At 32.9% G+C, this 72,089-nt stretch overlaps 3 protein-coding genes and 1 pseudogene across 4 annotated transcripts; 1 reads left to right on the plus strand and 3 right to left on the minus strand.

Annotated features, from left to right (window-relative positions):
* Nucleotides 1-26,704: 26,704 nt before the first annotated feature.
* On the minus strand, nucleotides 26,705-28,993 carry LOC114191140 (uncharacterized; annotated as a pseudogene).
* A 122-nt stretch (nucleotides 28,994-29,115) lies between these two features.
* On the minus strand, nucleotides 29,116-31,104 carry LOC114191142 (uncharacterized). The gene has a single exon (XM_028080325.2). It carries the CDS (start codon nucleotides 31,102-31,104, stop codon nucleotides 29,116-29,118), a length of 1,989 nt encoding a protein of 662 aa, XP_027936126.2.
* A 6,010-nt stretch (nucleotides 31,105-37,114) lies between these two features.
* Nucleotides 37,115-37,528, plus strand: LOC146884605 (uncharacterized). The gene has a single exon (XM_085675938.1). It carries the CDS (start codon nucleotides 37,115-37,117, stop codon nucleotides 37,526-37,528), a length of 414 nt encoding a protein of 137 aa, XP_085532064.1.
* A 10,860-nt stretch (nucleotides 37,529-48,388) lies between these two features.
* On the minus strand, nucleotides 48,389-54,170 carry LOC114192279 (RNA polymerase sigma factor sigF, chloroplastic-like). Of its 2 annotated transcripts, none has more exons than XM_028081954.2 (9): nucleotides 53,846-54,170; nucleotides 52,050-52,201; nucleotides 51,670-51,794; nucleotides 51,358-51,555; nucleotides 50,965-51,238; nucleotides 50,660-50,890; nucleotides 50,071-50,211; nucleotides 49,699-49,899; nucleotides 48,389-49,037 (listed from the first exon to the last, which is right to left on the minus strand). In XM_028081954.2, the coding sequence occupies exons 1-9, from the start codon at nucleotides 53,964-53,966 to the stop codon at nucleotides 48,750-48,752; spliced, it is 1,731 nt and encodes a 576-aa protein (XP_027937755.1). In that variant the 5' UTR covers nucleotides 53,967-54,170; the 3' UTR covers nucleotides 48,389-48,749. The 2 variants fall into 2 exon arrangements, with proteins under 2 accessions (XP_027937755.1, XP_027937754.1); XM_028081953.2 differs by having other exon boundaries at nucleotides 50,965-51,253; nucleotides 53,846-54,169.
* Between the last annotated feature and the right edge of the window lie 17,919 nt (nucleotides 54,171-72,089).

Raw genomic sequence — 72,089 nt, forward strand, 5'->3', positions numbered from 1 at the left:
GTGGGGATACGAGCGGGGAGGTACGGGGCTGGTGGATCACATGTGTTGGACTACGGGCGGGTAGGTCCGTAGAGCAGGACTACGAGCGGGGAGGTTCGTAAAGCAGGACTACGAGCGGGGAGGTTCGTAGAGGCAGGACCACGAGGGGGCAGGTTCGTGTGAGCATCATATTCCCGAGTCCAAGGCTAACCTTTTGTGTGAATTGAAGGCTATACAGCCTTGGGGTTAAGGTCTTGGCCAAGAACTAAGTAGATTGAATAAGATGGGTGTATGTCTTATTTTTCACATTATATATATATATATGCTGTTTTTATTTTTCTCAGCTCACTCTTTCTGTTTGTGTATGGCGATGATTGTGTGATTCGTTACATGGGAGCAGATGTGAATACAGGTGATGTTGAGGATGCTCAGGCGACGGAGTGAGGGCTAGCTGGGATTAGAGCTAGGCATATTTTTTTATGTTTTTATTTATGATTATGGATTTTGGAAACTGTAACGTCTTTATGACTACTTTCTTATCATTTTTGGCGCGTGTTTAAATATTTTAAAATTTTCCCGCGTTTGGGAATAATAATATCATGAGGATTTAAATTTCTTTTCCTTATTTATTTATTTATTTAGGTAATAATCCTTAGGGATGTTACAAGATGCACGTTGATATACAAATTCCAATCGGATATCGGTGAGGATAAGGTCTACTCCATACAATCATTCAATGTTTCTAGTAGTGGTGGTTCTTTTAGAACAACCAATGGTAACTATGAAATAAACTTTCAATTTGGTACGAAAGTTGTTTTAGTTGGTTATAACTTAGTGCCCAAAACGAACAATGAGTACATTCCTTTGTCTACCATCAATGCTCCTCGCTTTGATACCGGCTATTTAGTTGGTAAAATTATGATTATGTTTACTATTTTCTTTAAATGATATATAATATCAAATATGAAATGGGTAAGTTTTTACTGTTTTATGTAGATACAAGAGAGATATATAAAAAGGTGGTAGGAAGACGAACATCAATGTCATTTCTATCGAAGTTCATGGGTAATATAATTATTTGTTATTTGCCATTGCTATATGTTATTTGTTGTAAACCTGTCATTGTAAATTTCTAATCAACCCCATTTTTGTATAATAAATTTAAAATGAAATGTACTTTATTTTGTCACTATGTTGATGAGTTAAATGTCTTTCTTGGATCTAGAGAGGATCAACATGTTGTTATTGTTCTACACTATTGGAAAGTAAAAGTCTTCCAAGGTATGTAACTCTCACCGATAAGTATAGACATATATTGATATAAGTTAATATTATTTTGTTACTATTTTATATATAAATTTTATCTCCAAAATTGTATGAATTGTGCAAAGATAATCTTTAATTGTGATGGTGAAGAGGTCACCAAGTTAAAAGAAAAGAGTCCAAAATTCTATTTTTATTCTTCCTTTTATTTGTAAATTAATTTAATTTAATTTAATTAATATTTAATATTTGAATAAGCAATTTTTGATATCCTTTTTTGGGTAATTCTTTTTTAGGTCAAAAATTTTAGGTCGGTTTGATTGTCATGCTACTAAAATGGTAGAGAAATAGTGCTCTAAGACTCTAAAAGTATACACTTGAAGAAGCTGAAGCATTGAAGTATAAATAAGTGTTGTGACGTTGGTGGATTGTGTAATTCTTTTGAAATAGTGCAAAGTCAAGCTAAGGTTGCCTTAACTAACTGAATGTAGCTCAGTTTTGAGTGAACCAGTATAAAACTCTCTCTCTCTCTCTTAGTCTTTGAAACCAAGTTCGAGAGTCAATTACGTGTGGCGAAGGTATTTGCACCCCACAACGTCCATCCAAAGACGGTTCCTTTTACTTAAGTGTGCAAAATTAATGCAATTTTTTAAAATATTTAGTTTCCCGCAAAAAATCAAACAAACAAACAAATACAAAATATTAAAGAAATTATTATTGAAATTTTCATTTGGGTTTGACAAGGATTGACCTTGTTCCTACGTATTTCCATTCAGAATGGAGAATCAGGGTTACGTAATTCTATAAAAACTATTTGGAAAAAAAATCTTGAAAACATTTTAAATTTTTAGGAGGTGAACCCGACAAAGACTTCGTCTCGCTCCTACGTATTTCCATTCATAATGGAAAATCAAGGATCACATAGTTCTAAATAAAAGACTATAGAAAATAATTTTGAAAATATTTTAATTTTTTTCGAAGGTGAACCCGACAAGGACTTGGCCTTCCTCCTACATATTTCCGTTCATAATGGAAAATTAGGGATCATGTAGTTTTAAATAAAACATTGTTTAGAAAAGATGAAATATTTAGAGAGATATTATATGTTGTAAAAAGTAATTATTAAACAAGTTTCAGACTCAACATGATAACTAATGTTAGGAAAATCTGATTATCAAACAAGCACAAGATTAGACATGATAATTAATATTATGAAAAAAGGATCAAGCGAGTTCGAGACTCGACATGATAAATAAAAAATATTTTGAAAGATCTTAAACATCAAACACGTATGAGACTCATAATAAAATTAAAAAAAACTAAAATTATTTTGAGAGATGATAATTAATATTATGAAAAAAGGATGATTATCAAGCGAGTCCGGGACCCGACATAATTAAAGTTATGAAAAAGAATTATTATCAAGCGAGTTCGGAACTCGACATGATAATTAAAGTGAATGAAAAAAATGATTATCAAGCGAGTCCGGGACTCGACATAGTGACTAAAGTCATGAAAAAAAATTATTATCAAGCGAGTCTAGGACTTGACATGATAATTAAAGTGAATGAAAAAAAATGATTATCAAGCGAGTCTGAGACTCGTCAAGATAAAAAGTTATAAAAAAGAATTATTATCAAGGGAGTCTGAGACTCGACACGACAATTAACATTATAAAATCTCAACCATCAAATAAGATATGATAATTAAAATCATAAAAACTTAACCACCAAACAAGTTCAAGATTGAACGTAATAAGCATTTGGAATGAATTGGAATGATTATGAATGAAAGAGGAAAGAAAGAAAAAAAGAAAAAGAAAGAAAACAAAGAAAAAGAAAGAAAACAAAGCACACGTACCTACCTATGTTTTTAACTCTTAATTGATGTTATACCTATAATTACTTCTAGGAAACCTTAAGTGAAGATAAAGATTATCTAGCGGTTCCCACGCCTTTCTCATGCATTCATTAAGTTTTATATAAAAGGATGAGATGTCTTGCATTAATTCTAGTCATGTGCACTTATGCCATTGTGTTCAAATGAAACATGCAATTAAGTTGTGAATCGGATATATATTAGGAGTGCATCATGCATTCATTGCAATGTGAAAGAAAAGTCAAGCTATGGCATAGAAAGACTAAGTCGCTATTTCCTTCAAATAAAAAAAAAAAAACTATATATGCAGAGAATGTAACAACACACCAAAATAAAGCAACCTATTAGTGGACCTTTCTACTGGTAAGCAAAGGTTTAATCCCACATATATAGAGAGAGCTAAAAGCATCCTAGAGATTATTAACACTAAACACAAAACACCAATACATGTATATACATATCAAGAAACAGGAACAATGAGCGACGATTGAAGCCCCTATTTCTTATTTATTGTCGTATGAATGAGATAAAGAAACGAGGTGGAAACCAGTACCTAAACAAAATTAGAACAAAAGCGCATATACATATACCAGTGTTGGAATCTTACATTCAACGACTGAACACATAAAAACACTCTTCTTCCTCTTCGTTCTTTCTCAAATGTGGGTTCTCTCTCTCCGATCTTCCTAGAGCTCTATGCTTGGTGGCTTTCACCTTTTAAAAAAGTGCTTTTTTCGGTCCCTTTTTTCTCTGGTGTGTGTTCTTTTATATCATAGGTGAGAGAAACTGTTGGTGGAGATATACATGGAGGGAGAGAGAGAGAGAAAAAAGAAAGGATAGGTTGCATGTTGTTGGTGAGATAACAGTGAAAAAGAAACCCATATTTTCAAGAGAGGGTATTACTATTGGAGGAGAAAACGATTATTATTTTGTTAACCAAAACCCAATTTTCAAATGAGCGTAGACTCATTTTCACAAAGATTAAAAACATTCTCTTTATAGTTTTTATTTTATCATTTTCTTGAATTAAAAACGATAAAAAAACCCATATTTTATCATTTTAAATATTTGATTAAAAAATATATATTATTTTATAGTTTTTATTACCGTTAACTTTGGTTATCTTTTGGCCATTCTTTATACAAATTCAAATTTATTTTATTAAACTATTTGATTATTTAAAAATTGTTTTTATATTTTATTTTTTTATTTTTTATTTGTTGTTATAAAAATCTCTTTTTTTTTATTCCTATTCTTGATCATAAAAATTATTTTTATGTTTTTGTGGTGTTTATCTTATAAAAACTTACTTTCATTATAAAAGTATTTTTTTTTTATCTTTTTCTATTCATTTACTTTTCTATTTTACACACTTTTAGTTAGTTTATTATATATTTAAATTAGTTTTCTAGGAAATAAGAAAATTATAATTATAATTAGGGTTAAATATGTTTTTAGTCTCTTAACTTTTAGTGAATTTTGGAATTAGTTCATTTCAAAACTTTGGACCAATTTAGTTATTATCTATCGAAATACATGAATTTAGTCAGTTTAATCAAATTTTGTTAGGTTTATTTGATGTTTTGTACGCATTTCATGATTGTATTTGAGTTGTTATATTGTTTGACACATTTTTGCTTTAATGTTAAGTCAAACACTATTATAAAACGTGCTTGAAATGTCAAATAAATTTAACAATATTTGATTAAAAGGACTAAATATACGTATTCGAAAGATGAAGAATTAAATTGGTCCAAAGTTTCGAAATACACTAAATCCAAAATTCACTGAAAGTTAAGGGACCAAAAACATATTTTACCCTTATAATTATTAAAAGATCATTTTATTTACAATTTATTCTATTCATGCTATCCGGACGAAATTGAGTGTTAACATCAAGAAATCTATTTTTAGCAATCTGTGTATGGTATTTGTGTGATTCTATATAATATGAAGTTGTAACTTTGTGTGTATTACAGATTGTAATCAATCTTGACGAGTTGCTAAAATTGTTTACGAGTTTATCATCAATTTCGTTTTTCTGCATAATTTTCTAGTAAGTCAATCTATTGTTTCTATGTTTTAATATGTTAAAAAATAGGTTTAATCATGCCTTTGGTCTATATTTTCGTAATGAAATCTCAATTTGGTCCCTCTATTATTTTCATCTCAATTTGGTCCCTATTTTGGAAATTTGATCTCAATATAGTCATTTCTGTTAGTGGTACAATAATAGCGTTAATGTGGTGCCACGTGTCAGTTCCTCCATTTTTTGAATTTTTTAAAAAAGTAAAAAATTGCCATGTGTCAAGCTTTCATCGTGCCATGTGGCAGTGACAATGACATGTGTCACTTATGTCATTACTTTCTCAATTTGGTCCCTTTATTTTAATTTTTGTATCAATTCAGTCCCAAGTTTTGTAAAAATTTAACAATGTTAGTCCTTCTCCAAATTAAAATCAAATTTAATTTTTATATAAATGTACACAAATTTTTCTATCAAAATTGATATTTCAAGTAAATATTTTTAACAAAATTAAGTTCATTTAATTAATATTTTACATTGAACTTTATTTAAAATTGTTTTAAAGTTGTTAAAAAGAAAATAATGTTAATAGAAAAAAAATCATAAATTAACTAGTTTATGTAACAATAAAAAACATATAAATTTAAAATTTGAAAACAATTTTAAGTAAAGTTCAATGTGAAACACAAATTTAAATAAACTTAGCTATGTTAAAATATATAATAAAAATATCAATTTGAATAAAAATATCAAATTTAAGAAATATTTGTATAAAATTTATATAAAAATTAATTTTTGTTTCAATTTGGAAAGAGACGAAATTGCACTATTTTTACAAAAATAGGGACTAAATTGAGACAAAAATTAGAATACAGGGACCAAATTGAGATTGAGGAAATGACACTTGGTATAATACTGACACTTGTCATTGTCACTGCCATGTGGCACAATGATAGCTTGACACGTGGCAAATTTTTTAATTTTTTTAAAAAATTAAAAAAAATAAATGAAAATTCAAAAAAAATTCAAAAAAAAAATAAAAGAAATTCAAAAAATTGAGGAACTGATACGTGGCACCCCATTTAACGTTGTTATTGTACCACTAACGGAAAGGACTACATTGAGATCAAATTTCCAAAATAAGGACCAAATTGAGATGAAAAAAAATAGAGAAACTAAATTGAGATTTCGCTACGAAAATAGGGACCAAAGATATGATGAAACCTAAAAAATATTGATATATCTGGTTGACTCTATGATTAATGAAATCAACCTATTAACTTTCTTTCTAATCGATTAAAAATTCATGTTCCAATAGTAATTGCACACTGAGTTCATGGTCATTCTAGTTCAACTAAAAGGGTTTTTTACAAGTTTAAAAGGAATTAAAGTTTTCGAAAAGGCCAATTCAACACCCATTCTTGGTTAATTACTTCCTTCATTACTTACAATTGATATTCATGTTTGATCCTAAAACTCTTTTGCAGAAGGTGCTTCTATACATAGGCCACCTATGTTTAGTGGTGTGAACTATCAGTTTTGGAAAATTCGCATGGAAATTTTCACTGAATCAAGATGAGAAGACTAAGGCTCAATATGATTGTGCAACTAAGAACCTCCTAACATCCGCATTGAACATGGATGCGTTTTTTAGAGTTTCTCAATATGGTTGTGCAAAGGATATGTGGGATGTGCTTTAAGTTAGATGATAATTGACATTATCATGTTTTTATTTTGTTTATTTTTATTCTTTTTTTATTATTTTACCATTATCTTTTGGATATTTCAGGTTTTATTTAATAAATTTTGGAAAAGATAAAAATTTTGCTTATATTTTTCAAATAAGTGGAAATGTTAGAGGTTTAAGAAGATTATCAACATAATCAATGGAGTACTGAATATTAAAAGAATATCAACAAAATCAGTTATCCACCAAGTTGGTTACTTCAATTACCAGACATAATATTTGAAGAATATCTGAAAGATATTTCGCTTTAGAAGATTAAAAGAAATATATTCAAGATATTCTAATACACAAACAAGTACAAAGTTGCAAGCCAGTCTATTCGAAAAATCTATAAATAAGGGGCCTGTCAGAAATGAAAGAGGACATCGCATTGTGTGGACTAACACCCCTTTTGGGGTACCTCCCCTCTCGAGGGAGAGACACTCTTGGGGAGAAAGAAACTTAATATCTCTACATTTGAAGGTAGAAAGGCATTTCAAAGGATGAAGGCATTCAATTTCAACAATAGTCTTGTGTTTAGTATGTCTAAAAGTAGCTAACTACCTCATTCACGAGGGTTGAGTGTAAAGTATTCTTAATTCTCTGTGAATTTTTCATTCAATATAATCATTTTCCATAATCTCTTATGTTTTATTCTTGTTTTAACTACATAGTCTATGATTTTCCACATGCGGGAGTCCATACTGATCTGAAAGACAATTTGAAACCCATATTATGATCTTTAAATGCATGTTTTAGATATGGTGCATATGTGGGTGTATCGGTGATCCGAAAGATAGTTTGGGAAACCTAAATAGGATAAAGCAACTATTGATTTCACATGCTAGACATAGATGTGGTCATTGGTCATTCTTAAGAATCAACATATTGGTCATTAATGCAAACATAATTCTAAAAATTGCTAGACATAGAGTTTTTATTATTCTAGTTTAGGCTTGTCTACGAAAAAATCGAGGCATGTTACAAATGATGTGAGTGTGAGATACGAAATTAGCAATATATTGTTTGTTGCTTTTACTTTGAACGGAATCATGATACCCAATCCCAGTGAGATTTTTATCTTATATTTTCCTCAATCAAGCTATTTGTTTCCATTATACATTTAATTACAAATTTATCTTTTATTTAAACATCAAAACATGTTTTGTTATTCTCATCCTTTATTAGTAACTAATCAGTTAATTGAAATCACATTAGTCCTTGTGGGAGACGATATCTAGACTTGTCCACTATATTACCTATGCGATTTGGAACACTTGCCAACTCTTAACAAGTTTTTGGTGGCGTTGTCAGGGACTATAATTGGCGTTGTCAAAAAGAAAAAAAGAAAAAATTGTTTTGTCTTTATTATTTTCACTCATTAATATGTTCCTTCTAGTTTTCTTGATTGTGCATGAGAAGCAAGATTTCGGCTGATCAATTACTCTACGATCCGTTGATTGAAAGAAAAACCCGAAGAAACAACAGTATAAAGAGGAGAATTCTCAAAGAAGCACACTAGAAGGACAAATCACGAACTATAAATATCATGCGTCGAGTTGAAATGACGTTAAAAAAATGCTTCTTGGGAGGTAACCTAGTATTTTTAGCATTTTTTTCATTTAAAGTTTTTTTCTTTGTCAGCATCACTCGTTGGCGAATTTGCTCGCCTAGTGAATGGTAGAAAGGCATAGAGTAGGGCTAAGAATGGAAAAAAGGTGGTAGAAAAGTGAATGGTGGTATGAGAGGATAAAAAATGGGCTAAAAAAATAAAAAATAAGGTGTAAAAGGAAAACACAAATGGAAGATTGGAAATGTCAGAAAAAAGATTGGGCCTAATCAAACAAAAAGTTTTCTTTTTTTCTTTTTCTTTTAATATTATTTACTTATTTATTATTTATTATTATTTCATTTTATTATTTTTTTTTCCTAAAAGAGATTCTTATTAAGCTGGACAAAATTAGGTGTTAACAGGGTTGATGCAGTCAACACAACCATTTATGTTTTAAATTATGTCTTGATTAGGCTTATTTTGAAGAAAACCCCTTATGAGCTTTTCAAGGGTAGAAGGTTTGTTTTGACTCACTTAAAGGTGTTTGGTTATAAATGCTTTATTTTGAATAATGGTAAAGAAAATCTTGGATAATTTGATGCAAAAGTTGATGAAGGAATCTTCCTTGGTTATTTTACAAGTTCATGCATATAGAGTTTATAATAAAAGGGTTATGATTTTTGAAGAATCTATACTTGTTGTATTTGTGATGAAGGATTATCTTGTTTTCTTTTAAGATTATTGAATTTGGTGTGAGTTGATCAAGAAAACTAAGTAAAATCCCCACTGGACATTAAGATAGTATGCTATCTAGATGTGAAGGTTCCTTTCATAAAGCTCAAGAGAAGAAGATGAGGGATTGATTCAAAACAAAAAGGAAATGGAATGCACATAAACGATAGAAAACCAAGAACAATTAAAGGAAGAAGAAAACATAAAATGGAAAGGAAAAGAATGGTAAAAAATGTGAGAAGCACACCACTACAAGGCTAGGCTAGAACCCATGGCAACCTTGAAGATGAGTGAATATGTGTCGCCACTTGCTATGCAAGATAAGGCTTAAAAGTATTCACTCCCTATGGAGGAAACTCTCATAAATGGTTGAGACACAAAAGTGTTTTTACTTCAAAATGATCAACCCTTTTACATGTCTAGGAGACCCCCTTATATAGAAGAGTTTATGGGCCTCTATGCAAATAAAAGATACCTAAGGATGTCTCTACAAAAACCTAACCCTAGCTTCTAGAAACTAGGTCAAATAAGATTACAAAAATGAGAGACAAAAGAGCTAACTATAGTGTATGCAAGGCTAATTTCGTTCTAGCACAAAAGGAGACCAAGAATGTGTCTCATATGTCTCCAAAAAGTGGCCAAAGTGTGTTAAAAACAAAGGAGACCAAAGGTACATAGGTACACTTGCTTTATGCCTTTTACTTTATGCTTTATGCCTTTGCTTTACTCTCTCCTCCACATCATTTATGCTCCTCAATCACCATGCACCACCTAACATTGCTTTCTTACTCCTAATTAACCTACAAAGCAAATAAACAAAGATTAGCATGTTGACTTAACTCAAGTCAACTCTAGTCAACAAGTCAAACCTAGTCAAAGGTCAAGAAGTCAACTAAGGTTGATTCAACTAAGTCAATTTAGGGAATAAAAAATAACAAAGAACAATGAAAAGGGATGAAGGATTAGTGAACTTCCTTTTCTAAACATGCTTAGTCTTCTTAAGCATGTGCCTCCATCCTTGGTTGGGGTTAATTTTTCATCAATTTGATGAATCTAACTCAAAGTTGCAAGGTCAAGTGATAATTGATGCTGATGAAGATGATGTTATTCTAGGAAAACAAGCTGGAACAAAAAATAGATCAGTTGAAAAGGAAATTCAATAAACTGAAATTCCCATTCATAGCAACTTACTAAAGGATTGGACTACTTCCAAAGAGCTATCAAAGGACAACATTGTTGGTGACATTGATAAAGGAGTATCTACTAAATGCAAGCTTAATAACTTTTGTGAACATGTTGCTTTTGTATCACAAGTTGAACCCAAAAATGTGAATGATGTATTGAATGATAGTAACTGTGACACCTCAAAGGGATGTTATAATAATTAGACCATTGCCATGCAAGATGAACTTAATCAATTCATTAGAAATAATGTATAATCTATATGTTCCTAGAAGTGATGATATGAATATAATTGGCACAAAATGGATGTTTAGAAATAAAATGGATGAAGATAGTAGCATAGTTAGAAACAAAGCTAAGCTAGTAGTTGTTGGTATCGTGTAGGGGAATGTTTGGCGTTTGGACAAAAACTAAGGAGGTGAATTGGGTTCTTAATAAAAATTGTGCTTTTAAAATTTTCCCTTTTAATATCAAAGATCAATTAAAAATATTTCCTTTATTTTAATAAACACAATAAAATAAAGAGAGTAGAGAAGAGAAAATTGCACAAAGTATTTATACTGGTTCGAATCAAAAGACCCTACGTCCAGTTGTTAATCTCTACAAAACGAGATTAACTCAATCACTAAAATAAACCAAACTTACAATCAATGATAAGAAAGATTAGGATTTAGAAAACACCTCTCTTAAATCACACAAGAGATGAAGACACTTCCCTTGAAATCCACAAGGGATGAAAACACCTTCCTTTGAATCACACAAAGGTTGACTGGCTTCTCCTAGCAACAACAGCAACACTCAATCACTCAAGATCCCACTTGATGAAAGTTATCGCTCTACCGATACTAGGTTTTTCAAAGCCTTCCCATAGAGAGTTCTCAAGTACTCAGACTTCTCTATCTTCTGTATTTGATAATGAAAGTCTACCACTCTATTTATAGAAGCCTATTTAGAAATTAGGTTAAGAATATGAAAAGTTAAGTCACAACTGCCATAGATAATCGATTATCATAAGTGATAATCGATTATTCCGGAGTAGTTTCTGAAAAACATTGTTTCGCGCTGATTATCGATTATCCTCTGAAATAATTGATTATTCCAGAGCAGTTTTTGAAAAATTTAAAAGAAAACTTATGATAATCGATTAGCATAAGTGATAATCGATTATCATAGTGCGTTTTGTAAAAATAAGACTTTCTTTTAGTGCTCTACTGTTTAAGTTCTGCCTTTTGACTCTTGACCTACTAATTTAACTATCTTAAATAATGTACACATATTACAAGACTTTAAACAACTAAACTCTTAAGTCTTTAATTAATCTGTTGAATCCAAGCATTCTTTAAAGTCTTCAACATTTTTCCATGCATCATCATCAAGTCTTCCATACTTCTTCATAAGTCATCATCATCAAAACTCCTTATTGGAGAAAGATGTCCATCTTCTTCTTTTTGTCAACAGTAGCTAAAGGTTATAATCAAGAGAAAGGTATTGATTTTGATGAAACATATGCACTTGTTGCTAGACTAGAAGCTTTGAGATTGTTATTATGCTTGCATGTGTACTTTCAAATTGTTTCAAATGGATGTTAAAAGTGCATTCTTGAATGAAGAAGTGTATATATCACAACCACATGGTTTTGAAGATCATTTTTACCCTAATCATGTTTTTGAATTGAAAAAGGCCTTATATGGTTTAAAGCAAGACCACCTCAATGGTATAAAAGGTTAAGCACATTTTTACTATCAAAAGGGTATGTTAGAGGTGTTGTTGATAAAACACTTTTTATTAGAAAACATGAAAGTGATGTGATACTTGTTCAAGTGTATGTTGATGACATAATCTTTTGCTCAAATGATAACTCTATGTGTGAAGAATTTGTTGTAGAGGGTGAATTCGAAATGTCCATGATGGTTGAGTTAACCTACATTTTAGGGCTACAAGCTAAACAACTTGAGCAGGGAACATTTTTAAGCCAGACAAAATATTGTTTGACCTATTGAAAAATTTTGAAATGGAGAATTACAAGGAAGTTGGCACTTCAATTGCTATAAACTACTATATGGATTCAGATGAGGCTGGACAATAAATTGATTATACCAAATACAGAGGAATAATAGGATCTTTGCTCTATCTATCTACAAGTAGGTCAGATATCCAATTTAGTGTTTGTATGTATGCAAGATATCAATCCAATTCGAAGGAATCATACTACAAAGCTGCAAAGAGTATATGAAAGGGACAACTAGTGTTGGATTATGGTATCTAGGTAACTCTAAGATTAGTCTAAGTGGATTTTCAGATTCTGACTTTGAAGGTTGCAAATTGGATAGGAAAAAACACAAGTGGAATTTGCCATCTACTTAGCTCGAGTTTGATATCATGGAATAACAAGAAGCAAGCTTGTGTAACACTTTCCACAGTTGAGGCAGAATATATTGTAACTGGATATTCTTGTGCAAAAATCATATGGCTTAAGCATCAACTCTTGGATTATGGAGTGAAGTTGGTAAAGGTACCATTGTATTGTCTAAAACTAAACATATTGAAATAAGACATCACTTCATTAGAGATCATGTTTTAAAAGGTGATTATGAAATTTAGGTTGTTAAAACAGAAAATTAATTAGATGATTTATTCACAAAGCCATTAGCTTGTGATAGGTTTAACAAGTTAAGAATTAAACTAGGAGTATTGGATATGAAAAATGTGGTCTGATATATTTCTAGCCTGTTAATCTTATAACTTCATGTGTTGATTTCATTTAAATAAGATAATGTTGTATAAAATATGATCTGACATAGTTAGCATGTTAGTTTTATAATTCTATGTTTTGATTTCACTTAAACAAATTTTGTGTGCAGGAACTATAATCTTACATATTTTTAAATTTGTTGATTTTACAAATTTATGTGTTGATTTCACTTATTCAATGTTGTGTGCAGAAAGCATGATCTTACATCTTTTTAAACTTGTTGCTTTTACAAATTTATGAGTTGATTTCACTTAATCAATGTTGCGTGTAGAAAGCATGATCTTACATATTTTTAAATTTGTTGATTTTACAAATTTATGTGTTGATTTCACTTCATTAGATACTATGTTCATGAAGTTATTATTTGATGAATTTTTAACATGTTGATTTTACAAATCTATGTGTTCATTTCACTTAACAATAAATATTTGTATAAAACAAATTCAATAGTTGAATGGGTCAAAGTTATTGTCAAATGATAAGGTATAGTCTATGTGTAACATCTATTGCATAAGTTATTTGTTTCTTTTCAGATTGCATTGACCATAAAGCATATATGTTGTGTGTAACATCCTGGTTAGATATTACTAATTTTAAAATAAAATAAACAAAATAGAAAGTCAAACTACATTTATTATAACGAATTTCCCAAAACGCGGGAAAATGAAAACCATACATCAATTGTCAATTACAATCATTGTAATTTAAACTCCAAGTCTTACAATTTCAAAATTGTTGTTGAAACCAAATTACAAAATAACAAAAATAAGCGGAAATCATTAAATCCCATGCTGCCCTACTCCAATCTATGCCTCACCAACACTACTTGCAACATCATCTGATCCCATGTAACACATTACACGATCATCGCCAAACACAAGCTGATAGGGTGAGCTAACAATATAAAGTTATATATACAATTCAATCATATATGCATACACTCATCAACGAAACTTTATCCTTTGATTCCATATCACATGTCCACCACCATGTTATCCATGTTCTACGTCTTTAGATGATAACCTCAAGATACCATGTGCTGCCACCACTTACAAGCCACAACTTGTAGAACACGTGCGGGAAACATGCTACGGACCACATTCCATAACGCCAGGTGGAGTCCCTAATACGAACCATAGTTCGTACTCTCGACACAAGATTAGCACATCATTGGCCAAAATCGGTGATTGCTCAATTGAGTGGAGACCCTCCGTACGAGCCACAACTCGCACACCCATACCAGTAACACTCGTCAATCCGAGACACAACTCAAGGAATGCTTGTGTCCACTACCATCCCGAGCCATAACTCAAGGGATGTCATTCCAAGCCACAACTCAAAGAATGCCACGTGTTTACCCTCTATCCCAAGCCAAAACTCAAGGGATGTCATTCTAAGCCACAACTCAAGGAATACTCTAGCAAGTCCATCTTTAAGGTACTATCCAAAGCATTGTAGACCACGCACATCCAAATCACACAAGTCTCTACCCCTACATTATCGCCTGGCGCTCCGCCTGGTGGAACTTCTCTACCGCCAGGCACCCAATGCCCTTGAACACACTACCTCTACAGGTATCACCTGACGGGACGGACCTCACCACTAGAGGCCACACGTCCATGTTGCCCTTTGGAATTGCAGCTATCGGCTAGCGGTTCCAACACCACCACCAAGCGCTACACCAATACTCGCACAATAAAGGTTTCAGACCCTGCAGAACCTTTTCGTACACTTCCCACTCCTTGGAATCTCACATTAAATCTCTAAGTTAAGTAATCTTATGCCCATATTTCCTCTCCACCTGATACTGCCTAATTTTTGCCAAGATACTCATACCAATTCAATTTGGAACCTTGTCCACATGTGAACCCCATCATAGGATAACACTCCTAGATGCTCCAACTTCCATTACTAGTAGCATTGTTCTCAATTAAAGTTCATGTCTTAGTAGCTTAATCAACTAGAATCAATCCCCCCAAATAGCTCTACTATCATTCCAATGATAACACCAATATTTAGGAGCATAGTTTTCCTACACTTATAATTTGCCAATTACTAAAGAGTCTCCAGACTTCTCATCTTCTTCTATCACAGACACATGTCTGACCTTAGTGTAATTAACCTACCCTACATTGTTGATACCATAACAACTCTTCCAATTCACACTAATACCTCAATATAATTTATGCTAATAGGATATACATATAGCATCACCTTAGGCCCCTATCCGAGTCTTGCTCACTTCCATTTTCTTCATAATCTAACTCACAAAATGGCCAAACCCACAATATCTTCAAAGCCATGCAGTTCTCTTTGTTTTTGCGTTGGCGCCTGGTGGCAAGCAAGGTGCCGCCTGGCGGTGCATAGAATTATGGATACCACCCAAAAATTCATGCACCTGCGAAGGTTCCAAAAATCCCCAATTTCATTGCTATACTTATTTTCACAACCCTACAAGTGATCATGCTTACTATTGTAACATTTCCCAACCCAAACCATATCCATTAACATTTCTAGTTCAATTCATACAATCATTAATTCTAGAACATAAAACCCCAAGTTTCCAAATCCTAAAATTTTGTTCATCTAATCCAATTAACTCCAATTGCAATGTTATTCAATAATTTTTGTATCCAATGATCAGCCAACAAATGCAACTCCTTTTTTTCCTAATTGGAATTACCCATAAACCCCAAAACAGCAAAAATGAGTCACATTTAGCTCGCGCCACCTGACGGGTGTTCATCACCACCAGACGGATCATACAGAAACCTAGAAAACTGGGTTGAAAAGCATGTATTGCCTGGTGTCCAATTCATGCCAGCAGGCGGTTCATCCCTAGAACCTAGAATTACACAGAAAATGTTATGAGTGGCCTAACGACTTTGAAGGCCCGCTTGGCGATTTCTGGAAGTTTTCCAGAAACCTAGAAATATGAGCTTATTAAGAGGAAAACATATAATATTCTATCATACACCATGCAATATATCAACTAACATGCAAATTTCGGGTTCAGCTCCCCAAACCTGGTTCTTCTTGCTCAACTTGCTAATTTGAAGTCTCATCTTGATCAACTATGACCTCCCTTGTTACCTTCCATCTTGGCCCTTCCAAATTGCTTTTCTAACCCTTCCTATCCATGCGAAAAATAATTTTACCAAAAAGGAAGCTTAATCCATGTCTACTAAGGTTCGAACACACAACCATGCCAATGTTAAGACAATGCACAACCATTCAACCAATTCATGTTTCATGATAATTTCTATAAATTTAGGATTATATTATCTCTCCTCATGATCAAGCATATTACCAAAATAATTAACAATTAAAGTAATACACAATTGGCATACATAGGACTCAAACCCAAGTCCTTTCAACACAACCAAGTACTCTCAACCATTTGAGCTAGTACTCTTTCATGTCATAAAGGCTAGCATTAAATTCCATAAAGGTTCCCACTACCTGCACTTATTAAAAAATTATTTATTTAATTATTTAAATTTCTCGGGTCTTACATTGCGTGATTCCAATGTGCTTACATTCACTGGAAAAACAATGCTTTAATCTGATACATATAATCTAATGCATTTCATCTGGTTTGATTACATAAACAAAATCAATATAATAAATTTGCACAATTTAACTGGCTGATTCTGCATTAAATGTGTTCATCTATAAATACTAGTTGGATGATCACATCCATGGCATTCATGATCTAATGACTTCATTCCATAACAGAAACAATAATCAGGATGACTAATTGGGTTAGCTTTTAGGGTCATGCATTACATCTTTGGTGTTGCATTCCTCTTTTATGAGTTTTGTCATGTTTTTCAGTTTGTTGTTTTTCTATATCAGCGTGTTGATTATATCAGTTCTATGTTTTTTCTCTTTTTTGTCGTTGGTTCTTATTCCTTGTAATGTGTGCTTCAATTCATGAAACTGTTTGTTATTATTCTTGTTCTTAATTGCTTTAATTTCATTTGATGAATCCAAAGGGGGAGAATAATTAAGGAATTGAATTTAGGAATTGAAAAGTAAATGTATATTGGGGGAAAAATTAATGAACCAAATTTTGTATGACAAACCATACTAGTGATAGGGGAGTATATGCATATGTGTGTTTGTTATGATAAAGAATACAATGTGTTTTTTTTTATTATTATGAAATTTAGATGTAAAATTAGAACTATCATGACTTTGTACTTTTCTTGATATTTGCATTGTAATTGTGAACAAATGTACCCTGCAATTTGGTACTTATCAATGAAATTAAAAGTCCTAGTTAATTTTTTTTTTTTGTGTTGTGTTATAATTTTTTTAAATTTTATATATTTATCATTATAAAAAATAATATTTTATTAAATTAAGAAATTATAAATGTAGGGGGATTATAAATAGTTGTCGCAACTGAAATCGTGACAGGATGAAGAACCAAAAAAGAAAACAGGTTTTAAAAGAGATTTGGAGTCGCCACCATAGTTATTTCTGGAAAACTATGGAAAACCATAAAAATAAAGCAAGTCTGCGAAAAACCAAATTTTTGGATCCGAGAGTCAGTTACGCGTAGGAAAGGTGTTAGTACAAAGGTGGTACCCTTAATTAAACATGCAAAGTTGATGTGCTTTTCAAAACATTATTTTCCCCAAAAATAATGAGACAAATAATACTAAAAAGAAACAAAAATATTTTTTTTGATTTTTGGGCCCGACAAGGATTGACCTTGATCCTACGTATTCTCATTTAAAGTGAGAAATCAGGGTTACATAGTTCTTTAAGAGATATTTGCAAAGCTTTTTGGAAAATGATTTGATTTTTTTTGAAAGTGAACTTGATAAAGGTTGACCTTGCTCCTATATATCTCGTAGTGGAGATCACGTAGTTTCTTAAAAAGATATTGTTGTTTAAAAAAGTTGATATTTTTATATTTTGAAATTTTAGACTAATTTTTGGTATATTTTGGATTACATGAAAATATGTATCACACGACACGAGCGATTAGACAAACACTAAAAGAGAAAGAAAACTATTTTTGATATTTTTGAAAATGAGTGTCACACGATGCGGGCGACTGAATAGACACAATAAAGTGAAAGAGAACATTTTTATTTTTTATATATTTTTTCTATTTTTTTTATAATTTTCAAATATTTTTATGTTTTTTAGCAAAAAACATGTGTACAAAAGATTATACAAAAATAAAATGAAGGGAAAAAAATAAATAAAAAAAATAAAAATTAAAAAAAATGCATGGAGGTTGTATGCGTAAAACACAGTGAGGTGCAATAAGTATAAATCTGAAAATAGAGCAAAAATACAAGGAGAGTGTAAACTGTGAAAATTTGGTGCAGTCAACAAACACAATCAGGCCCAAAGCAAGACCAACATACACATAGGGCGCGAGGTTATCAATTATGGAGGTACACGAAGTAAACCAATAATGTGCATGAAGTGTGACATATAATGATGTGGGGTGCGTGCAGTAATCAAAGAGGTGTGTTGAGCAAACACAGATCCAAACCACACAAAAGGGAGGGGTGCAAATACTAAGGTAGGAGGTGCACAAAGAAAATAAAGGGGAAGATCCCAATTCTTCTAAAAACCTAATCAAGATTAAAGTTGGCAGCCTCTCTTCTTCACCACCGCAAACCTCCACCACGACTCCAATAGCAAATGTCGTCACTACACGCTCCACCGTTGGCGAGATATGACGCCACCGGCGATGGTCACCACTGAAGGGATTGCCGACGAAAACAAACCTCTTAAATCGCCTATTTTCTTGCTTCTTCTTCCCGCGTGTGACCACATGACAACACCACTTCCCTTCACAGCCGCAAAGCCCTGCTTGCCGGAGACTACATTAATGGTTCCAGCCATTGTCGGCATCCACGTCGGCGCCCATTCATCTCCAAACCTCGACTCTCCTCTTCCACGAGAGAGAAAGGTGCCATAGACACTGCACCTCGTTACCACTGTGCCAGCCACTGTAATTGGGTCTGCAAGCACCACGACAACCAACCCTCTGGCCTTTGCGACCTGGACTGCCGCCACGACGCCACTTGCAAAGCCACGAAGTTCCCCCTTCTCTTCTTGCGTCAAAGTGGCTCACTTAAACACAAAACCTTGTGGCCATCGCGACCAAGACCACCACCGTTTGATTGGTGCCGTTTGGGTATCTGTTGTTTTTTTATGCAGGTGTGAGGTGAAGGTGAAAGCATCATACGACTTACTAGTGATGGAGATGTTTTTGTTGTGTGATTTGTGTATGATGATTCACTACAAGAAAATGCTTCATTAGTAACCAATTTTAGTGACCAAAAGTTGATAGTTACTATAATTACTAATTTAGATACAAGTTTACAAAGTAAAAAAATCATTGGTTACTAAAATAGTTACTATTATAAATAAAAAATTATAATTGGTCACTAAATTGGTTTTTAAAATTAGCTACCACAGTTTTGGCTACCAAAGAAAACTGGTCACTAAAAATTAGCTACCTAAGTTTTGGCTACCAAAATAAATTAGTTACTAAAATGCTCTCTAATTAATTAGTGACAAATTTAGTGACCAATTACAATTTTTTTATTTATATTAGTGACTATTTTAGTAACCAATAAATTTTAATTTTGTAAATTGGTATCTAAATTGGTCACTATAGTGACTAACAACTTTTAGCCACTAAAATTGGTTACTAATAAGATATTTTCTTGTAGTGATTGATGGTTGAGAGAATGATGTATTTGGGTTTTTGTTTTTTTGGGATGAAGAAATGAAGGAGGAAAGATTGGTGTGGGAAGGTGAGGCTGTGAGGATTCAATTGAAGGTGGGGGTGGTCTTTGGTACCATGATGGGAGAAGATCGTTAAGCACTTGACCAATAACAGGGCATTTGATATATTCGAATCATGAGCCAAACATTTAAACAAATAAATGCAACGAATACAACGTATCATGCTCGTTCATGGCAAACATTCAAGTTGAAGATGAAGCATAAAGCTTAACACCCATACATCATGCTTACTCAAACAAACATTGAAGGTCCAATGCTTACCTCTCGGAGCTCTCTTTGTGCTACTGGTCTTGAGTTTCCTTGTTCAAGTCTTTGGTTCCTTGCTCAAGTTGTTTCCTCCCTTTTTCTCCTTTTTTTTAGATGTGTATTTCGACTCCCTTTTGTAGTAACGTTTCCCCCGTATTTATTTGATCCCCTCTATCTGTGTGGTTCATCATGAATTCCTCGGGCAGAGGCAAATAAAAAATCCAACTTAAAGTCCTTGATCCCTTATATTTCTTGAGTCGTGCGAGAAGTGGAAAGGGTGGTTGCTTCCTGCAACTTAGCCACCCTATCTCCTATCAACCATATACACTAGCTTTTCATTTTTGTACACTAATTAATAACATATCAAGCTAACGCATGGAGATAGGCACCAAATGGGGAGAGGTATAAGCGTATTGAAGTTCAGACAATGGATCTTTGCAATCTTCTTTCTCTTATTATTTTTTAATCTATTTTTTTTTCTTAAATAATAAAAAGTAAAAATAAATATGAATATGAATAAAATTGTAAATAAAATAAAAATAAATAAAATAAGAATAAAACGAAATAAAAATAAAATAAAAGTAAAATAAGATGAAATTGAAAAACAAAATAAAAGAAAAATAAGATAAGGAGGAAAAAATAAAAAAAAATAAAAAGTAAATAATAAAAATACATTATAACCTGGACAAAATTGGGTATTGACAATAGTAAATGTTGATTATAAATTATATAAAAGTTGAATTACGAGAGTTAAAAATACCGCATATAATATGAATAATGGCACTTCAAATCATCACTATTTACATTGAATTTGTTTCCCACTAAATAAATAATGACAGTTTTAACCATCGTATTTTACATCCAAAAACTGTCACTTTATACATTGCAAAATGTATTATACCTAGGCCGCCAATACCAATATGGTTAATTACCTAGTTCAAGCTGGCAACATATAACCTTCAACGTGACCTATCACACCAAAGGTTGGGGGACTGATGTATTATACCTAGGCGGCCATAACTACCCGGTCCGAACCTCCTACGACTAGTCCTATCATAAAAAGAATAGACGAATAGTTAACTGAACAAGATAACAACACACATAACAGTTAAGGCCGCCTACTCCAAAGAATAGCGCATAAGTAAAAGCCGCCAACCCCAAACTTAGAAAATTACAGCGAGGCTTCTAATGTCAAATCACTAGCGTAGGACTTGGGCCTGGCCTAGGCCCATTTAGAGCCTGAACATTAGCCCAAAAAACAATAAAGAGGAGCCCAACCCATCAAAAGGAAAAAAACATAATTAATGTCTCTATAAATGCATGTGGACCCCAACAATTAAAGGTACGCTTTCATTAATTTACTAATCTGTGATTTGACTTTTGAGAGCCTTTGCTGACTTGATCGTCGAAGTCCTTTCCGTAGGTAACCCCTTAAGGGTCCAAACTGCCAACATTAGGAGAAGACACATCCAAATCGAGGAGCAACCAGTCCGGGAAGTCAGTGATTGGGGCAAGATGCGATTTGTGTTCCCTGATATTCTGTTATTGTTTCCACAGGAACACAAAATATGGTGGTTTACGCGGGGGGTTCACTTGAAACGACCACCTTATGCTTTATACAGATGCAAATTATGACAGTTTTTGAAACAGTCATAGACATAAATAATGGTAGTTAAAACCACCACAATATGCAAAAATAACTGCTACAATTTAGACGACTTTTTTAGAGTTTCTGGAGTAAACACCGAAAAAGGTTTGAAATACTAATTTTGGATGAAAAGGGAAATGTAATCGCTGCAACTACAAATGTAGTTTACAAAGAAATATTTGAAAATCTTTAATAAAAGGTATACAAATTAATTACACTATTTTGATTATTTGTCAAGTATTATATTCTTTTGTTTCTTAAACCCCATTTTAAATACAAAATGTTTATTTGTTCTATATATGCATATGACAATGGAAATGAGGAAAGAACTTTGTATGCATGTTCAAAACATTTAACCTTGAATACTTAGCATTTTTGTTGTCATCTACAAATCATTATTACATTGAATATAATTGAAATATATAATATTTATTTAATTGATGATTTATTACATCAAATTGAAATATGTAATATTTAATTAATTAAATATAATAAGTTAAAAAATATTATTTTATTTTAGAATAAAAAAATGCATGTGTAGTGAAAAGTGAAGGATAAATTAATTGTTATCATAGGTTGATCGAATAATAATAGTAATGTTTATTACAAAAAGTTAAAGCTTATATATGGATAAATTTTTATGTAATTTGAAAATTTAATTATGGATAACATGTAACATCTCATTTAATGTCTCATTTAATAGTATAATTACTAAATAAAATATTAGATATTTTGATAGCACAAATATATATATATATATATATATATATATATATATATATATATATATATATATATATATATATAAACATTTCACTATGTAATTTCAATCATACCACTGGTTCAAATCATACATAGAAATTAACTCTAAACTCAATTACCTAGATGATGCACAAGACATAGGATTCTAAGGAAGCATGCACCTGTAATGATTTCTAAACTCTACAAAGTTTAGACTAAAGGGGTTATCACCAAATCATACACAAGGTTAGTCCTCTAATGTCTTAGGCCTAATAAGTCCCAAGACTAGGATCTCTTGTCACTCTCACCACATAATTCATTCTACTCTATATGAGTGTGAATGATTATTAGAGTTCAATCTAGCCGCCAGGCGTTGTGATAGTACCATACCAGTCATTGATTTCACCTCTCTTTCATAGTATCTCACACTTCCCTAATCTCTCCAAGGTAGCAAAGCAATCTTGGTTAACCCCACTCTCGTTCTAAATTCCTAGCCAGCCTCTTGACTAATCGCAGTACCTATACTCCCATTCCAAATTCCCTATCTCACCTACGATTCACCAATTCCCTCCAACATTATACCATAAATTCTCTCAATTCCTAATGAAACCACACAGTACATTTCCTCATACCACATTCCCTGCTCAAATTGCATTATCACAGTACCACACTTCCTACTCGGTTAATTTTATAATTCATTTTACACAAATCATGGTAATACCTCGAATCTTAATCCAACTATCTCTTATTCCAACGATGCGACCCCAATATGTGTGTTTATTCAAACCTGAGACTTGTCATTAAAACTCTTATTCTTACTATTTCAAATTAACCTTCTTACAATCTTACCATATCATGCTCATACCTTCACACTTAATCCAATTTCCCTAATTATATACTACAAATTATTTATCTCTTACAGTTTTATCAATAATTATCTAAAAACCATGACTCATCCTAGTTCTACTCCCTTCCATTCTTTTTTCGCTCTTTCAAGCACACAGAACCGGACTTGCACCCATCGTCGCCTAGCGGCAAGCAGCACGCCGCCGGGCGGTACACCAATATTCTGTAGAATCGCAGGCTCTCCATTCCTATGACATACTCAGTCCATTTTCCAGTTTCCATTCCTACCAACTTCAGTCACTAAGATGCAACCATACCTGCATTACGTGCTAATTATCTATTCTCAATTTGATTCATAAAAGTGTCTCTATATTCACCCTCACGTGTAACCCTAATCGATTCATACACTATCATCTCTCAACCTTTCCATACCCCAAATTGGTAATCAATTTCGGTCCAACAAAGCATCCAATAGAACCAACTCACATCAATCACAGAAACCACATGCACACTTGTACGAATACCATCAAAACATCAAAAGGAACGCGAACGATGTCGCGCCGCCTGGCAAGAATTCATCGTCGCCAGTCGGTTCAAGCCAAAACAAGAACAATGGTCATTTCTGATGTGCCGCCTGGCGGTATAGATTGAACCGCCAGGCGGTTTCTGGGAAAAACCCAGAAACTTCGATGAAACAATACGAAAACTGACAGAAAAACATGCAATATTGATCACGCAGGCACAATATAAGTGATACAACTAAAAACCACATAGAACAACTCCTCTTACCTGGATTTCCCGCTCTCAAACCCGAATTGGTGAGTTTGCCTCGAAGCAAAACCTCATCCTCTCTTGTTTGCACCTGTCACACTATTTTTCCCTTCCAATTGCTCTCTGCAGTACGCCCACACCAACCCTTCTCTGCCCAACGTTCACACTCCAGTCCTAATACCTCTACTTTTGCTAATTCTCTCTCTTTTCCTGAATCACTACCTCTCTAATTACCCTTTTTACCACCAAAACGAAAATTAAATAAAATGAAGGTTTAATGGTTAATTAAGTCCCCTAATATGATGTTCCCAGCCCTCTAAATTACCTATCCATTGGCTGCTAGGGTTCCTAAACCCTTTCATATTCATGCTAACGAAATTTTGGTAAAAAGAAAATTGGTTAGTTCTCAACAAGCTTTGAACTCCCAACCTTTCAATTACTAAGCAAGTACACAACCAATTCAACCAATTTACACTTTTGTTAATTCCATCAAATCTAAGGTTAAGTGATCACATCATGCATTCAAATATATGGCATAAAATTTCATAATTTAAATAACATAAAATGGCACACATAAGACTTGAACCCATGTCCTCTCACACAATCAAAGTACTCTCAACCATTTGAGCTAGTACTTTTCCACGTCATAGATCCACACATTAATTGCTTTAAATGTTTCTATTACCCGCAATTATTAAATAATTATTTAATTTTTCTCGGGTCTTACATTACCCCCATCTTTAAAGATTTTGGTCCTCAAAAATAAGACTTATCAGGAAATAAGTGTGGATGGGACTGCCTCATGCGATCCTCCATCTCCCATGTCATCTCTTGAGTAGTCTCATCCCACAGTACTTTCATGGTTCTGATTTCCTTCCCTCGCAATTTTTTCACTTGCGAGTCTAGAATTCGCATCGGTCTAGTGTTCACCGTCAAATCCTCCCTGATCTAAATATCGTCTGACTCCAGGAAGTGAGATGGATCTGCAATGTATTTCCTCAACTGAGAAACATGAAACACATTGTGCAGATTCGCCAAGTGTGGTGGCAGAGCAATCTCATAAGCTGTAGTGCCAATTCTCCTCAGAATTTGATAAGGCCCAACAAACCTCAGAGTTAACTTCCTTGATTTGATGGCCCTCCTAATACCTGCCGTCAGGGTCACTCTGAGGAATACATGATCCCCAACCTCAAACTCTAGAGGTCGCCTCCTCTTATCCGCGTATGACTTCTGTCTACTCTAAGTGGCCCTTATTCTCTCCTGAATCGCTTTAACCTTCTTAGAAGTCTGCTGTAAAAATTCGGGACCCAACACCAACTGTACCACACCTAGCCAAACTCGACCATATAAGCAAACAATGTGTATATCAAGGCTACCAAGTATCCAGCCTAGGCCGAATTAGCCTAACTTGTACCGGTTTTAACCTATACATCTGAAGGAATGACCTACACCTCGTATAACCAATCATTAACACAAAAAAGCCTTTTAACGTCCGACATTTTCGACCTTTGACGTCTGCCCAAACACCGACGTCGTATCGGGTGACGTCAAAATAACGTCGAAAAAATAGCAGACGTCACTTGACGTCGGTCTTTTAGGAGTCCGACGTTATCCAACGTCGGGGCTAGTAACACAGACGTCAATTTTCGCGCTAAAATGAGGGAAAAATCTGAGCAGTTTAACGTTTGTCAAAGCCCGTCAGACGTTAAATAACGTCGGCCCTGGTACGGACAAACGTTAAATAACGTCTGTCAGGGCACACCAGACGTCAAACTGCTCCATTTTTTTAAAAAAAATTTGACTGTTTTTGCAACATCCATACACCTGAAAATCAGAAAATTCCCAGAACAATTTCATAATACTTTCAGCACAATTCTGGAGTTACAGTTATATATAATAGAACTTAAGTTTCAACATATATTCTAAACTAATATAAATAACAACAAACTAAAAATTTCAACATGAAATTCTTGTACAATAAAGTTTTTGAAAGGAGTTCTAATTCATGTGGTATCAACTCCATCTCTCTAATAGATATGCCGCCCATTCCTGTTTTAGTGTGTGGATAATGTCATCTGGCAGAGGTGATGGATTCTTGAATCGCTGAAAAAGTAATACAATTTCATTATGTATGAATATCATTCTTTAAAGTTTGATATGATTTATAATATGTGAAAGATATATATAATTACCTCTATCCATTCATCTTTAACTCCAGCTCGAATGATTGTTCTTATCCAAGACATGACATAATATTCACATTCCCATGAATCTTCTTGCTTGTTACACTGAACATTACAAATAAAATAAACACATCAAAGTCATAAGTTGACATACAGAAATTAATAACTTTAAAATGAATGAGTTCTAACCTTTGGATATATGACTTTAAGTTGTTGGCCTCTAGGCTTACCCACAATTCTAATGAAATTTTGAAAACATAAAACATATGTAAGTTTTTATAACTAAGTAGATACATAAGTTAGGATTGAAAAAAAATACTTACTCTTGTAACATGTTTTTAAAAGCTAGTGGAATCTTCCTATGGCATGAACAAAACCATACAACTAGGCATTGTCTTGGAATGATGAGACAAAGTTGCCAATGATACCTACCATCAATCACAAGTACTTAGCCAAAATAATTAATAATACTTCACAAAATATTATTAGCAAAAACACTTACGAATCAATGTATGGTGCAAAGTAGATCTCTCTATTTGACTCAACCATCCATGTTTGCAAATAAAGTTTGATTTGGTCAGGTGAGTTTCCCGAAGGTTGAATTGTTTGAGGTTCAATGAATCCATAGACGGAAGATCGACCTTGGTCCACAATGACTTTGTCCATGTACCTACAAGAAGAAAGTTAGGTATAATATTAAAAGGTACCAATTCCTTGCTTTAAATATGAAATACAATAAAAAAAATCTTACATGCACCATAGTTGTATGATTGAAATATTTAACATCTTGTCTCCTATAATGATCTCTAGTGCATCATTCAGGTTTATGTACAATGGGACATGACAATGGAGGCCAAATACTCTTAACTCCCACTCTAGCTCTACCGGTCCTCTTTTCAACTTGTGTAATTTCAGAAGCAGCTTTCCTAGAGGATCATCTTCTGCTTCTGCCATTTCATCATCTTCACGTATAACACGTGGACGTCGGACCGGCTGTTTTTCAGGACGAGTGGACTGAAATAAAGATTTAGAAAGGTTTGACGTTAAAAGTTTTATAAATTGTAAGATTGAACTACTAAAAACATGATGTCATAATACCTTTGGTGGGCTAAAGTATGGCATGATCAATGCTTTAGGCCAAGCAATAAATGTGCCTAAAGCTTCCCCAACAAATTGGATTTCTGAAGTTGGCACAGGCACTTGGGCATGGGGATCTCGAACTTCATCAATCATCACACACGCATGATGGGGCAATAGAGGAACACCATGGATAGTCTCCCCACCCTGAAGTTGTCGTCCTATGGCCACTACGCGCGGGGGGTCTTAATCAACCAATAGCTCATACTGACTTGTGTAGTCAGTATGATCTACACCAGAGCATGAGCCTTTTGTACTCACATGTTGTCCTGTTGGAGCTTGAGTGAGTAATTCCATGTTCTGTTGCTGCATGGACTGAAGCTTTTCTTCAAGTGTTCTTTGTATTTGTTGTTGCTGTTGAAGTTGTTCCATAAAACGTTGCTCCATAATTCCCATGCGTTGGTTGAATCTTTCCTCCATTTGTTGCTCCATCTTCCTTAAGGCCTCTTGACTCAACGATTCATTACTTCTTTGTGGAGGACCAAAGTAATCTCGAAGACCAATGGCACCTCCAACACCACGCACACGTCCTGGGTGCTCTGGCCTTCCAATTGCCGTTGTGAGTATATCGTCCCGACCATGGTCAACAAACGAACCCTGAGTCTCTTGCTCAATTAATTCATCCTACACCATAAAAGAAAGTTTAATCAAAAGGAGAAACTTATGAACTATGATAGTCAAATAAGGTTTGTACTTACTATTTTTTGAGATATGATTTGAGCTGATTGTGATGTCATTTGCCCATCGGACTTAGTCCGAGCAGCCTTCCACATCTCGTACCAAGGAATTGCATCCACTAGGTCAGGGGACTCAAGTCCCAGAGACTATGCACGCGACTTTTTCAATTTTTTCTCCAATAATGCATAACCACCTCGAGAGAGTACATGTGGTGTATCATTAAGCATTTGTCTTTGTTGGGCTGCTGTCCTTTTTTCCTGTCACACATAACATTATTTAATAGTTTGAATACAGAAATGTATGACTAGTGTCACTATAAACAAATTTAACAAACAAACCTGCCAGTCTCCAGACTCTCTACATGCACGAAATTGCATCCACTCCTCCTCCGAGATTTTGTACTTCTCACAAGGAGTGTCATGTTGTCTATCTCCAAACACATATAAACGTGTGAGCCTTGCCTTGAAGTCCCTCCATCTGGTGGCTATGTGAGATAAGACTTTCTTTCTAATTCGCTCAGTGTTCGGAGTAATCTCAAATTTGTGCTGTTTAAAACATAAAATATGTTATGTTAACAGTAACATAAAAAAATACTATAGTTGGTTTAAGTAAACATACCACAAGATCCTGCCATAGGAGGTTCTTCTCGACCTCCGCGACGTCATCCCAACATGCAATTGCAATAGAAACTTTTGTTTTGGCCAACATTCCTATGTAGCTACGGTACTTTTTTTCCTAAGGGCCACTGGGTTCACCCGATCGAGGATCAATGTGGACCGGCATCCTCTCTCGTCGGTTTGTGACATCCGGCAACCGAATCACAGATCTACCAGGTCCCTCCTGGTCTGATCCGGAGCTTGTCATACCTGAAACATATCATTAGGAAATGTTAACAATGAAAATATACTCAATTAACCTCTATTATATTAAAACAGGAAGAAAAATAAAAAATTGTAAATGTGACAATATTATTAAATAAACACCTATCAAGAAATTGTGTTCTCCCATATGCCTTCATTGTGATCACTTCGAATAGCATGGATGTCATCAGTTACATCATCAATTTTGTCTTGAATAGTTCTTGATGAGAAAGACGTTGTCTCAAGTATGTCTAGACAATCTTCATCATCATTTACGTGCATGTTTCTTCCTTCTAATACAACTGACAATTTCTGATTGGCTGGATCAATGACATAAAAAATTTGTCTTGCTTGACTAGCCATAATAAATGGTTCATTTGTATCACTCATCTTGTTAAGATCCACCAAAGTAAAGCCAAAGTCATCTGTGCTAACACCCGAATTACTATCAACCCATTTACACTTGAAAACTGGCACTCTAAAAGTCACATAATCAACTTTCCATATTTCGTGTATTATTCCAAAGTAACTCATGGATGCTGTAATTGGATTCTTGTCCTTAGAACTGGCAAAATGTACAGATTCAGCTTGAAGTGTAACCCCACTATTTTGAACTCTACTTTTGTCATCTTCCATCTTTGAATAAAAACAATGATTGTTTATGTAGTACACACCATATGTAATGACATCATTGTTCGGTCCACGAGCTAGCCTCAATAGAGTTTCAGAAACATTTGGAGTCGCGTAAACCTTTTTCTTAAACCATGATAAGAATGTTTTGTTATGTTCATTAAGTGCCCATTTTTCACTCATTCGTGGATGTGTTGATTTCGTTTCATCAATGTGTTGCGTTATGTAAGGAATGACCTCTACAGTGTTGTTTAAGATGTACAAATGGGCTTGATCAACTAATTTTCTACTAACACTTTGAATCTTCACTCCACGCACACCCTTACCTTCACATTTACCTTCATGTCTAGTCTTAGGAACTCCAATTGGTTCACAACTTGGCATATAACTTGAGCAGAATTCAATGGCTTCTTCTGCAATGTACCGCTCTATAATAGAAGCTTCTGGTCGATACTGATTCTTGACATATCCCTTTAAGATCTTCATGTATCTTTCCACTGGGTACATCCATCTCAAGAAAACTGGCCCACATAATCGAATTTCCCTCACAAGATGAACTATCAAATGAACCATGATATCGAAAAATGAAGGTGGAAAATACATTTCCAATTGACACAATAGTCTAATGGCCTCATTTTCCAAATCGTCTAACACTCGAGGGTCAATAACTTTCTTGCATATGGCATTGAAGAACATACACAAACGTGTTAGAATACCTCTGACAGAAGTAGGTAAGATGGCTCGAAAAGCTACTGGTAAAAGTTGTTGCATCAACACATGACAATCGTGAGACTTTAAACCGACTAACTTTAAATCTTGCATAGAAACAAGGCTACTAATATTTGAAGAGTAACCTTGGGGAACCTTCACACTTCTTAAACGCTCATAAAAAATTTGCTTCTCTTTTCTAGAAAGAGTGTGACAAGCTGGAGGCAGGTAGGTTCGTCTTCCAATTGATTGTGCATGTAACCTAGAACGGATGCCCATTTCAGCCAAATCTTGTCGTGCTTTAACTCCATCTTTAGTCTTTCCTTTTACATTTAGTAAAGTCCCGATGACGCTATCACATACATTTTTTTCAGCGTGCATCACGTCTATACAATGTCGTACATCAAGTTTACACCAATATGGAAGATTAAAGAAGATTGATCGTTTCTTCCAAATGCTTTTTTCCGTGGTCTTTTTCTTTGGATGTTTTCCAAATACAATGTCAATGTTTTCCACTTGGTTGTATATTTCTTCACCATTGCGGGGTCTCGCTACAACTTCATCCTCAGGACTTCCATTAAATGCTTTTTTCATTCTACGATAAGGATGATTTCGAGGAAGAAATTTTCGATGTCTTGTATACAAAGTTTTCTGACCGTGCTTCAATTGAATATAACTCGTGTTTTTTTCACAAATGGGACATGCAAAATGACCTTTAACACTGTAACCGCTCAAGTTTCCATATGCTGGAAAATCATTTATGGTGCAAAACAACATTGCACGCAAACAAAACAATTCTTCAGAATATGAATCATACACATCGACACCTTCTTCCCATAATAGTTTCAAATCATCGATCAACGGCTTTAGGTACACATCAATTATTTTTCATAATTTGCTAACACATGTACAAAGAAGTCAAACATCATAAATTTCACAAAATTTCGACAGCATTTCGCATTGGTCTCTGAAGTACACGAAATGAAAGTGATTAATCATGATCACAATCAAGTATGCATCCTGATCCAAGCATAGTTTCTTCATGTTAAAACATCACAAACAGAAACCATAGTTCGCGAGCTTACCGCCTGGCGTAGCTCCAAACGCTGCCTGGCGAAACAGGTTCACACCGCCTGGCGGTTCCCGTCCCACCGCCAGGCGTTAGGTCCTCGAACAGAAAGCTCGCTGCCTCGCGTCCGCCTGGCGGATCTCACCTCACCGCCAGGCGCCAATCTCTGCAGACCCCCTTTCTGGGTCTTCTACCGCCTGGCTCACCCAATCTAGCCGCCAGGCGTTGTGATAGTACCGTACCAGTCATTGATTTCACCTCTCTTTCATATTATCCCACACTTCCCTAATCTCTCCAAGGTAGCAAAGCAATCTTGGTTAACCCCACTCTCGTTCTGAATTCCTAGCCAGCCTCTTGACTGATCGCAGTACCTATAATCCCATTCCAAATTCCCTATCTCACCTACGATTCACCAATTCCCTCCAACATTATACCATAAATTCTCCTAATTCCTATTGAAACCACACAGTACATTTCCTCATACCACATTCCCTGCTCAAATTGCATTACCACAGTACCATACTTCCTACTCGGTTAATTTTATAATTCATTTTACACAAATCATGGTAATACCTCGAATCTTAATCCCACTATCTCTTATTCCAGCGATGCGACCCCAACAAGTGTGTTCATTCAAACATGAGACTTGTCATTAAAACTCTTATTCTTACTATTTCAAATTAACCTTCTTACAATCTTACCATATCATGCTCATACCTTCACACTTAATCTAATTTCCCTAATTATATACTACAGATTATTTATCTCTTACAGTTTTATCAATAATTATATAAAAACCATGACTCATCCAAGTTCTACTCCCTTGCATTTTTTCTCCCTCTTTTAAGCACACAGAACCGGACCTGCACCCATCGTCGCCTGGCGGCAAGCAGCACGCCGCCGGGCGATACACCAGTATTCTGCAGAATCGCAGGCTCTCCATTCCTATGCCATACTCAGTCCATTTTCCAGTTTCCATTCCTACCAACTTCAGCCACCAAGATGCAACCATACCTGCATTACGTGCTAATTATCTATTCTCAATTTGATTCATAAAAGTGTCTTTATATTCACACTCACGTGTAACCCTAATCGATTCATACACTATCATCTCTTAACCTTGACATACCCCAAATTGGTAATCAATTTCGGTCCAGCAAAGCATCCAATAGAACCCAGTCACATCAATCACAGAAACCACATGCACACTTGTACGAATACCATCAAAACATCAAAAGGAACGCGAATGATGTCGCGCCGCCTGGCAGGAATTCATCGTCGCCAAGCGGTTCAAGCCAAAATAAGAACAGTGGGCATTTCTGATGTGCCGCCTGGCGGTATGGATTGAACCGCTAGGCGGTTTCTGGGAAAAACCTAGAAACTTCGATGAAACAGTATGAAAACTGACAGAAAAACATGCAATATTGATCACGCAGGCACAGTATAAGTGATACAACTAAAAACCACACATAACAACTCCCCTTACCTGGATTTTCCGCTCTCAAACCCGAATTGGTGAGTGTGCCTCGAAGCAAAACCTCCTCCTCTCTTGTTTGCTCCCGTCACACTGTTTTTCCCTTCCAACTCTCTATAGTACGCCCACACCAACCCTTTTCTGCCCAACGTTCACACTCCAGTCCTAATACCTCTCCTTTTGCTAAGTCTCTCTCTTTTCCTGAATCACTACCTCTCTAATTACCCTTTTTACCACCAAAACGAAAATTAAATAAAATGAAGGTTTAATGGTTAATTAAGTCCCCTAATATGATGTTCCCAACCCTCTAAATTACCTATCCATTGGCTGCTAGGGTTCCTAAACCCTTTCATATTCATGCTAACGAAATTTTGGCAAAAAAGAAAATTGGTTAGTTCTCAACAAGGTTTGAACTCCCAACCTTTCAATCACTAAGCAGGTACATAACCAATTCAACCAATTTACACTTTTATTAATTCCATCAAATCTAAGGTTAAGTGATCACATCACGCATTCAAATATATGGCATAAAAATTCATAATTTAAATAACATAAAATGGCACACATAAGACTCAAAACCAAGTCCTCTCACACAATCAAAGTACTCTCAACCATTTGAGCTAGTACTTTTCCACGTCATAAATCCACACATTAATTGCTTTAAATGCTTCTATTACCCGCAATTATTAAATAATTATTTAATTTATTTAATTTTTCTCAGGTCTTACATAACATATAATTGGTTCAATTATCAAAACATCCATCTCAAAATAAAACAACAAGATGTTCCTTAAGCTTTGGCTAACTCGCTCAGCGAGCTCATCTTCTCGTCAGGCAAAGATTTCACTTTCAACCAGAGACAAGATTGCTCACCCAACGAGTTTACCACTGGGCATCCAAGAAAAATATTCCCTCATAAATCGCCGAGCGAGTTATGCTCACCCAGCGACCCCTAAATCAAAGAGCCCCTAACGCATAACTCGCCACACGAGACCTCGCTCACCCAACGGGTTTGCATAATTCTACATAATAGAATTCTACATAACTGTACAGATTCCAATTATGCTTAATTATGTGCTTTTGAGTCTTGATGCACCCGAGCTTAAAGAATTTACAACTTCTCAAGATATGCCAGAGTTCTAGTTACAGAAAAACATCATCATGCAGGCCTCTAAGCACATTCTCAATTTCACAAATTAAATCCAACTGATAGCATCAGAATTAACGCTAAACTACCATAAAAGTTCATGCTATAATCCAAACTTCATCATCGATTCTAAGAAATTCAAAACAATTTAACAATAACACAAGACAAACAAGGTTTAATTAGCTTCCCTTACCTGAGTAAAATTGAACTGGCTCTAAAAACACCACAACCTTCCTTGAGCCCCGAGGTACTCTATCTACACACAAATATACCACAAAATAATCATATCATACCTTCATGATCCTTAATCAACAAAGAATTAGACAGAAGACAATAAAGTCACATGCGATCTCTAAAAGATTCACATGCAGGATGATCAAAAATTACCAAAAGATGAGCTGAAATTCAACTTACTCAATTAAGGAAACTGATAGGATGAACTTGAAGATCTCACCGCGAAGATCACACAGGCAGTCTCCGATCTTCAAACAAATGATTACAGAGTCAACAACCTTTAAGAGATGGAAGAACTCTAAAAATAATTTAGAGAGATGGAATGTTTTTAAGTAATAAGATCTTTTTTGAAATTTCTATTTATAATTATGCATTATATTATTAAAATAATAGGGTCTCATTATTTTAAAACCTCCTCACTCATAACATACAATTTTTTCTAGTATTTATAAATATAATTTAATAATTATATGTTTAATAATTAGTTAGAATATTTATGGGTAAAAGTAAAAGTTATTTCATTCAGAATATATATATTAAACATAATTATACAATAAATTAAACAAAAAATGAATATTAATAAAAAAAAAAATGTTTAACAATTAGAGATTTGATAATAATTAATAACATAATATATTATATTTGAGATTATATATATATATATATATATATATATATATATATATATATATATATATATATATATATATATATTATCCATGACTTGGGTACCAAAATGTAGTTAAAAGTAACCAAACTAATTACTAAATTACCAAATAGCTAGTAAATATATATGTAAAATATTTGTCATATGCATATTAAAATTTTTAGAATTTTAGAATTAGATTTAGAAGTTTTGTATAAAATTAATAAATTATAAAAAATTAAATAATTAAATTATTAAATTATTTATCTAGTTAATAAAACAATTAAATAATAAAATCTCAATTAACAATTAAATTATTTATCTAGTTAATAAAAAAATTAAATAATAAAATCTAAATTGAATAATATAAGTTTATAAAAAATTTAAAACATAATTAAATTATAGTTACACCCATATAAAATATGCAATGATGAGAAACTTTTTATAAATTTTATTACATTTATAAATTATTATTAGTTAAATGAGAAGTACAATTATTTTATTATCATTAATAGAATTATGCAATAACATAATTTTAAATATTTTAATTTTTATTAATTATTGTGATTATATAATATAGATATTTAAAAATAAAAACAGGCGGCAGATAAATAAATATAAATATATGAAAAGAGTAAGTAAAGGTTGTAAAAACAGTTACAAATATTATTTCTTCGTAAAAAGATTTTTTTGACCAAGTTTTAACAATATTTACATTACATTAATATTATTTTTTAAAATAATTTATCATGACTTAAAAAAAGAAAAGAAGAGTTAGTGAAAAATTTATCAAAATTAGTTAACAAAAACTTTATCAAACCTATGAAAATCCTATTTTTCATATCTTTCAGACAATTAAACAATTGAATCCATATGGTCCATAATCTCTGTAAAATCTTCTAGTAGCATAATTTTTCACTCCTACACTATACAAGCCTTTATCATACTCTCAGCCACAATTACCGTTAATTAAACTAAATATTCTGTTACAAAGAGAGAATTTTATAATCCAAAATTATACAAATTTGCTATAAACTAACTGAAAATTAAGAAAGTACAACCATGAGTTAAAAACCTAATCTGAAAAAGGTTATAACAATATTCTTTCTCAATTAAATCATTACAGCGGGGTGTGCACTGGATTTTCTCTACTTGCACAATGTTTTCCCTCCCAATGGTTGTGTTATTCTCGCACAGCTTCTTGTAAAGAAATTTTGTCACGCATTCCGGGAAAGATCTCATGCGATGCAAGTATCTTATTATTTCTTAGTTGTAATGCTGGAGTGGGTCAAAATATTAGTATTTTACAAAATTCATTTGCCTACCACCGTTGCACTTGCACAGTCTTGAATTATTTGTAATTGTCATTCTAAAATTGTATTTACGTTATTTTTCACCAGTTGTTTTTTTTTCAACTTGCCAAATATAGATGATTGGGTTGCCACAACAAGATAGACAAAAAGTTATAATTCGTCTGTCATGTGTTAGACAGACTCATTAATTTTTTTTCTTTTAATTCTTTTTCTAAATAAGTGACTATGTCAAAACGAACTCATCTTGAAAATTCTAGAATAGTCCATCTGGAAGCTAGTCCGCAAATCATAACCTATTTTATCACCCTTTGTCCATGAAAAATAATGTGATTTTTCTTATATAATTATTAAATGTAATTTGAGAGTAATTCAATATATTGTGAAAAGTTACAACAAACTTATATATAGTTACAAAATTAAGATGATGGAAAAAGAAACCAAGAAGGAAGGTTGGTAATGGAAAGATAAGGGATTAAAATCGTGAAAAAAGAAAAACTATATATAATTTTCTATTTTAAGCAAAAAAAACATTATGTATATTTAAAATACTACTTTACATTGACATTCTCGATATGATAAAGATATATATGTTACTAGTCTTCCCATTGGCAACTTTGTGGTTGGATCGTCCTACGGTGTATATATATCCTTATATACATAAAGTCACAGAAAATAAATGAGATGGTATGAACCACCTTATCACAAAGTTCACATCACATCCAAACAAAAGGTTTGTGACCCTGTTAGTTTGGCGCATCAATTGTAAATTAGCATGCAATAACCAAATAAATATAACGCAACCAAATTATACATGCATCTATTTTCTACTCATAATACTCAAAATACATACAAAACTATGGTGTATTTCAAAATAACTGGTGGAGAGATAGTGCCCGAGATAGAAATGACGTTATCAGACACGGTTTTTGATCTGAAACGGAAGATTCATAAAGAGTTGGACGTAGAAATTTACAGGCAAAGTTTGTGGCACCATAATAGGATAATGAGAGATCATGAATACATCGATGATTATGACTTTCGAACGAGTGAAACATTATATCTCACCGTTACTCCATTGCCACCTCATCACAAGCTCCACGTCTTGATTAAATCTCTGGGGAGTGATGGGTATGTGAGGGTGAAAGAGACTGATAAAGTGTGTGATCTTCGCAGCAAAGTTGAGAGATATTGGGCTGTTCCTTCCCATCTTATCACCCTTAGACGTCGCAACGTTGTTATGGAGAATAACCTTCCTCTTTATGCTTATTATGTCAATGAGGCTTCTGAAATTCAACTATCAGTTACGATTGAACCTTGATGATGTGTAGGTTTTGGTTAGGTTTAGGACATGATAATTATTATTTTTGATGGTAAGATTATAGTATGTTTGAAAACTATAAAATTAGGACAAATTACCTAAAGAGTTAGTTTTCCTTCCATGCGGGACTTCAAGTACATACCACATGTCTTTAGCACTTTTGTATTGAGAGACCCTAAAGAACTCATCCAGGTTCAATGAAGATGTGAGAATGTTCTTTGCGGCACAATTATATTGAGCACGTCTTCTTTTCTATCTGTCCATCCATTCCAAAGCTTATCAACCTTCTTCTATTAACGACATGGTTAAGAATGTAAGGTCCATTCAAAATTGCATCTCAAATACATTGGTCAATTGATTCAATGAAAATTTTCATTCTAATTTTTCAAAACTGGTAATTGACACCACTAAACATAGGTGGCCTATGTATAGAAGCACCTCCTAAGGAAGTTTTTTTTCCAATCATTTCAAAACAATTAAAAACAGTTTTAGGATCAAACTTGAGTAATTTTCAACAACCTTGCTTTAATACCAATTGTAAATATTGAAATGGGTAATATGCCAAGAAAGGGTGTTGAATTGGCTTATTAAAAACTTTGATTTTGAAAGCTTAAAACACATTTAACTTGAATCAAATTAGCCACGAAATGATGATGCAACAGCGACTGGACTACACACTTTTAATCGATCAAAAACAGGGACAATCGACTAATTTCATTAAACAGTTAACAGTACAATGTAAATCAACAAATGAAAATATTAAATCAGTACAATGCAAATCTACAGATGAAAATACTGGGAATTCTGCAGAATTTCGAATTTACATTTTAAACCAAAAACAACATGAAAGACTTATCAAGATTGATTCAAATGAGTAGTAATACAGACATGAGCCAAGCCTCGGGTTGTGCTAGAACACACAAGAATGGTTAAAAGAATGTACAAACCACAATTCTTGAAACCTTAAAATACAAATCAAAAGAGAAGAGATAGAGACAAGCACAAGAACATAAGGTTTTTATACTGGTTCACTTAAATCTAAGCTACATCCAGTTTGTCAAGGCAACCTCAGCCTGACTTGCACTATTTCAAAAGATTTACTTAATCCACAAAATTACACTTTCAAAATAAGCAAAAATACACACCAAGACTCTTGAATCCCACAAGAATCTCAACAAGCACAGCAAGATCACATTTGTAGACCTGGAAAACCACTAAAAATCACTCAAAAACTTGAGAAAGTTCAAACTTGAATAAAGGCTCTCCCTGCACAACCAAACATTTTTCTCCAAGTTCCTAAAACAAGAAAAATTGCTCCAAGTAAAATCCAAGATCAATCTCCAAAGGTTGCACTTTTGTATGATCCAGAGAGAGAGTTTTCCACAAAATTCACAATGATTTCGTACTGCAAATGGTAAGTCTCACACCTCTCTCTAGACAAAAAAAAAAGAATATATAGTCAATTTGTTAACACAATCAACAGGTTGATTTTTCATTCAATCAGTTGATTTCACTTAACTTAAGTGAAACCAGTCGATTAAAAAATAAATCAATTGATTGAATGTGTAACAAGTAAAACTACTACAGCAAACCATTTAACATGTTAAAATTCAATTCAACAGGTTAAAAGACACCAACTAGACCCTAGACATCTATACAACGTGAAATGGTATACACTATGAGCACCAATCTTCAAGCTTTGTATTCTTCATGCGAAACTCAGATTCAATACACACTTCAAGCTTGATCAACACGTGAATCATCAAGTCTTCACACCTTCATCAATTTTATCATGGACTCAACACATTCCAATACAATGGCTTCATGCGAAACTCAGATCATGCGAAACTCAGATTCAATACACACTTCAAGCTTGATCAACACGTGAATCATCAAGTCTTCACACCTTCATCAATTTTATCATGGACTCAACACATTCCAATACAATGGCTTCATATATCTTCATCAAATCTTCAAGTACCAAATCATCAAACCATTTGTGCTAACATAGAGGAATATAAGAAAAAGATAGGGATAAAGATGTCCATGATGACAATTTGGATAAGAAAGGTTGAAAACACCACCATAGTTGCTTGAAATAAGGGGTGTGGACATTACATGATTTTATTTTAATCTTTCTTGGATCACGTCTCATATTAGGAATTCTAGGAGTAATATTCTTTCCGAATCCAATTTTTTTTCATTGGGACTAGTTCTTGTTTGTCTATCTTTATTCTATATATATCCAATTAAGGTAACAACATAATTTGAGAAAAGGTTCCTACAAAAGAGATATAAAGTTTCAAATAACACATAACAGTGTTTCATGTTGCAACAGTTGCAACACTTGGTTGCTTGAAAAAAGAATCTTACTATCTTACCCATCCAAAACCTTATAAACTTCATTGGCTTAATGAAGCATGTGAATGTCAAGTTTTTCATGGGGAACTATAAGGGGTCAAGTTATTTGTGATATACCTATGGAAGCTTATCACATCTTATTAGGAAGACCATGAAAAAGTAATATAAAAAAAATGATTGATAATTGTTGTTTCCACAATCAAATTAAGAAGTAGACGTCTAATGTAGTGATGGGTCATCCAATGAAGAAGTAGATGTCTAATCATAGTATATCCTCCAATGTGAAGTCCAAAAGTGTATACTTTATAAGAAGTCAATTTAGATTAAGTATAAATAGGGTTAGTCAACCCAAAGTTGTCTCCGAATAAATACAATTGTGATCTTAGTAAGCTGGATTCTTAAGTTGTCTGAAGAAACAAAAATTAGAGAAAACAGTAAATGAGTAATGTTTGAAGGAGTATGAATAAAACAATTAAAAGGTAATTTGATTTTGTAGTTCGTTCATAGTTAAATTCTTCATCAATTTTCATGTAATTATCATTCATTCAAATTCTTAACATAATTGAATTAATCAAACAGTATCAATAGAAGTGTATCTCTCACATCTCCAAACCTCTATGTTTGATATTTATACCATTTACCTCTTGAATTAAGCAAACAAGAAATTGTTAGAATTAAGCAAACTAACAAAAACTTCAATTAAAGAACAAGATTGAATAATCAATAAGCATTCTAAAACCACTCCAAGAACAAAAATTGAGATTAAAAAAAGATAAATGATATAATCACACCTTCTATTAATTCATTAAATATCTCTCATGTATCCAAACGTCTACATTCAATATTTATATTATTTTACCTCTTGAATTAAGCAAACTAAGGATTGTTAGTATTATAACAAGAATTTCAATAAAATATTAGAATTGAATCATCAACAAGCGTTTAAAAACAATGCCAACCATAAAAATTGGAATTCAAAAAGAACAAATAGAAACACACTTTGATTTTAGAACTAAACGATTGAACATGTTTAGCATAAAACCTCAAAATTCACTATAAACTCAGTAGAGAGATAATGCAGAAAGGTTTAGTCTTTCATGCGGAACACGTGGAGGAATTACAAAAGAGAAAATAGAAAAAATCTAGTGTGTGAAGCTTCGAGCAAAGAGGCATGAGCTACGACTAGTGAATTTCTTCATCCCTCAACACTTGATGTAACCCATGGAAAATAATCTTTGTTGTTATCTTATCTTTCTTTCTCTCTCATTAGAGACTTAATATTACTTGTTTTAATTTCTCTGTATGAAAATGAAAACAAAAAAATCTGAAAATTCATATATTTAATAACATTCTCATTCTAAATTTATTCACATTCTAAATTTGCAAGAATCGATGATAGTTTAATTCACTTCCTCCGTTAATGATACAACATGCAATCAGGAAGAGAATGGGCCAAGTGAAAAAAATAACCCAAGTGTTAGTACTAAGCCCAAAATAAATGTTGTGAGGCCATCAGACTAAGACAATTATGTGCGTTGAGTGTTATAGTTTATTTGATTTGTTATTTTGTCTCTTGTGGGATATGAATCTTTCTGTTAGAGTTTTTATGTGGTTACCGTGATATGTAGGAACAATTAGTTCATGCAAGAATGAAAGCATTGTAATAACCCATTTTGGGGATAAGAATATTATACACTGAAGTTTCCTTTTCCATCTGGGGCCTGGTACCTCGAATACAAATTCTTAATTCTATTTCCTATCAATAAGTGCTTTCAATGACGATATCTCAGCCTTCTGTCGTTAACCTTGTGATTGACTAGGTATCACGTCTAACTGCCTGTGTCAACAACCTTTCTTCTGAGGTTGCTTCTCTCTAGCAAAATCCATTTTTCCAAGCATCATTTATGAAGCAAACCCCTAAAATTCTATTAGTTTGTCCCTGTTTTGATGGTTCCAATGCCTTAATTTGGATTTTTGCAGCCACTCATTTTTTCGACTATCATCACACACCAAAGACCAAACATCTCCAGATCATTTCCTTTTACATGGATGGTCCAATTCTTAGTTGGTTTCAATGGTTGGAGCAAAATAACCTCCTTCATTCTTGGAAGCATTTTTTACAGTCTCTCGAGACATGTTTTGCCTTATCTTGATTTTAGAATGTGAAGGGACGTCTTTGTAAGCTCACTCAAACAAAGTCTGTTTTGTAGTATTTAAATGACTTTGAAGCACTTGTGAATAGGTTCGTGAACGTTCCTCATTCATTTTTTACTTTAGTGTTTCATTTATGGCTAATTTTATCGAGGTCGTACCCAACCAAATAAAATATATAAATGCAAAACTCAAGAGTTAACCCAAGGTTGTCTTCTAGTGACCATTTTTTTCAACCGAAGTTTTCTAGATACAATTCAACACAAAGGCGGGGTGGCAGATTCAAGTACTGACAAAATGTGAACAACGGGTTAAATGAAATAAAATAGTTATTAAAACGTGTTGATTCCCTAATTAAAATGCACTTCCACTTATCATCAATCACGAGAATTAGAACTCTATTAGATAACTCTTAATCCACTCATTCCCGATCAACTAAGCTAAGATTAAGAAAAGCTTCATTACATTAAAGCAATACACACATAAATTAATCTACCACTAAACAAGCAACCCACATTCATTAAGCATGAATACATATTAACTTAAACACCAAATTATCCACTGCATATTAAGCACACACAGAATCTGAATTACCCTAGGAGATTAAAAGATAAAAAGTGAACCAAAACAGAACTCAATCAACATTATGGAACAAAGAACCTCAAAGCTCATGCATTCTCTTTAGGGAATCAATCACAAAATTAGCCCTCCCTAGAAATGAAGCTGCAACAAAATATAACCTTAATCAAATTCATCATTTCAATGCACCAAACAATAACAAAACGTAAATTCTAGAAATGAAAACGTAAAATGGTAGAAACGAAAACCAAAATACTTCAATGAAAGGGCTATAAACGAAAACAGAGAAGAAAATTAACAATACTTCAAAAAAAATGATACCCAATTGTTCCAAGGTGCAAAAATGTCAAAATCCCCAAGTGGGTGCTGATTCAAAGTGTAAAAACATCTAAAAGATGAGTGGATGCCTCCATGGTCACCACATAAAACAAAGAAACATAAAAATGGAGTATATGGAAGATGATGATGGCTGGTCATGGAAAATGAAACCTAAATTCGTGCTCCTCTCACCATAGATTCACATATTTACAAAAATCTCATTTTAGTCAGTAGAATTACAAAAATGTCATTCTAATCAGTAGAATTACAAAAATGTCATTCTAATCAGTAGAATTACAAAAATGTCACTATAGGCCCAAAATGTTGGCCTAATCACTTAAATGGCGTGGAAATGACATGGAAAAACGTGGTAATGATGTAGCAACTCTCTCTTCATATTAAGAGTAGTGTCCAAGCTTCAAAATTACTTCACAAAATACCTAAAAATAATTAGAAACAAAAATTAGATAAATTAATGTCAAATTAATCAAAATTCAAAATAATGGTCCAATAAAGCCCAATGGATGAAAATGCACTAAAAACATACAATTAAGCATCAAACATCTATCAAGATGAATACAAAAAGGCAATGGAATAAAGGGAAAACAATGACTCATTAATGGCCTTTGCCCAAACATCCAATGTGAGGTTCTCGCCTTCCAACCGGTGTCTTTTTTAGAATAGGCAGAGTTGGCCAAGCTTCAAGAGGACAAATTCAACTCCATGGTGTAGCCTCCGTAGCGTTCTCCTATTTCGGCCTCTCATTCCTTACCTTCGTCCCAATAGCAAGGTTTTCTTCCCCCACCGATTACGCCAGTTATTCCATTTAAACGTCTTTCAACTTCAAAAATCCATAACCGTTGTGATCTTGGTTTATGCTACAACTGTGATGAGAAATACAGTCCTAACCACCATAATCTCGATTCTTTCTTCTAGTGCATGACGAGGAGGAGACCATGTCTCCTGATCTTCCTCTGGATGATTCTAATGATCCACCTCTAACTGACTTAGTTAAGTTTAAATGCATTGTCAAGACAATTTAGTTCAAAAAGGTTTCATGTTACCAAAAAAATATTAGAGCATTTTGTTCATGTTCTCATTGATGGCAGGAGTTTTCATAATTTTTTGCACTCAAAGAGCGCCCATGAATTGGATTTGCCTTGTAGTACCACTAAACCGCTATCAGTAATGGTTGGCAACGATCATGCTTTAACTTGCTCTTCGGTTTGTGCTCAAGTTCCTTTAGTCATCCAAAATCATGCGTTTTTTGTGGATTTTCATTTAATTGATCTGTGTGGGCTTAAAGTTGTTTTGGGGTGCAATGGCTTCAAAGTTTGGGTCCTATTTTAACACACTATGAGAAACTTATGGTGTAGTTTATGTGGTCCGGTCAAATGGTCAAATTGATCGGCGATATTAATACTCCATCTTTGTCAATTTTTTTTCATCATTTGCGTCGCTTGTCCTAGTGGGGGCATATTACTAAATATTTTAATCTTACTATGATACTGATAGTACCCTCCTCTACCGAGTTATTTTTGTGTGATCCCCATTAATCATCCAGACTTGTCTACATTATTGAATCGTTTTGAATCTCTATTTAAGGAGCCTTCGACCTCATCCCTCGATATCCCTATTTATCACGTTATCACTTTATTACCAATTCTACTCCCTCGTTAAAGTTTGTCCATATCGCTACCCTTATTCTCAAAAGTAGGAAATTGAAACCCAAGTGGCTCGCATGCTTGCCTCAGGAAAGATTTGGCATAACACTAGTGCTTTCTCATCTTCGGCCCTCCTAGTTAAGAAGAAAGATAATAATTGGCGCTTTTGTGTTGACTATCGCGCCTTGAACGCCATCATTATTTTGAACAGTTTTCCAATACTTACAATTGATGAATGATTGGATGAGTTAGATGCTGCCATTTGGTTCTCCAAACTAGACTTGCCACAAGGTTATCACTAGATTCGCATACAAATGGAAGACATTCATAGACCCGATTTTCGTACTTACAATGGACACTTTGAGTTTCAATTTCTACTTTTCAGTCTTTCCAATGCGCCTACCACTTTTCAGGACATCATGAACGCCCTATTTCGAGCTCATTTACACAAATTTATCATCGTATTTTTCGATGACATACTTATCTACAACACTACATGGGAAGATCACTTATTACATTTGCAAATCACTTTTGAATTATTGAGTCCTAACCTATTTTACTTAAAATTGTCCAAATGTTCGTTTGTTTTACAACAGGTGAAATATCTGAAACATGTGGTAAGTGTTATCTCGGTGGGACCGGATGTTGCTAAAATTGAGGCAAGGTTCTCTCTCCTTGAGAGCATTGAAAGGATTCTTAGGTCTAATGAGGTTTTATCACAAATTCATCAGTGGTTATGCTTCTTTGGTCTAGCCTCTCAGAAATTTGCTCTGAAAGGATGTCTTTCATTGATCTCCTAAGGCACAAGACACTTATGAAAAGTTGAAGCATATGATGTCCACAACCCAGCCTTGGCTTTACCGGATTTTTCGAAGCCTTTTATTATTCAATATAATGCTTCGAGCATAGCCATGTGTGTGGTTCTCTCTCAAGATCAACGACCAATTGCACTCTTTAGCAAAAACATTTATCCTCGGATGATGTAGGCATCCACATACTTACATGAATTGCATGCCATAACAACTACCATCAAGAAGTGGCACCAATATTTGTTGGGACACTTCTTCACCATTCAAATTGACCACAAACCTCTCAAAGATTTATTGACCCAAACTATGCAGACTCTAGAGCAATAGTTTATATGAGCAAACTCCTTGGATAGAATTACACGATTCAGTATCGTGTTAGAATGTTGTTGTCGATGCTCTTTTTTTGCATCTTTGTGAAAGATACCTCTGGCCATTATTATGTGATTATTATTCCTCACTTTCAATTTTTGGAGGAATTGCGAGCTACATTACAACATGATGACAGTTTTGCTTAGCTTTTGAACAATATCAACTAAAGAATCCTGTTGTTTTTTTTTATTATTATAAATTGCAAGAGGGGTTGATTTTTTATCAAAATAGAATTTATTTGTCTACTACCCAACCTTTTCATGAGATTCTCATGAACGAATTTCATGCAACCCATTTGGGTGGACACCTTCATAGGTTGCAAAAAAAAAAAAAATTGGCCCTCTATGACTAAGGATGTGAAGAACTTTATTCGTCAATGTGTGGTGTGTCAATAGATTAAATATTTGCCTTAGAAACCCGCTGGGTTACTTCAGCCTCTTCCTTTGTCGCATCGCATTTGGGAAGATTTGGTTCATTATTGATCTACCGCCTTCACGTGGGTACATGTTCATTTTTGTGGTTGTTGACTGTTTCTCCAATGCGATCCATTTTTCCATGCTTCCTGCTCAGTTTTCAGCATATCATGTGGCTCTTCTTTTCTTTGACATATTTGGAAAACTACATGGTATGCCTAAAAGTATTGTTTCTAACCGTGATCCTTTATTCCTGAGCAAGTTTTGGTAAGAGTTATTCAAACTCAATGGCACATAGTTGCGGATGTCTTCGGCTTACCACCCTAAGACCAACGGACAAATAGAGGTTCTTAATCGAATCTTAAACAATATTTGCATGCTTTTTGTATAAAGCAACCATTGAAATAAAGTCAATACATTCCTTAGACAGAATGGTATTATAACACTATTATTCATTCAGCCATCAGTTACACTATGTTTGAAATTGTCTATGGTCGTTCTCCTCCATCGTTATCTGGTTATATATTGGGCAATCTCTAATGGAAGTTGTTGATCAGTTACTTATTTCACAATATCACATGTTATCTGGCTTACGTCGAAATTTGTAGAAAGCTTGGGATCGTATGGAATCCATGGTAGACGCTCACCGTTGTGATGTTGAGTATGAGGTGGGAGCGTGGGTTTATGTCAAACTTAGACTGTATCGTCAAACTTCAATTATGGGTAAGATCCCATAAAAACTTGAGAAACGCTACTTTGGTCCCTTTCAAGTTCTACATCAGATTGGTCAAGTGGCCTATCGTTTAGCTCTTCCTAAAACTTCAAAAATCCACCCAGTATTTCACTACTCTGTTTTGAAACTAGAAGCAAGTACACTTCCATCGGGCAATTATAATAATGGACCCTTACTTTTTTCATTAGTTATCTTACGCACCCATGAGACCACTTTCAATGATTCATCCCACCTAGAACTTCTAGTACAATGACAAGGACTCTCTCGTGAGGAAGCTACTTGGAAACCTTGGGTTGATATACAACGTACTTTCAACCTTGAGGACAAGGTTATTTTGCTTGGCGCGAGAAATGATACAACATGCAATCAGGAAGAAAATGGGCCATGTGAAACTAATAACCCAAGTGTTAGTACTAGGCCCGAAAGAAATGTTATGAGGCCATCAAATTGTGACGATTATGTGCACTGAGTGTTATGGTTATTTGATTTGTTATTTTGTCTCTTATGGGATAGGAATCTTTCTGTTAGAGTTTTACATGGTTACTATGATATGCGGAAATAGTTAGTGCATGTTAGAATAAAAGCAATGTAATGACCCATTTTGAGGATAAAAGTATTATACACTGAAGTTTCCTTTTCCCCTAGAAGCCTGGTACCTCGAATACTAAATTCTTAATTCTATTCCCTATCGATCAACCCCTTAAAACTAATAGAAGAGGAAAGCTCATAAATAAAGTCTCATTTTGGACATAATTTGGGCAGCACTTTGTAGCTTGTGTGTGATGCCTGCCTTGCATGTACAACTAACTCTTTCTTGTTCTTCAAAGGTCATAATGAGACTAATCTTCTACTAAATTCTTCTTCAAAGAATCTCCAGGACCAAAACTGAGTTTTTATTCTACACTTGTTATTAAAGTTTATATATTTTTTTATTTCCTTTGAAGTTTCCGTTGTAGGGTTGGAAGGAGCGTTCATCATAATAATTAAAAATCAAAAATAAAAGTGCAACCAAACTTGCAAAGAAGTCGTAAAAACTAAGGTGCTTTTCCAAAATAGTGGAGAGATATTGCGGAGGATAGAAATGTCGATATTAGATACCATTCTTGATCTGAAACATAAGATTAACAAGGATTTGGGCGCCAGGCCTCTCGCATAACAAAAGAGTATTGATACACAATGAATTGAATAACAACTATGGCTTCAGCGAAAGTGAAACACTACATCTTATGATCACTCCACTGTCCCCTAACAACACACACTCTATGCCAAGAGAAAGGTAATGGGAAGCTATGGGTATATGGAGGTGAAAGAACAATAAGGTTAGTGACCTTCCCATAAACATAGTTATCAGCTTATTTTGCAAATCAGTTTTTTTTATTAGTTTTAGTACAAGACATCTCCCACAGACGTAATACAGAAAGGTAATGTTTTTTTTCTCAGACAAATGAAATGGTACATAAAACTAGGGCAATGGATGCATTTAATATTATGATCAATCAAAAGAATAATAGTAGAATACAAATTCGTAGACATATACATGATAAAATCTAATTTATTTAACAAAAAAGAAAAACTTTCTTTACTGGAATAATACTATTTCAATGTTTTCTCCAGGAATGTTCACATTTGTATAAGCCTCACCTCTTAATACACATTACAATTTTCATCTGCCAATTGACTGCTACCAAAGTCCTCTGATTTGCCCTCAATTACAATATTCATCAAATTTACCTTCAAAAGTTGGATCCTGATAAATCTGTTTAACTCGTTGCAAGAAAAAAGTCTGCGCCGTGTGAAATGAAACCACATAACCTTGGTGTCTATTTATAAAAGCAAGTCTACATAAGCATCAAGTCCTTGTTTGACAAGGCACTTCTTAAGCTTATATAATGCTCGGATCTCCAATTGACGAACCCTTTCCTTAGACAAACCAAATATGTCTCCAATTTCTGATAAAGATTTCTGTTCACCATCTTCAAAACCATATCTTAGTCGGATTATTTTCCTTTCTTTGGGGCGCAAGATAGTTAGGACATTGAGCACATGTCGCCTCATAAGCTGTTTTTCAACACTCAAGTCTGTGGCCTCAACTGTGGGATCTGCAGTAATCTCCTGCAATTACAAAATTAATATGGTTAAATTTGTTGTGTTAAGTATTTGTGTTACAAAATTCTATACCAAAACTATATGGAAATAATATAAAAATTCATAGATGGAATCATATTGCTCAGCAGCTAATACATATGATATAACTATATAAGAAAATTGTGATGATTGTCACAAGTTAACAAAATCACATATAAGTGACCTTGGTAATGAATTGAACAGAACAAAGCAGATAGTAACTTGACTCTGACCACTACTACTGAAATAATTAAACTTTTCATTAAGGTACTGTGTTACGGTTCCCTGTCTAATCTCATACCGAAATGTTGTGATCAGATTCTGATGTACAAGTTCCTCCGAGAGCTAAAATACTTTATACTGCTGGTTCCCTTTCATCACGCACACAAGAATCCAATTACTAGGCAAAATTCAATATTCTTGTAGTTGTCATTAGACTATCACCAATTTGGTTTACATTATACTATCAGCACAAGCAAAACTCTCCAAACAAAATTGGGAGGTTGATTATAAGCTGTTTTAAATTCTTTTTGCGCTAAGCATTCTAAACATTGATTCAGGACTTGTTTCTCACCGTTACACTATAGATCTAAAAAATTGCATCATATCAAGGGGAAAATCACATTAATTGGCTGATAGCATGCAATACCTGGAAAGTTGTATCTTGGTCAGCCCACACAGTTTTCTGCATAGAAATTGGAGTTCTTGCAGAATATAGTAATTTGTCAACCTTTTCTACTGTAATTCCTACCCTTCTTGCTAATTCTTCTTTAGTTGGGTGAAGATTTCCTTCCTGAATGTACAATTTCTTTGCTTCCATTACCTTGCCCAATTGGATATATACCTTCTCCTGGATAATACATGATTTCTGTGTTACAGAAATAGAATTGATGCTTGACTATAAAAAATATTAGTGCAATGGTAGGTAACATCAATTTTGTCCATTGTCAACAAAAAAACAATGTCATGGAAAATGACTCTTCTAAAGGGTGATGCTTAAAATTTAGGCAACTAAATTTACCGGCAGACGGATTGTCCTGGAATGTCTAAACACCGCTTTCCTTATTGCTTGCCTTATCCACCAGAATGCATAATTACCAAATCGGGAACCGGCTAGGGGATTGAATTTTTCAACACTCTTCATAAGGCCCATACTACCCTCCTGCAACAGCACCAGAAGAGAAATGTAAACGATACAGCTGTTAAATGTGATTGACAATTCTCAAGAGTGATAATGGTTGTTGCAACCCTTTAATCAGATAACTTTTTTCCAAGATTCTTGCTCAAACCCCAGTCAACCATATTTTTTTGGTTCTTCTATGTAGAGAACAGTTGATGAATGGGTTAAATTGAGTTCATTATGTGAAAAAATGGCAATTCAAAAAATTTGTTCCCCTTATATATCCTACAAACCGTTTTATCGTGGTGTATCTTTTTCACATTTAAGAGAAGCCAGAAATCACGGTTCACTACTTGGTCGAATACTAGGCAACCCCACCATTTTCTTCAATGATATTCACAATGTAGAATATAACTAACCACAAAACAACGTAAACACTAAACAGCCTTTGCTACAGGGGGAGGAAGGTCTATAATTTTGGAAAGGCTACCTGTAATAAGTCCTGAAGGCTGAGACCACGTCCCTGATAACTTTTGGCAACATGGACTACCATGCGTAAATTTGCTTGAATCAACTTTTCTCTGCTTTTGTTTCCATGATGAAGCTGTGCGTGGAGCTTTCGAGAGTTAAGTCCCGCACCCTCAGCCCATTCAGCCATAGTTGGTTCCCTACCAAATTGAGATTGGAGTCTGCTCTTCAATTCTTCCAATTTCAATAAGTCCTGTTTCATACTCCACGTTAATAGATCATCACATGTGTTTAGGGGTAAGGAATTCAAGGGAACTAGGAAAACACCTGTATCTGAGAAATCAGTTCAGATTCTTGTTCAAGTGTCAAAAGTTGTTTTGTTTCAGGACCCCTCAAGAACATGCGTAAGGTATCATTTTGATCAAATTCTTCATTTATGTTCTTTTCTTTGCGTACCCTTTCTTGAGAAACATCCTTTCTTGTAAGGTGGGTTTCATCATCTTTAACTACGGACTTAGGTACTTTTCTTTGTTTTGCTCGTCTCTCTAAAAGCCGTGTTGACCTCACAGTTTTATTTCTTCCAATTGAAGGCTCCGCCAAACTAGTAGAAGCCAGACTGAATTGAAGCTTTTAGTTTAGGCATTAGACTTTAAACAGATAGCCTATAAACAGGAAAAATAAATTAGGAATGTTAGAGCTAGCCAAAAAGATAGAACTAACCCAAAAGGAATGGAATTATCATCAGCTTTAGTTGATTTCAGGCCTTCAACTGAGGATGCTTGTTTTGCAGTAGACAAAGCTTTCTTAGCAGAAGAAACTCCATTACATTGCACACTATCTGTGCGCCTCTCCGAGTCAACAGAAACATGCTGTAAAGTTGAAGAAGCAGCAATTTCTCCTGTTTGGGAGGAAGTTAATCTGCAATAGACAATTTAAGCACCTATAAGGAGACAACTAAAGATGGCCAAAATTTACTATAAAAAATTACTAAATGATTAAATTAACATATGAAAGAATAATATTGTGTCTTACAAGTTCCGTAAACGAGGCCAGAGATGCAGGTGCTTCCTAAAGTCCAGCACTACCTGATCAGCATTTCCAATGTCATTCTCTTCATGAACCGTGTCCATATCCATCTGCCTTGTATTTAAAATTGCCTGCAGTAAAACATTGGGAAGATTAATTACTACTGTGTGAATTATGTCATAATACAGGAAAAATTTATAAATCACAACCTAAGAGTTTGTGCATCCATGCAAAAAAATAAAATAAAATTTGCGGAGCTCAGAAAAAATAATGGACCAATCAACTCCTATTGATTAGTCAACATGTAAAACAATACGAAGGATTTCATTATATGGATTAAAAGAAGCTAAATTTAATGGAGTCAAATGCAACAATAAAATTTTAACCTGAGATGTTTTGTCTTCCTTAGACATGTGAAGAAGAGGCCTATATTCATCTCGCTGCTCTTGTAAAAGAACTGAGGCAGGGAAATTCTGTGCTGAAAAATTAGAAGACCAAGAGGCAACTGTAGAGGAACCTTGTTCGCGAAGCATCAAAACTGCAGGTTCATGAACATAGAAATCTAACAATTTTCAGCTCAGACTAATGACAGGTTGAGGAAAATACACATGCACAGTCACACACCACTTGATCAAAGAGGAAATTTTGTGGGGAGACGAGGAGTAAATTCAAAATTAGCACAATGAATTCTTTAAGGATATCTATGGAAGGAGACTTTCAGAAGAAGAGACAATGGAGGACACTACTTTATGTTTAAATTAAGAGGGTTACTTGGAGCATGTTTGAACAAATTTCTCCCTAAGCAATTCTAGAATAAAAAATGAAAAAAAATAAATGAAATAAGTTTCTTTGTAATCTAAAATACTTAATTTTAACTTATAGAGAACTTTATTCCATTTTTTCTTCTTAATTTTCTCATCTAAAAGTGTTTATAGAGAATTTTATCCAAACATATATCTAATGTTACAAAATCAGATAAAATGATGTAATTATGTTTATAACAATTTATTGTTGTTGATGGGTTACATTAATTGTCTCATGGTAGGGGGACCATGTCACAATCAAATTTATTCTCTAAAGTAGAACTGTGTCTTGATTATTAGTTTTCTATTTGATAGCAAACATTTGATCCAACGATTAGTATCAGAGTCAAAACCTCAAGTACAATTCCCAACATCATGATTCTCAACCGAATAGTTATTGAGGGGGAGATGGTTGAATGTTGCATCAATTATATGTGAGGGAAGCTAGATAAGCCAAGTCATAGTTGAATTAAGCTCTTAAGTAAAAAAAGTTAGAACTAGTTTTAACTTTTGACCTAATGATAAGTTATTGATTCAACAATTATTTTTTCTATCAGTTTTGGAGATTGGTAGTTTAAAAGGACTTTACACTTTCTTCCAATCACAAATTGTTGTATATGATAAGTTTGTCCGTTATTCTGAAGGTTCCATGAACGATTATTTTAGAAGCTAACGGTATAAAAACAATTAAACTGAAAATGCACAAAAGTTGCCTCATAAGAAATCAAATCAAAGATATTTATACGAAATAAACTGCCCCTTCCTTTCAATCCAACGTTCGAACAGACCCTACTATCCAAGAAACAGAACATGATTAAATTCTTCTTTTCCTCGGCGTAATAGCCAAGATAGCTAACACAAATATAGGAAGTCAGCAAGTGCGCACAACAGGAACACAACAATATAGAAGTCTGTGAAATTAATTACCGAACGAAATCTCAATGACATTAAAATTCATTAACACATACGTGAAAGAAAAAAAAAAAAAAAAAAAAAAAGACATAGAATTCAAGTACACAAAACACACAATTCAGGTCTCCAACGCAAAATTATGCATAAAGAAAACAGCATTGATGAAGTATAATTATATTCAGCTTCTCAGAAAGAGTAAACACAGCACTGAGTAGAACTATGAAAGGATAAACCTGAAAAAAATGAGCAATGTATCTTGACACATTGCTACACTCAAAACTTCTTGGGCCACAAAAAGCAACACTAACTATAATTCTCTTAATGAAGCAACATAACGCCGTGTAAAATTGGGAAAAAGAAAAGCAGAGCAAATAATAATAATGTTGCTTTGAAAACACATGCTACTAGATAGAAATAAATGCAAAGAGAACGGAATTGCAATAATAATTGAGTTATAACAACAGCACCGGAAGTAGAAGAAGACGGGGAGTGAGTGTTCCAAGGGTGAGTTCTTGGAGGAAACGGCGGAGACGAACAGAACATAGTCTTTGCGAACTCCATAGGAACGGGAAGAACAGCATAGTACATTAGAGTGGTGAGTTGGTAGCAGAAGAAGGTTGCAGCGTGATCATGGTGAAGAGGAAACGCAGGTGCTGTTTCCTCACAACCATGGCGGGGTTTGATATTTACAGAGAAATGGATAAAGTAGGAGGAAAAGGCTTCGAAACGTAGCCTATTTCGGACCTCTGAATTTCTTTGTTTTTCCGACAGTGGATTAGGTTCTTCTTTTTATTTCACATGATAATTGACAAAATATTGTTATTATTGTGTGAATTTATTATGGTTACTTTGCCTTTGGGTCGCCGGTGTGGACTACCCATTGTGGCCCAGTTTGTGTTGCCCAAGCGATATTCTTCCTGCACTCCTACAATTTCAACTTGAACCTCCCTAGATTTAAAATTTTTTAAATTTATCTTATAGTTTAGGATTTTCAATTTCAATTCTAGATTATGTAATGTGGAATGTTATACAGTACTTTTGCATTGTGGAATTTTGTATTCTGGATTATATATTCCAGACTACAAAATAAAAATATAATTATAAATTCATATTTCAAAATAGAAATTTGTATTATGAATTGTGCAATGTAAAATATATTGTTTATTTTTTATTTTGATTTATATAATCTAAAATATAAATTAATATTACAAATTATATATTATAAAATACAAAATAAAGAATGTATTTTATATTATAGAATTCAAAATGTGTTTTTCAATGAGTTAAAAAGAGAACATTCAGTTAGGGTTAGAGAAGCACTGATTGGAAAAGGGTTTTTTTGGAATCCATAAGAGGAATTACAAGGAGGGTGGACATCTCCCCTACCATGCATATCTCAAATTCTTTGTGCATTCACTTAAAAAATTCTTTGCATAGAGATAGGTTAGTGGAACCAAATATGATATCATCAACATAGATTTGAACAAACAGCAAATCATTATCATATTTCTTAATAAAGAGGGTGGAGTCAACTTTATCCCTTAGAAAGCTACTTTCATTAAAAATTGGCTCAACCTTTCATATCATGATCATGGAGCTTGTTTTAATCCATATAGAGCCTTCTTCACTTTAAACATGTGATCTAGAGATTCAAAGTCCTTGAAACTTGGAGATTTTTCTACATAGATTTCCTCCTTAATGAACCCATTTAAGAAGGCACTTTTCACATCCATTTGAAAGAGCTTAAAGTTCACCATTGATGCTATTTCTAACAGGAATCTTATAGCTTCTAGTCTTCCTACTGGTGCATAGGTTTTATCATAATTGATTCCCTCTTCTTGACCATAACCCTTGGCCACTAGCTTTATTTTTTACCGTGGAGCCAGAATCATCTAGCTTATTTCTAAACATTCATTTTGTTCCAATGACTTGTTGAGCTTGACTTCTTGAAACAAGTTCTCATACCTAATTTCTCTTGAACTGATTCAATTCATCTTGCATTGCTAGAAAGCAGTTGTCATTTTTAGTGCATGATCCACTGACTTTGGTTCTATATGAGATACAAAAGCCACATTTAAGCAAAATTGACAAAGTTGTCTTCTAATAAAGACACCCTTGGATACGTCTCCTATATCATTTTCTATTGACACATTTTTAGGAACAATTCGGTCTTTGGGTAAGTTTATGGGGTGGACTTGCATTACAAATTTGATTTTCTTCTTGGATTTCCAAGGGCTTCTTTGTCAAATCTACACTTGTTTCATTTAGATGTGCACTATTTCTTGGTCTAAGTGTGTTAGTTCTACTTTCTACATGCTCATCAAATGCAACATGAATGGATTCTTCAATAGTTAATGTTCTTTTATTATACACTCAATAGGCTTTGCTTGTTAATGATTATCCTAAAATGATTACTTCATCAACTTTTGAGTCAAATTTGCCAAGGTTAGACTTGCCATTTTTTAATATGAAAAACTTGCAACCAAATGCTTTAAAATAGGAGATATTTGGTTTTCTGCCTTTGAAGAGTTCATAGGGTGTGACTTTCAAAATGGATCTTATAAAAATCTTATTTAGCACATAACAAGTTGTGCTTATAGCATCTGCCCAAAATACTTCAGTAAAGAGTTTTCATTTAACATTATTCTTGCCAACTCTTCCAAAGAACTATTTTTCCTTTCTACAACATCATTTTGTTGTCGTGTTCTAGGAGCTGAAATTATGAGATACCATATTTTTCACAAAATATTTCAAAAGTTTCATTTTGAAATTCACTCATATGATCACTTCTAATGGACTTAATTCTTAAGTCTTTTTTATTCTGTATAATAGTGGCAAATTTTCTAAAGACTTGAAAGATATCACTTTTAGATGAGATGAAGAATGTCCATGTAAAACGTGAGAAGTCATCAACCAACACTAGTACATAATAATTTCCACATATACTTTTAGTTCTAGAAGGTCCAAACAACTCCATGTGAATTAGTTCTAGGGGAATAACAATAGAAGCACATTGTTTCGATTTGAAAGATGTTTTACTTGTTTACCCTTTTAACATGCGCACACAATCTATCTTGTTCAAATTTTATTTCAAGTTAGCCAATGACTAGATTTTTTGAAACAAGCTTGTTTAGGTGTGACATATGAATGTGTGCAAGTCTCTTGTGCCAAATGCAAGGCTCGTCATTTTTAGCAAATAAGCATGCAATGGAATCGAAAGAAGTGTTTTCAAAATCAACCATGTATATATTTTGAACTCTCTTACCAACAAAAATTAACTCATTTGATGATGCACGGGAGGTGAAACAATGATTAACTTCAAATATCACTTTTAAGTTCATAACACATAATTGACTAATGCTAAGAAGGTTGTGCTTAAGTCTATCAACCAGCAGTACATCTTCAATTTCAACAATAGAAGAATTTTTTACCTTGCCAGTACCCAATATTTTACCTTTGTTGTTGTTACCATGTGTAACATGTCCACTCACTTTGTCTTTAGGAACAAATTTGCCTTCTATTATCTTTACAACAACATCCCACGCATATTTGTCCACTGATTCAAGAAATACTTTCATTCTAATTTTCCAAAAAAGATAGTTTTCACCAACAAACAAAGAGGTCTGTTAATAGAAGCCCCTTCAATAAATGTTTGAGATATATTGGCCATATCCAGGATCTTTCTTATTGATTAAGGTTTCGATTAACCAACTTTGGTGGTTATTGTTAAAAATAATATGCCCAGTGTACACAAACCAAGAGAGGGGTGAATTGGTATTTCAAAAATTTAATCTCTTAAGAAATTTTGAAACAGTTTTCTAGCCTTTAACAGATACTCTAATAAATTAACAAATGCATGTTTTCATGGATTATTTTTAAATCAACAAAGGAAAGTAATAAAGGCAAGGACAAGAGAACAACAATTTTATACTGGTTCAATTCAAATTGAATCTACATCCAGTTTTCTTCTAAGCAACCTGAGCTTAGAAGATTTCCACTAATTTCAATAGAGTTTCAAGAATTACAAGTGCTCCTAAATAATTATACACTTTAATAAACCAAGAACTTGATACACTAATCAAGAATTATCCTCATGTACAATGCTTCACACAATTTCAATCAATTATTCACCTACATAGTAAATACACTATAAAGAAATGAAATTTACAAAAAGAATAAAATAAACGAATACATCTTTGTGTGCATAAATTACAATCAATCCCTAGTGTTAGCACAAATGGTTTTGATGATTTGGTGTTTGAAGATTTGTTGAAGATATATGAAGCCATTGCATTGGAATGGGTTGAAGCCATGATTAAATTGATGAAGGTGTGAAGACTTGATGATTCAAATGTTGATCAAGCTGGGAATGGGTTGAAGCCATGATTAAATTGATGAAGGTGTGAAGACTTGATGATTCAAATGTTGATCAAGCTTGGAGTGTGTGCTAAATTTGAGTCTCACATGAATAACACAAAGCTTGAAGATTGGTGCTCATAGTGTAGACCATTTCGCATTGTATAGATGTATAGGGTCTGGTTGGTGTCTCTTAACCTGTTAAATTGGTTTTTAACAGGTTAAATGGTTTGTTGTAGTAATTTTATTTGTTACTTATTTAATCAGTTGATTTATTTTTTAATCGACTGATTTCACTTAAGTTAAGTGAAATAAAAAAATTGAATGAAAAATCAAGAATCTTGGGTTGTATTTTGCAAGGGTGGTCTTGTTGTGCTTGTATAAATTCTTATGCGATTCAAGAATCTTGGGTTGTATTTTTGCATATTTTGAAAGTCTAATCTTGTGGATTATTTAAATCTTTTAAAATAGTGTAAGTTAGGTTTGGATTTTCTTAACAAACTGGATGTAGCTCAGATTTGATTGAACTAGTATAAAAACCTTGTGTTCTTGTGCTTGTCTCTAACTGTTCTCTTTTGATTTGTGCTTTAAAGTTTCAAGAAATTTGAATTGAACCATTTTTTAACTGTTCTTGTGTGTTCTGAGGCTTTCCTCATATTTGTATTAATCATTTGAATAAATCTTGATAACTCTTTTATGTTGTTTTTGGTTTAAACTGCAAATTCGAATTTCTGCAAAATTCCTAGTATTTTAGTCGACTGATTTAATCTTTTGGTCTGTTGATTTGCACTGTACTGTTAATTGTTTAATCAAATTAGCCAATTTCCCTATTTTTGATCGATTAAAAGTGTTCAGTCCAGTAGTTATTGCATCCTCATTTCGTGGTTTATTTGATTCAAGTCAAAGGTGTTTTAAGCTTTCAAAATTAATCAAAGTTTTTAATTAGCCAATTCAACCCCCCCTTCTTGGCATATTACCCATTTCAATACTCACTCCTAGTGCCAAGCCAAAACTCTCAAAATCACATCCATCTTAGAGACTTCTTGAAGAACGTTTGAAAACTCAGTAGTGTGATATCCAAGAATTCAAGAATTCTTCTTTTTCAATATCTCAATTGCCTCAAACTTAAAAAATAATCGTGTTTGAAATTGTGAATTAAGGTTGGTTTAAAAGGCAACATTGCTGCTAAGATTAATTTATTAGAAAAGTAATCTAATTGATTATCGAGAATCAAATTTTGAGTCGAGTGACTCCAATGAACAGCTAAATCAATTAGATAAGTAAGCTAATAAATTATTAAGTTATAGAAAAGCTTTTCTTACTTTAGACTTGTCCTAATCAATTACGTTAATGCTTAAAATAGTTAGATTGGTTTATTTAAAGAGTTTTAAGCTTGGTTTACAATGATTCTAAACAACTACTAGTGGCAAAACTAAGACACATTACTCTTGAATTGGGCATCATAACACATGAGTAGGGTGATAAGATCCCCTTTTCAACAAAGATCTCCTAACAAGTGGAAAAATAACACTCAAAGAGACACCAATTTAAGCTCACAAACTTACTTCGCGATATGGAAAATACAAAGGATTATAACTCTCCCACTTAAAACACTTAACAACTTATGAATACTAGAAATTTGTATAGCTCTTGTGTACTTCTCTTGCAACTATAAATTATATAAGTATTTTGTTAGATGGTCAGTGTTGCATTTTTTTTTCTTTGTTTGAATTCATTCCAATCAAGCCTTTCATCAATCCCTTGGAATTAGAGATGACAAATAAACTCGTCCCGTAGGTATTGCCCGAACTCGTCCCCGTTTTGATGGAGAATTCCCGCATTGACTAGGTATGGGTATGGATATGGGGAATCCCCAATTTTTTCAATTGGGTATGGGAATGTACATATCCCCACCATAATACATGTTCCCGTCATATCTTTATCCTCGTTTAAATTATTATATATATATATATACTTTCTATTTTTTATTTTTTTTAATTATTTGGTTTGTTATAAAACTCATTTGCATCTCCAATATATTTTTTATCTTATCATAACCTTTATGTAATTATGTTAAAATGATGTATGTCAATTAAAAAAATTGTATTTCTAACATTTGAATATTTCTATTATTTTTTAATATTTTATTTATGTATATTTTTCTTTCACATGAGAATGTTTAATACTCTCAATTTAAGTGTTTAATAGCATAAATCTTTCATTTACTAGGTAATATAAAAAAAAATTACTTATTATTATTAATTTTTGTTCCATTCGAAGAACATTTTTGTTTTGCTAAAATAATTTTTGTTATTTCTCAACCATTGAGTATATATGTTGATATTTGAAAATTTTTCTTAGATCTCTAAGATATTTTTCATCATATCATACTCTTAATTATACATTTATTTTTCTTTGTGTGATTCTTTTTAATAGTCTCCAAATTGTTTATAAGACACGCATTTGTTAATTTTTAATATTTTTATTTTTTGTTTATTTTCATCATGTAGAATACTATTTCGATATATTTTATGTAATTATTTTTTATTTTCTAACTCATTACAATCATACTTTAATTTTTTTTCACTATAATTTTTATTTACTACAATATACAAATTTAATGTAATTGCTATGAATAATTTTTTATCACCATCTAACATATATTGGAGTTTAAAAGATAAAAGATCTATGTTAAAATTTTATTATTTGTTCTTTGCGTTATTTTGATCAAGTGATGTATTATAACTTTTATTAGTGAATAAAAAAGAGATTCATTATAATTTAAAAAATTGAAGTAAACAAACATTTAAAATATATTTTAATTTGAATTTTTTTTCCTTTTATATTTTTTTTTAAATATTTTTAAATTTTATCAACTAGGTTTCATTAATGTTTGCAAATTTAATAAATGTTTTGGTTCTCATGAAATTTTATTTGGTATTCTAATCTAAAATGTAAACAATTATAATTTATTTCAAAGTATTTGATATCGAAGAAACAATTATCCTCCTAATATTGAATATTTGATAATATTATGTTTTCTTTACCATAATTTTTTATTATTTTATAAAAATTAATTAAATTAATATTAAAGTAGTAAGAAAACGGGAGTACGGGTATGGGTACGAGATTATACTCGTTACCCGGTGGGGATGGGGATGGGAAAAAGTTTGATACCCGTTGGATTTGGGTATGGGAATGAGGATGAATTTTTTTTTTACGGGGATGGGTATGGGATAGCGAAACCCGTCCCCGCCCCGCCCCGTAGCCATCCCTACTTGGAATTGAAACTGAAATCGAAATCAAAATTAAAATTACATTACTTGACTATCTAATGCATGCACTTAATGCTTAGCACACTTTGGTTAATCACTCTTCAATAAATGTCATGTCCAATATTAACACATGTGATAGAATATGCATGCATTTAATGCTTAGCACACTTTGATTAATCACTCTTCAATAAATGCCATGTCCAATGTGGTTCGTAAATGATTTAACATTACTTCAATAAAGGATTTTATAAATGTATCATTTAGTTGATTGCCTATGAATACAAACTATAAATCCACAATCCCTTTGTGAACATGATCCTTAATGAAGTGATGTTTAATTTCAATGTCATAAGGCTTATAATACAATATTATTCTTATACATACTAGTGGCTACACTATTGTCACAAAAGATAAAAAAAGTTACTTTCATAGATATTGTAATATTCCTCTAATTGGTCCTTTATTATTGCAATTGTGAGCAATAACTAGCATTTAATATATATATATATATATATATATATATATATATATATATATATATTACCTCAATTGTAGAAAGTATTATGATTCTTTACTTCTCACTCATCAAAAGTAATAGATTTTCTCCCATAAAGTGGCATCATATGTTATTCTTCTCTCTTTCAATTTTGTATCTAGCATAAAAAACATCATACCATCCTTGCAATTTAAAATTATCTCATCACTCAAAGTATATACCAAGATTAGTAGTACATTTTAAGTAATAAACTTTATGCTTGATTTCAGTAAGGTGTACTTCCTTTGGATTTGATTGAAAAAGAGCACAAAGGAAGATGTTGAACATGGTACCTAGTCTAGACGTTGTTAGATATAATAATGAATCAATCATCTGAATATAGATGTTGTTTACGAGGTTTGATTCCTTCTCAAGACCTAGAGATGTTGTGGATGAACATGAGTGTTCATCATTTCGCGTCGTCTACCTTGAACTTCTATAGAAGCTCTTTAACATACTTTGTTTGATGTATGTATATTAGACAATTGACTTATTTCATTTGAAAACTTAGAAAGAATATAAGTTCTTCCATTATGTTTATTTCAAATTTCTTTTGAATCTAGGTACAAAATTCCTTACAAAAAGGTTCGTTAGTAGCACCATTTATGTTGCTATGCATAACCATTTAACACTTAATCTTTTCATGCAACATGATAACATGTTATAATATAGAATGCATGGCATATGAATCTACTTTCCGAAGGTGCCTATGAAAAGACTAGACTCATATGTTCTTTCACCTATCACATGACAACGATAGATTTTGGTCTCAACCACAACTATGCTCGACTCAAATTCGCCTCCCAACGAACAAAAAATTGATTTCTAACAAATTAGTTCTTATAGAATCTATACAAAAGGGATAGTTAAATAAAATAAAAATAATAAAAGAAGATAAAGATAAATAAAATAAATAAACAATATTAAATTAAAGAAAGAGATAAAATTTGAAAAAGATAAAAGGGATTAAAACAATGATAAGGAAAATAGGTTGATTCCACTATTTTTTTTCAACTTAAGATTCATCACTAGTTTTCTAAAGATTATTATTATTATTGATTTCTTGTCCAAGATTTCAAATTAATCAATGTAAATTCTCAATTAAATTGTTGGCGACGTCACTTTTAACCAGTGTTACTTCTCAATCAAAAGCAACAACCTTTTAGATTAATTATGTCAAATTTAACCAAAGTAACTTCACAATTAAATATGACTATGCTTAATCAAGTATATTCTTTTAACTTATATATCTAGTAGAAAGTTAATTAACCAAAGTAAGTTCTTGATTAATTCTAATTAAAGTTTTTAACTTTAGCCAAAGTTACTTCTCAATTAGTATCAAAAACTCATTCAATCATATGAAAGATTCTAACTTTAATCAAAGTAACTTCTCAATTTAAATTAAAAACCATTTGACTCATATGATTGTTATCCTATGTAGATTTAACATAGTGTTAACTTGCTACAATGTAAAAATCATTAATTTTACTTGATTAAGAGATAAAATAAGTAGATAAAAATAAATCACAACAAGAACCAAAAGAACAAACAACTTTATTCCATCTAAACTCGTAATCCAGTTAAGAAATTATAGTAAAATCAACTCCAGAGACTTAGCACTCCATGGATGATAAAAGTAACATAAAATTAGAAGAAAGGAGAGAGAAGGATGTGAAATATGATGGAGATGTCGAAATTAGGGCCCCTAAAAGGTTCCTAGGCTCCCTTTGCTTGTTTTCCAAAGTCTTTTTATATAGAAATTGGGCTAGGCCTTTTTCTTTTTTGCCTTTTTTGTTGTTGTAATCTTCTTTTTTATAAGACAATATCTTCCAATTATCTTCTAAATAAATCCAAAATCTTATAGATATATTTGGTTGTTGTGGAGATATAAAAATATTTAAGAAGATCCTCCTAGATTTAGAAAGATTTGGTACTTACTATATTTTGATATTTTTTTGATATAATTAAATAAGATAATTATTTAAATATAAAATAAATATATAAAGATATAATTGTCTAAATTATCTTTTCTCATAAAGATTATTGAATTATCAAAACCCTTTTATGGAAAAATATAGAGAGAACCGCAAGGTCCAATTTTTTTTGTTAGTTCCATTTTCCTTCCTTAGCCAAATTCAGTTTTTGCTTAGCCCAACTTCTTCACTTTTTCATGCTTTTCTTGTCTCCTTCATGAAATTTCTTTGTATTATATTCCCTTATGTTTTTTTAACCTATAGTTATTTTAAATTTGCAATTACTAGCAAATTTTTTGTTTTAGTTTTTATCAAGAACTTCTTTGAGAAATTGTTTAGACTAGTTGGGGAATACTCTGGCAAGGAAAGACTTGGTACTTAAGTTGTCTATTGTGATGCACCTCTCTTTCTTGGAACTTAACACAACAGCCTCTTAAACTATTTCTTTCTAGAAATCGTTTTCCAAAATAATAAGAAGAAGAAAAAAAAAATTGAAAAAGTATTCACTAAACTACGTAGTGCATGACTCGAGCCAATATGGGTGAATTTAATCAAATTGACCCAGATTGAACGAAACTTGCATAAATTGCATTGAAGATTGCAATTTGGGTGTCATTGAATAAGCATCTTCATTAGGTCAGACCACCACTAAAACCATTCAACCTTTATCACCTCCAATCATAAACATATCTTCCAATCCTTCCCATTCCACTAACCTAGACTCAAATACCATGGATTAGAGAACCATCAGAAAGTTATCCACCTCCAATAATACCATCATAAACATAAACATACAATACCTAAATGAGAAGTGTGAGCTAAAACCTGACCTACTTAACTCCTTACAAAAATTCCATGGGTTAGTAGGTGAAAAGCCACATAAACACTTGAGAGAATTCCATATGTTGTGTGAAAACATTAGATGTCCCAAGACCCTCTTTTATCTTCCATGATGAATCTAAAAATTGGTGGTACTACTTCTCAACAAGAATCACCAACTAGGAAACTATAGAAATCCTAGAGAAATATCTCTTTACATCTCGAGTGGTTGTTATTCGTAAGGAGCTTATTGGAATTAAGCAACAAGATAGAGAAACCCTTAGTGAGTATTGTGAGAGATTCCATAAACTTTGTGCATCTTATCCTCAACATCAATACTATAATATCTCCTCATTCAATACTTTTACGAGGGGTTGAATTTGTCAAACAAGCAATGGATGAATGCTTCAAGTGGATGATCTTTCTTGGATAAATTGCCACAAGATGCTAAAGAACTAATAGAATGCAAGGCATCAAATAGTCACCAATTTGATACAAGATGGAATTTAGTAACCTCATTAAGGGGAGTCCATGAAATGGAGACTTGAGTAGACAATGGCAAGAGGATAGACAAAAGAATATATGGGATGGGGATAAAGATAGATGAATTTGTAAACTTGTTCCAAGACTTTGACTCCACATGTTGCGAGGATGTGTGGAATTTTTGCTTGAACAAACCATTATATTTATGCACGCTCCACCTTGATCGAAACCATTATGGAGGAGCCATCTCAAGGCTTTGCTCCCAACATGTTTGGAGGTAATATATCTTCTCAAAATAACTATCATCTTTACTCAAATAGGTTTTATTCGAGTTTAAGAAATCATTCAAATCTAAGGTGGGAAAATTACTAGTCGCAACAACAAAAATCAGTACCATCAATAACCCTATGTCCCACCTTAATGAACACAATAACCTCAACCAGTTGCAAGATCTAGTAACCCAACTATGGAAATAATGATGAAAATGATAGTTGGGATGATGAAAGAAAATTAGGAAAAATCAACAATAGATAAATGAAATGAAACAATTGATGGAATCCACTAATGCCATAAATCAAAGTACGCTGAATCAAATTGGGCAATTAGCTTCTGATTTTAACCAATTTAAAGCCAAAGGATCAAGCCAGTTCCCTACACAACTTGTGATTAACCTTTGCAATGTAAGCGTTCTTACATTGAGATCGAAAAATCAAATACATTGCCCTAAGGATACCTAAAAGGGTGAAGAAAAAGAAGAGGCAGCTACATTGAAGTGGAGGATCATGTGAAGCAAAAGAAGTAACATCTAAGATGCCTAAATCTAGTGATGATTCCATGTTAGTATCGTCTAACTTTTTTCTTCTAAAAGTTCTTCTTCTTATTCATCTCCTTCTCCCTATCCAAATCGATTGAGACCTTAAAATAAGAAAATGGAAGAGTTGGACAACAAAATTGTAGACACTTTTAAAAAGGTGGAGATAAACATTCCTTTATTGGATGTTGTGAGATAAATTCCCAAATATTCCAAGTTTTTTAAAAAACTTTGCATACATAAAAGGGATATTAAGAATAATGAGATTGTGAAGATGGGGAGAAACATGTCTAACTTAATAAAGAAGCCTGTAGTCAAATTGCCACAAAAGTGTAAGAATCCAGATATGTTTTATGTTCCTTATATGAAAGAAAGTATTAAGTTTGACATTGCTATGTTATACTTAGGAGGTTCTATCAACGTAATGTCTTATCTTTCTTTAGTACCTCTTAATACTACTGACGTGGTCATTCAACTGGCCAACCATAGCATATTTAACCATGCATGCATGCTTGAGGATTTGCTTATTTGTGTGGACAAGTTGATTTTTCCTACAACTGGTTACATCTTGGACATTAAGGATTATGATGGCATGAGTTTGACTATAATTATCTTGGGAAGATCATTTATGATCACAATGTAACAAAGATATATGTGCACGCATGATCATTGACTATGGAGATCGGAGATCAAATGATGCAGTTTAATGTGTTGGAAGTTATGAAGCACCCGATTGAATACCACTCTTTGTTTTGCATTGGTCTACTGAGTGATATAGTAAACAATTTTTTTTTGTTTCTTAGACATTTTTTTTCTAAAACAAAGAGGGTCTTGACTCGGATGTTTCATAGGTTCTAACACATTAAACTACACCTTTTCATTTCCAATCTCCATGGTCAACGATCATGTGTGCACATCTATCTCGGTACGTGTTGTCATCATAAAGGCCTTCCCAAGATAATTATAGTCAAACTCATGCCATCATAATCATTAATGTCCATGATGTAATAAATTGCAGGAAAAATCATCCTTTCCACACATACAAGCACATCCTCAAGTACACATGTATGGTTAACTATGTTATGGTTGGCTAGTTGAATGACCACACTAGTAGTATTAAAAGGTACTAAAGGAAGAGAAGTGAAAACTAACAAAGGCATTACATTAATAAAAGCTTCTAAGTCCGACATAGAGAAAGAGAATTGAAAACTTACACTTTTGTGGCAGTTGGCGACAAGCTTCTTAACTAAGCTGGACACATTTCTCCTCAAGTTCATAAACTCATTATTATTAATATTTCCTTTTATGTGAGCAAATTTCATTCAAAAACTTGGCATATTTGAGAATTTTATCACAACATTCAATAAAGTAATGTTTATCTCCACCTTTCGAAAGTGTCCAAAATTTTGTTGTCCAACTCCTCCATTTTCTTATTTGTAGGTCTCAATCGATTTAGATAGGGACAAGGAGGAGAATAAGAAGAAGAATTTTTAGAAGAAGAAAGTTAGAGGATACTAACCTGGAGTCATCATTGGGTTTAGGCATCTCAGATGTTACTTGTGTTGCTTCACCTAATCATCCACTTCCAACAAGTGCAATTACCTCTTCTTCCTTTTTCATGCTTGTAGGTCTTCTTAGGACCATGCACTTGATTTTCCAATCTCAAAGTAATAACATTTACATTGCGCAAGTTGATTGTAATTTGTGCAGGAAACTAGCTTGATCCATTGGCCTAAAAATGATTAAAATCGTAAGCCAAATTCCCAATTTGATTATATGTATTTTGATTTGTAGAATTAGTGGATTCCATCAACTATCTCGACTTCTATCTGTTGCTGATTTTTCCAAATTTGTTTTCATCATCCCAACCATCATTTTCATCATTATTTCCATAATTAGGTCATTAGATACTACAATTGATTGAGGTTGTTGCCTCTGTTGAGGTGGGACATAGGATTGTTGGTGTTGCTGATTTTGTTGATATGACTACTGATTTCCACACCTCAAATTTAGATGATTTCTCAAACTCGGATCATACATATTGGATGAAAGATTCTAGTTATTCTGATATGGCCTATTACCTTCAAACATTTTGGCAACAAAAGCTTCAGATGGCTTCTCCATAATGGTTTCTATCAAAGCTGGGCATCCATCAATAGAATGGTTTGTTGAAGCACAAGTTCCACACACCCTTGTAACATGTAGAGTCGAAGTCTTGAACAAGTTTACAAGTTCATCTATCTTTCTCTCCAACCCATCTATTCTTCCATCTATCCTATTGCGATTGGCTACACAAGTCTCCATTTCATGGACTCCCCTCAAATAGGTCGTTGAATTCCCTCTTGTATCAAATTGATGACTTTTGATGCCTTGTGTTCTATTGGTTCTTTAGCATCTTGTGGCAATTTAACCAAGAAAAACCCTCCACTTGCAGTATCTGCCCATTCTTTGTCTGACGAATTCAACCCCTAAAAAAAGTATTAAATGAGGAGATATTCTGGTATTTGATTTTGAGGAAGAGATGCTAAGAGTTTATTGAATCTCTTTCAATACTCGCTAATGGTTTCTCTATCTTATTGCTTATTTTAATGAGCTCCTTACGAATAGTACCCACTCAGGATGTAGGGAAATATTTCTCAAGGAAAAATCTTTCCATAGTTTCCTAGTTGGTGATTCTTGTTGAGAGGTAGTACCACAAATCTTTAGCTGCATCATGCAGGATAAAAGGGAAACCTATCATTTTTAGGTTTTATAATGGGGTCCTAGGACATCTAATGTTTCACACAACATATGGAATTCTAAGTGCTTCTGTGGGTTTCCACCTTCTAGCCCATGGAATTTTGGTAAGGAATTGAGTAGGTTAGATTTTAGCTCACACTCTTTATTTGGGTATTGTATGTTGTTTGGGTTTATGGTGGTATTACTGGAGGTGGCTAAGTATCTGGTGGTTCTTTGATGCATGTTGTTTGGGTCTAGGTCAAAAGAAGGGGAAGGATCGAAAGACAAGTTTATGAATAAGGGTGATGAAGGTAGTATGGTTCATTGGTGGTTTCAGCTAATGAAGATGCTCCCTTAGTAGAATACCCAAATTGCAATCATTTGTACATTTTGTGCAAGTTTTGTTTTATTTTTGAGTCAATTTGATAAAATTCACCTAGGTTGGCTCGAGTCATGCATTATGTAGTTCACTAAATATTATCTCTCTATTTTCTGTTTGTTCTTGTTTTGGAAAACGATTTCGAGAAAGAAATAAGTTTAGAGGTTGTTAGGTTCATTCCTAGGAAAGAGATGTGCATCACAACGGACAACTTAAATACCAAGTCTTTCCTATCCAGAGTATTCCTTAACTAGTCTAAAAAATTTCTTAAGAAGTCCTTGATAAAAACCAAAACAAAATTTTTTCTAACAATTGCAAATTTAAAATAACTATAAACTACAAAAACACAAACTAAATTAAATGTATATCCATTAAACAAATAAAATGAAATAACAAAAAATAATTTTCTAACTGAAATAAATTTAAATAAGAATCAAAATATAAAAAATATTAATTGTATTCCCCGGCAACGATGCTAAATTTGATAAGTGTCGTTGAAAGCGTTCAAATTAATATTACTTATAACAACTTCAATGTTGTTAAGAAATAGTCAAAGAGATTATTATAGGTAAGTAACCCAAAGTCATCCCCCAACAAACACATAATTGATTTCTAACAAATTAGTTCTTATAGAATATATACGAAAGAGTTAGTCAAATAAAACAAAATAATAAAACAAGATAAAGATAAATAAAATAAAGAAATGATTAAATAACAAAATTTAAATGAAAGAAAGAAATAAAATTTGAAAAAGATAAAAAGGGATTAAAACAATAATAAAGAAAATAGGTTGACTCCACTCCTTTTTTTCAAAAAATAATTCTTCACTAGTTTTCTAAGTATAATTGTTATTGATTTCTTGTTTAAGATTTCAAATTAATCAATATAACTTCTCAATTAATTCTTTGGTGTCCCCATTTTTAACCAAAGTGTCTTCTCAATAAAAAACAATACATTTTTAGATTAATCATAACAATTTTAACAAAAATAACTTCTCAATTAAATATTACTACGTTTAACCTTGTCTATTCTTTTTACCTCTTATATATAGAAAAAGTTAATTAACTAAAGTATCTTCTTGATTAATTATAATTAAAGTTTTCCCCTTTAGTCAAAGTAAATTCTTAATTATTGTCAAACATTCATTCAATCATATGAAAGTTTTTAACTTTAATCAAAGTAACTTCTCAACGAAAATTAAAAATCCTTTGACTCATATGATTGTTATCATATGTAGATTTAATATTGTGCTAACTTTCTACAATATAAAAATCATCACTTTTACTTATTAAGAGACAAAAGACAGATACAAATAAATCACAACAAAAATTAAAACGAACAAACAAATTTATTTCATCTAACCTCATAATCCAATTAAGAAAATTACAACAGAATCAACTCCACATGCTTAGTGATGACTTGGGCCTAGCCCTGGGCCCAATCAAAGGCCAATCAATATGTTTCTCTCATGGGTCTAATAGCTTCAAGACCACAATAGGCCTAAAGGACTCCAAATGTGTCTCCTATGGGCCAAGGAAGACATCAAGCTTCCTAAAAGTCCATTGATAGAATTTTTTTTTTTTGAGTCAATTGTTTAGGCCATGCTTTGAAAATAAATTCTAAAATTACTAGAAGTTGTTTTGGGTCATAATTCATCTAACTTTTGCAATTGGGTCCATTCAAGCCCAATTACAAAAGTCTTGACTAAGTTTGCATCTAACCTTAGCCATGAGTTCCACATTTAGCACAGGTGTTAAATAAGGAAAGTGTGACATGTCACATGACATGTGATCTACTTTGTATGGATCTTAGATCTAAATCTAGATCTAGACACATGTGTTTCACATAACCACTTTGCATTTGCATTTCATTTAGTCTTGGACTTGGTTTTCATTGTAGGAGTTGCTCTCTAGTATAAATGAGACACTTTGTCCCTTTGTACTTGAATAAATAATAAGTTACTATGTTAAGATCACTCCATAAACCTTATATTTGAGAGTCCTTAATTATTATATTGATTAATTTAGATATTATTTTATAAATTAAAATTTTTTGATATTTAAAATAATTTATATTATTTATACTTATATACAAAGGAATTATTTCTTTTGTATTCACACTTGTTTTCTAAATTTATCTTTTAAATAATTTTTAAATTAAAATAATTCTTTTCTTAACTTTTCTATTTTTAAAATTTATTTTTCATTTAGACTGTTTTTTTAAACTTAACCATTTTTTAATCATAAAATTACCTATAAAATAAATAAAAGCTATTTATTTGCAATAAAAATATATAATTTATTTATATTTAATCTCATAATTATAATAATAACAACTACGATAATAATTTTATTATTGTTAATTATTACAAAAAAGTTAACTCACATACACATAACACATTTCATTAATAATTAAAAATATTTATTAGAGATTAATTTAGATATTAAATTTTGAATAGCTCTAATTAATGTTTACTTCATAAATTAATAATAACTTTTTATTTATAATAAACGCTATTTTAAATATGAATAATTTTTTTAATCATAATAAGTGTTAGCGATGTTTTTCATTTTAATAACTCGTAATAATTAATTTCTGTAATAATGTTTCTGCTTTTTATCATGGAAAAAAATTGATACACATCCTTATACATAAGTCATGTGTTTCTCCTATTATGATATCAGTATTTATCGTACACATTTTTAGGTAGAATAAGATACCAAATAAAGTTTTTCTTAATAAATGTCTATTTTGAATAGGAATGTTAACAGGTAGAGATGGTAAATAAATCTGTCCACGTGGGTATTGCTCGAATCCGTTTCCGTTTTGACGGGGAATCCCCGCATTGACTGGGTATGGGTATGGGTATGGGTATGGGTATGGAAAATCCCCGACTTTTTCAATTGGGTATGGGGATGTACATATCCCCGCCATATTACCCGTCCCCGTTTAAATTATTAGAATATTCCTAATTAATTAAATAACCACATATATATATATATATATATATATATATATATATATATATTATTTTTATTTATTCTAATTATTTGGTTTGTCATGAAACTCATTTGCATTTCAATTATATTTTTCATCTTATCATAATCTTTATGTAATTATGTTCAAAATATGTATGTTATTTAACAAAATTTATGTCTCACATTTGAATATTTCTATTATTTTTTAATATTTTTATTTAATGTATATTTTTCTTTCACATGAAAATGTTTAATACTCTCAATTTAAGTATTTAATAGCACAAACATTTCGTTTACTAGGTAATATAAAAAAAATCATTTACTTATTATTCTTATTATTAGTTTTTGATTCATTTCAATAACTTTTTTATTTCACTAAAACAT

This window comes from Vigna unguiculata, chromosome 7, assembly GCF_037176805.1.
Source record: "Vigna unguiculata cultivar grain cowpea cultivar isolate G323 ecotype 2 chromosome 7, ASM3717680v1, whole genome shotgun sequence".
Classification (NCBI taxonomy): domain Eukaryota; kingdom Viridiplantae; phylum Streptophyta; class Magnoliopsida; order Fabales; family Fabaceae; genus Vigna; species Vigna unguiculata.

Bases quoted from the DNA above. Each gene is read 5' to 3' on its own strand.
- LOC114191142 (XM_028080325.2), bottom strand. From the start codon at position 31,104: ATGTTGTTTTGCACCATAAATGATTTTCCAGCATATGGAAACTTGAGC.
- LOC146884605 (XM_085675938.1), top strand. From the start codon at position 37,115: ATGACGTTATCAGACACGGTTTTTGATCTGAAACGGAAGATTCATAAA.
- LOC114192279 (XM_028081953.2), bottom strand. From the start codon at position 53,966: ATGTACTATGCTGTTCTTCCCGTTCCTATGGAGTTCGCAAAGACTATG. The intron at 51,254-51,357 runs GTTAGTTCTATC...GCTTCAATTCAG, and splicing joins GATAATTCCATTCCTTTTGG to TCTGGCTTCTACTAGTTTGG. The intron at 49,900-50,070 runs GTAAATTTAGTT...TGTATTATCCAG, and splicing joins CCAGGACAATCCGTCTGCCG to GAGAAGGTATATATCCAATT.